The sequence below is a fragment of the Hipposideros armiger genome, unplaced genomic scaffold, assembly GCF_001890085.2.
Source record: "Hipposideros armiger isolate ML-2016 unplaced genomic scaffold, ASM189008v1 scaffold_813, whole genome shotgun sequence".
Lineage (NCBI taxonomy): Eukaryota > Metazoa > Chordata > Mammalia > Chiroptera > Hipposideridae > Hipposideros > Hipposideros armiger.
Genome location: NW_017732163.1, coordinates 437,555 through 509,643, shown reverse-complemented (window position 1 = coordinate 509,643; position 72,089 = coordinate 437,555). Strand labels below are relative to the sequence as shown.

Here is a 72,089-nt window from a genome sequence, read left to right as displayed (position 1 = left end):
GTAGCCAGCAGTAGTGTGAGCGGCCAGCAGCCACAGTGAGCGGCTGTCCAGAAGCTGGCGACTGATCTGCCTCGCCTGGGAAGAGCGCAATGATGGTGCCAACTTGGGCCAGTGAAGCAACGTCCTCCACAACTAGACTGAAGAACAAAACAACAGCAACTTGTCTGTTCCCCTTCCCCAATTCCCCAATAAAAAAAAAATCTTAAAAACCAAAACCAAAAACAAACAAACAAAAAAACCATATTTTGGTGACCAGCCAAGTGACTCACTTGGTTAAGAGTTAGCTTAAGAGCATGAGCTCTGACCAACAGGGCTGCAGGTTCGATTTCCACATGGGCCAGTCTGAGCTGAGCTGCCACTGAGCTGCCAACAAGTGGTAGGATGGCTCAGCTGATGAGAGCACGTGCTCCTGACAAGAAGACTGCCTGTTTGATGGTTGGCTACGCCCACCAGCAACTAAGACTGAACTCTGTACCTTGAGCTGAGCTGCTGCCCGGATGGCTCAGTGGATAGAACAGGTGCTCCTAACAAGGCTGCCGGGTTCGAGTCCTGCATGGGATGGTGGCTATGCCCACCCACAACTAAGATTGTAACAGCACCTTAAGGTTAGAGGCCACAACTGGCACCCTCCACAACTAAGATTGAAGAACAACAATTGGCTGGTCCCCCTCTGCAATTCCCCAACACTGTTCCCCTCCCCCAATTCCCCAATTGAAAAAACAAAAACATATTTTGCATGACTTGAACACTTTTAAATTTATCGAGATGCATTTTAAGGCCTGAAATGTTGTTTGCCTTGGTAAATGTTCTGCATGCATTTCAAAAGAATGTACATTCTGTTCTTGGGTGGAGTGGTTTTTAAATGTCAATTAGGTCAAGTGGGCCAATAGTGTTGTTTAAGTGTTCAACATCCTTACTGATTTTCTAAGTTCTATTAAGAGATGCGTGTTGAAATCTCTTATTGTGGATTTGTCTTTCTCGCCTTGTAGTTCCACCAGTTCTTTCCCTAGCTCCAGGTAATTTGCTCACATGCCTGTTCTCATCAGTATTCGGGTAAGAACTAGAGTTTGTGAAAACTGCAGATGTCTAGGTTGTTTTTTCTCTAAGCTCTCACGCACATTACCCTGTGAACTCTAGCCACCTCAGTCTCCTTGATTCCCAGCCCCGTCTCCTCCACTCAGAGAGGCTATAACCTGGAAACCTCACATGCAGGATGGGGAAATCATAGTACCATACTCACCTCCTGTGTTCCCCAGGCATCTCCATCTCATTGCCTGATGTCCAATGTCTTGAACACCAAGGTTTCCTGTATTTTGTCCTGTTTTTTCACATTTCAGGTAGGAGGGTGAACTATTCCCTATAATTCCATCTTCACCAAAAGTGCAGATCTCGAATAATAAGCATTTAGTGAGGTTAGGGCTCACTCTGGGTCTAGGATTTATCTTTTATTTTTAAAACAATTGTTGCAATTAATATTCTTGTACATATGCCCTTGAAAGGTTTCACCAATATTTGTGGAGGACAAATTGCTGGATCAAAAGATAGGATATTTTAATAGATACTGCCAAGTTGCCTTTCCTGTTCAAACTAGTGTCTATCTAGAATGAAGAAGGATTTTTAGGGAACTTATGCACCATTGTCCAGGGCTACAACTTGCCCACCAAGTTGGGATACATTAGTAAAGTTTTCCCAAATTTTTTATGCCTATCTTTCCTTTATTATCCTCTTTTCAGAGGAAAGAGAGTGCCAAAGAGCCTGGAATGTTTTTTTAGTGTGGCCCTAACTGTTGTTCCTATATTACACTTTTCATAGTGTGTGATATGAGGTGGTATCACTCCTCTTTCAGGGATGCTGGCATATTTTTTATTCTTTCATTTTGTCCACTTTGGGTAGAAGGACATTCTGTAGGTCCAAGTCTACCATTATTCCATAGGATCTCTGCAGGCTAGAATTTTAAATTTATGAATGAGTAGAGCTCTTGCTGATAGCTGTTTATCAAAGGGTATTTCAGAATAGCAGGAAATTTGTTTTAGCCCAGTGATTCTCAAATGTTACTGTGTATTCAGATCACCTGGGGAGCTTATAAAAGTGTGGATTCTGAATTAGTGATCTGGGTCCCCAGATTCTGGAATTCTAATACATGCTCAGGTGATTCTGATGCCACAAGTCCATGGCCCATGAGTGGCAAGGATTGAGCCTTTCCTTTTTTAAAAAGATTTTATTGGGGAATTGGGGAAGGGGAACAGCCAAGTTGTTGCCCTTCGGTCTTAATTGTGGAGGGCGCAGCTAGCTCAGCTCCAAGTCCAGTCACTATCTGGCCGCCTGTCAGCAGCTTGCAGCTGCTCAGCTCAAGGTGCCGTGTTCAATCTTAGTCGCGGGTGGGTGTAGCCCACCACCCCATGCGGGAGTCGAACCGGCAACCTTGTTGTTTGGAGCACGTGCTCTCACCAGCTTAGCCATCGGGCTCTTAACCAACTGAGCCACTCAGCTGCCCTTTCCCCCCCTTTTTTACAGCCCTTTATGTCACTGGCAGTTTCCTCTCAGCTGTCACATGATAATTTGCCTTTCAAAACCTGAGTGTTTCCTACTTGAGCCCTTCAGCCCCTCACCTTGCCTAGGGAGGCTTCTGAAGCCAGACTTTTCAGCATAATGTGTGGCTCCCATCAAGGTGCCCTGTCTTTTGCCCTTCCAGATATGCCACTGTTCTGGAGGAATTTTGTGCTCTCGAGTGCAGGAGTAGCTTCCTCTCCCAGGATTCTCATCACTTTTAGCAACACTTCTTCGTGTTTCTGAGGCTCAGAATCACCATGTTTCTTAACTTAATCCAAGATGGAGTTTCTACATCTGTTGTTTTTTTCTCCCCTTCTGATCTTTGTTTTATTGATGTCATACATTTCACTTGTACATCCATTATAATCCCACATTACATTATTACTGTTAAACAACTTTTAACACTTAAACATTATCTGAAAGATATTTTATAATAATGAAAGCAGTCATACATTTACTCCTGCAGTTACCATTTCTGCCACATTTTGCTCCTTGGTGAGATCCATTTTTCCATCTTGTGTACATTTTCTCCTTCCTGGAGGACTTTGGCATTGTTTGTAGCATGGGTCTGATGGATTGCTTCAGCTTTTCTGTCTCAATTCATATGAATTGTTTTACCTTTTGCATATCTAAAAATAATTTTGTGTATTTGAAAGATATTTCTTTTTCTCTTTCAGTACTTTAAATATTTTTATCTTCTTGCTTGAATTATTTCTGATGAGCAATCTGCTGTCATCTTTATCTGTAAATAACGTATCTTCCCGTCTCTGGCTACTTTTAAAACTTTTTCTTCATCATTGGTTTTAAGCACTTTATGATTTTTTTAAAAAATTAAAGTTTATTGGGTTGACAATTGTTCGTAAAGTTACATAGGTGTCAGGTGTACAATTCTGTAATACATCATCTATATATCACATTGTGTGTTCACCACCCAGAGTCAGTTCTCCTTCCATCACCATATATTTGATCCCTTTTACCCTCATCCACTTCCACGCCTCCCCCCACCCCGACCCTTTACCTTCTGGTAACCATTAAACTATTTCATCTAATGGCAGAATAGTATTTCATTGTGTATATATAGCACATCTTCTTTATCCATTCATCTATTGAAGGACACTTTGGTTGTTTCCATGTCTTGGCCAGCATAAAAGCTGCAGTTAACACTGGAGTACATATATCTTTATGGTTAAATGTTTTCAGATTTTTGGGATAGATACTCAAGAGAGGGATTGACATGGTAATTCTATTCTTAATTTTTTGAGGAACTTCCACACTGCCTTCCATAGCAGCTGCACCAATCTGCATTCTCACCAACAGTGTATGAGGGTTCCTTTTTCTCCACAGCTTCTCCAACACTTGTTAATATTTATCTTGTTGATGGTAGCCATCTAACTGGTGTGACATGATATCTCATTGTGGTTTTTATTTCCATTTCTCTAATGATTTGTGGGGTTGAGCATTTTTTCATATGTCCATTGGCCATCTGTATGTTTATTTAGGTCCTCTGCCCATTTTTTAATTGGATTGTTTTTTGTTGTTGTTGAGTTGAATGTGTTCTTTATATATGTTGAATATTAGCCCCTTGTTAGAGGCATCATTTGCAAAAATCTCCCATTCGGTTAGTTGCCTCTTTGTTTTGTCAATGGTGTCTTTTGCTGTGCAGAAGCGTTTTAGTTTGATATAGTCCTGTTCATTTATTTTAGCTTTTACTTCCCTTGCCATTGAAGTGAAATTCATAAAATCCTCTTTGAACCCAAGGTCCATAAGTTTAGTTCCTATGTTTTCTTCTATGCAGTTTATTGTTTCAGGTCTTATGTTTAGGTCTTTGATACATTTTGAGTTAATTTTGGTACATGGTGACAGGTAGCAGTCTAGTGTCATTGTTTTGCATGTGGCTTTCCAAATCTCCCAGCACCATTTATTGAAGAGACTGTCTTTTCTCCATTGTATGTTTTTTACTTCTCTGTTGAAAATTATCTGTCCATGTTTATGTGGGTTTATTTCTGGGTTCTAAATTCTATTCCATTGGTCTATGTGTCTGTTTTTCTGCCAATACCATGCTGTTTAGATTATTGTTGCCCTGTACTACAAGCTGAAGTCAGGGAGTGTGATACTTCTAGCATTGTTCTTTTTTCACAGGATTGCTTTGGCTATTTGGGGTCTTTTGTGGTTTCATGCAAATCTGATGATTTTTTGTTCTATTTCTTTAAAAAGTGCCATTGGGATTTTGATAGGGGTTGCATGAAATCTGTATATTGCTTTGGGTACTATGACCATTTTAACTATGTTGATTCTTCCAATCTATGAACATGGAATGTCTTTCCATTTCTTTGTGTCTTCTTCAGTTTCTTTTTAAAAATTCTTATAGTTTTCAGTGTATAGGTCCTTCATATCCTTGGTTAAGTTTATTTCCGGGTATTTTATTCTTTGTGTTGCAATTGCAAAAGGAAATTTTTTTCCCTGAGATTTTGTTGTTAATATATAGAAATGCAATGGACTTCTGTACCTTGACTTAGTAGATGGCGACTTTACTATATTTGTTTATTATTTCTAATAGCTTTTTGGTGGAGTCTTTAGGGTTTTCTATATATAGAATCAAGTCATCTGCAAAAAGTGGCAATTTAACTTCTTCATTCCCAATTCAGATGCCTTCTATTTCTTTCTCTTGCCTGATTGCTCTGGCTAAGGCTTCCAATACTGTATTGAAACGTAGAGGTGATAGGGGACAGCCCTGTCGTGTTCCTGAATTATGTTCCATTAATTATGATATTAGCTGAGGGTCTGTCTTATATGGCCTTTAGTATGTTAAGGTATTTTTTCTATACCCATTTTATTAAGCGTTTTAATCATAAATGGATGTTGTATCTTGTCAAATGATTTTTCTGCATTTATTGATATAACTATGATTTTTGTCCTGTATTTTGTTTATGTGATTTATAACATTGATGGATTTACATATGTTGAACCATCCTTGTGCCCCTGGGATGAGCCCCACTTGGTCGTGATATATATATATATATATATATATATATATATATAATCTTATTAATGCATTATTGCATTTGATTTGCTAGAATTTTGTTTAGGATTTGCATCTGTATTCATCAGAGATATTGCTCTGTAATTTTCTTGTTTTGTGTTGTCCTCACCAGGTTTTGGTATCAGGGTAATGTTGGCCTCATAAAATGAGTTAGGGAGTATTGCCTCTTATTCAATTTTTTGGAAGAGTTTGAGTAGGACAGGTATTAGATCCTCTTTGAATGTTTGGTAGAATTCCCTAGTGAAGCCGTCTGGCCCTGGGCTTTTGCTTTGGGGAAGGTTTTGGATGACTGATTCAATATCCTTACTATTTTTGTTTGTTTGTTTGTTTTTAATTTTATTGGAGAATTGGGGGAGGGGAACAGTGTTGGGGAATTGGGAAGGGGAACAGCCATGTTGTTCTTTTATTCTTCATTCTAGTTGTGGAGGACTCCGCTTCACTGGCCAATGTTGGTATTATGATCATTGTGCTCTTCCCGGCTAAGGCAGCCAGTCGCCAGCCATTGGATGGCGGCTTGGTGGCTCACAGCAGCCCACTGCAGCCTACACAATTGCTGGCCACTCACAGCAGCTCCACTCCAGGTCGAGCTGTTGTTCACAATCTTAGCTGTAGAGGGTGCAGCTTACTCGTGCATGTGGGAATCAAACTGGTAGCCCCACTGTTCAGAGCTTGTGCTCTTATCAACTGAGCCATTCAGCCAGCCCCTCAATTTCCTTACTGTTGATTGGTCTATGTATTGGGTCCTCGGGAAAGTCATGATGATGCATTTTTGCATTGAAAAACATAGAAAGATACGTCATGACTTTCCCAATGACCCAATAGATTTTCCAGTTCTTCGTGAGTTAGTCTAGGAAAGCTATATGTTTCTAGGAACATGTCCATTTCTTCTAGGTTATTGAATTTGGCAGCATATAGCCCTTCATAGTCTTCTTAGATGAGCTTTTGTATTTCTGTTTCATCTGTGGAAACTTCCCCACTTTCATTTCTGATTTTGTTTATTTGTGTCTTTTCTCTTTTTATCTTAGTGAATCTAGCTGAGGGTTGTCAATTTTATTAATCTTTTCAAAGAACCAGCTCTTTGTTGCATTAATTTTTTCTGTTGTCTTTTCTCTATTTCATTTAGTTCTGCACTCATTGTTATTATTTCCTTCCTTCTGACTCTGAGTTTCATTTGTTCTTCTTTTTCTAGTTCTTTAAGGTGTAACATGAGGTTATTTATCTGGGAGTTTTCTTCTTTCTTGAGATAGGCCTGTAATGATATAAATTTCCCTCCTAAAACTGCTTTTGCTGTATCCCCAAAATTTTGACAGGATGTATTTTCATTCTCATTTGTTTCTATGTATCTTTTGATCTCTCCTCTTATTTCTTCTTTGATCCAGTTGTTCTTTAAAAGCATGTTGTTTATGGTAGGCAACTGGATTAAAAAACTGTGGTACATTTATACAATGGAGTATTACTCCACTATAAAGAAGAATGAAATCGTACCATTTGCAACGATATAGATGGACATAGAGACTATTGATGTTAAGTGAAATAAGTCAGTCATAGAAAGACAAATACTATATGATCTCACTTATATGTGGAATCTAAAAAACTGAATGAATGAGCAAATAAATGGAAATAGTCTCAGAGATATAGAGGAAAAACTGATGGTTGCTAGTTGGGAGAGGGATGGGGATGAGGGAGAAGGGGAAGGGATTACACAGCATAAATAAGTAACTACAATATTGCCAGAGGAATATGAAAGACAGTTCAGGGAACATAATTAATAATGTTGTAAATATTTTGTAGGGTGTCACATGGTCACATGTCTTGTTAGGGAGACCACTTCATGGATGGTGTAGAGGCTTTATCACTGCACTGTACACCTGAAACTGATGTAAAATATTGTATGTCAACTATAATTTAATATATATATAGTCACGGGATGTGGAGTATAGTGTGGGGAGTGGAGTCAAGGGAATTGTAATAGATATGTATGATATGGGGGGAGAGTGGGGCGGAGGATTGGGGGAGGGGGATTGTCACTTTGAGGAGTAAAAAGTATAACTATTGCACTGTGTTGTACTGCTGAAACTAATTTAAAAATGTTTATGGGGCCGGCTGAGTGGCGCAATGGTTAAGAACTGGCTTGGGATGCCAGAGGGCCCCGGTTTGGATCCCACATATGCGGGCCAGTGACACTGCCCTCTACAGCTAAGATGCTGAACAACAGCTCAACCTGGAGCTGGGCTGCCGTGAGTCACCAGCAACGGCGTAGGCTGCAGCCCCTGTGGCAGTGGGTTGCCATAGGCTACCGTGTGTAGCCAGCAGCCAGCGTGAGCGGCCAGCAGCCACAGTGAGCGGCCGTCCAGAAGCCGGCGACTGATCTGCCTCACTCAGGAAGAGCGAAATGATGGTGCCAACTTGGGCCAGTGAAGCAACGTCCTCCACAACTAGACTGAAGAACAAAACGACAGCAACTTGTCTGTTCCCCTTCCCCCAATTCCCCAGGACTGTTCCTATCCCCCCAATACCCCAATTAAAAAAAATATTTGTCACAATAAAAAATATAAATAAAATTAATTAAAAAAAGAAAATCTTCTCACCAAATATTGACTGACTGCTAAGCTATGCTGACCCAGGGGTAAACCCCACAAATCCAGGCTTAAAAATACATCAAAATTGATAAATAATGATAGATAGATAGATGACAGATAACAAGCAAAGATTTCAGTAACGACACACTTCCGAGAATAGGTACTGTACAGAATTAACCCTGGCAAGTCACTAAACAAACAGCAACAACAAAAATAAATAAATAAATAATAAAAATGAAAGCATGTTGTTTAATCTCCATATTTTTGTGGGTTTTCCTGCTTTCTTTTTGCACTTGATATCCAATTTCAAAGCCTTGTGATCAGAGAATATGCTTGGTATGATTTCAGTCTTCTTAAATTTGCTGAGGCTACTTTTATGTCCCAATATATGGTCTATCCTTGAGAATGTTCCATGTACACTAGAAAATAATGTATAATCTGATGTTTTAGGATGAAGCGCTCATAAATGTTAATTATGTCCATTTCATCTAATGTGTCATTTAGGGCTGATATTTTCTGTTTGGATGATCTATCCATAGCTGGTCAATGATGTATTTAGGTCCCCTACTATAATTGTGTTTTGGTCAATTTCTCCTTTAGTTCTGGTAGTAGTTGCTATGTATATTTTGGCACTCCTAATTTGGGGAATATTGATGACTATTATATCTTCTCATTGTATAGTCTCCCTTATCATTATTAAATATCCACCTTTGTCTCTTGTTACCTTCTTTTTGTCCTGAAATCGGTTTCCTCTGATATCAGTATGGCTACACCTGCTTTTCTCTGAATACCATTTCCTTGGAGTGTCAATTTCCATCCTTTCACTTTGAATCTATATTTGTCCCTGTAGCTGAGATGTGTCTCTTGGAGGCAGCAAATAGTTGGGTTTATTTTTTTGATCCAATGTGCTACTCTGTGCCTTTTTATTGGTGAGTTCAGTCCATTTACATTTAGGGCGATCATTGATATATGAGGATTTCCTATCATTCTATATTTTGTTTTCTGGTAGGACGGTGTCTCCATTGTTTCTTTGCCTTTTTGTTGCTGTCTTTTAGTGTGGTGGTATTCTGTGATTTTCTCCTGTTTCTTCTTTTTTTATGTTACATATTTCAGTTCTGGATTTTTTTGAGTGGTTAACATTAGGTTTATGTAAAAGAAAGTTTCATATTTAGAGTATTCCATTTTCTTCAGCATGCTTCCTTTCTCCAGTCCCTTGTGCCGGTTCAGACCTTTACTCTCTACCCTTTTATGTTTTAGTTGTCACAAATTATCCTTATTTATGCTGTGAGTTAATTTCTGTGCTGCAGTAGCCAGTTGTCTTTTTCTTTTTTTAAGTGTTTTTTTCTTCTTTACCCTGTATGTTATGCTTAAGTGTATAAATGTCCTATTTGGTGTAAGGGGTTACCATTTCCTGTCTGTTTATAATACTACTCATGGTTTTGTATTCTTTTGCTTTTTTGTTTCAGGTCCAATAGCCTCCTTCAGTATTTCTTGTAATGCAGGTCATGTGTTAGAAAATTCCATCAGCTTCTGTATGTCTGGAAAGGTCTTTATTCCTCCTTCATATCTAAAGGATATCTTTGCTGAATACATTATTTGTGGCTCATAATTTCTCTCTTTCAATAGTTTGAATATTTGATTCTACTCCCTCCTGGCTTGTAGAGTTTCTGCTGAAAAATCTGATGATAATCTAGTGGGCTTTCCTTTATAGGTTACTGTCTTCTTTTCCCTGGCTCCCATGAGGATTCTTTCTTTGTCATTAATTTTTGACAGCTTCAGTGCAATGTGCTGTGGCGAAGGCCTGTTGGGATTGAGGTAATTAGGTGTTCTATTTGCTTCTTAGATTCGAGGATGTAGTTCTTTCCACAAGTTTGGGAAGTTCTCTTCGACTCTTTGTTTGAATATACTCTCTGTTCCCTTCTCCCTTTCGTCTCCTTCTAGTATGCCCATTATTCTTATATTGCTCTTTCTGATGGAATCAGAAAGTTCTTATAGCGTTCTTTCATTTTTTTTTAACTCTGAAGTCTTTCTCTTTTTCCATCTGTATTATTTCCAGATTTCTATCTTCGATGTCACTGATTTTTTTCCTCCATGTGGTAAGTTCTATTACCTAAGCTGGCTATTTCATTCTTCATTTCTTTTATTGTGTTCTTAATCTCCAGAAATTCTATTCGGTTCTTTTTAAAATTTCAATCTCTTTGGTAAAATGTTCATTTTGTTCTTTGTGTATCTGAGTTCGTTAAACTGCCTGTGTTTTCTTGCATCTCGTTTTTTAAGAACTGCAATCTTGAATTCCCTGTCATTTAAGTAACATATTTCCTTGTCTTTAAGTTCATTTTCTGGAGACTTTTCATTTTCTTTCTGAGCTGCCTTATTACCTTGATTATTCATGGTATAATGTATTATTTCTCTTCCTGGGCATCTACAGGAGTGGGTTCTGCAATAGGTTGATAGCAAGACGTCTTTCTTTTGCTTTTCAGTAGGTGTTAGTGGAATGTTTTATTTTCTCTCCCACTGCAACCTTATATTCTCTCCCTCTCTCGCTGTAGTGTTATATTTTCTCTTCACTGTTCTGGCTTCTCACACAATGTGGGGAGTGGGGCTGGAAAGTCCTTGGAAGGTGGGCTTCTGCTCTGTGAACAGGTTGCCTGGTTCACAGGGCACCGCCTCTGTGGGGCGATGTGGAGAGCTTCTTAAGTTCCAAAGCTCTTCCTGCATGGGATTCAGAGACTTTGTGTTTCAGTGGCTCCATTTACCCCTGCAGGGATCCGCCCAGATAGGTTAGGACAGGGGCAGGGTGCATTGTGAGAGGTGGCTCTGACCAATGGTGGCTACCACCAGCACAGCCAAACCTGCACCCAACACTCCCTCCCCTTCACTGGAACTAGTTGGGCAGCAAGTCTGTGGCTACAGGCCGCAGGTCTCAGAACTGCAAATATTCTGATCTTTTGATCTGACACTGCTACCGTTTTGCTTCCAGCACTGGAAAGGTGGGGGTAGGGTGAGCTCTGGGAGGGTAGGAAGGGGTCAGCTAGGCTCTGTTCCTATCCCTTCTGTCCTCTGCTTGGCAGTGAGGGCTTAAACCACTATTCTCACCCTTCTTCCCTTAGTCTTTGCTCTGAGGTCTCTGCCATGAGTGTTGGGTTCAGCAGAGTTATATGCTCATCTCTCAGGTGGGACTGTGGGTCCTAAGGGGAGTGCTAGCAGTCCGAATTCTTCCGTCTCCTGCAACTGCGGTAGCTCCAGAATGCAGGGAGCTCGGAGCTCGCACTTCCCACATCTCCTCTCTTCCCCCATCCCTCCTCTCCTGCTCGCCCAATTTTCCCACCTTTAGAAGATTTCAATTGCACATCTTTTAGTCTTGCCTGTCTGCTGCGCAGGGAGTTTCTTGTAGAAGTATAGCTGTTCAATTTGTTGTAAATTCCAGGGGAGGTTTCAAGAGGCTCACCTCACAATGCCATTTCTATGATGTAATCTTACATCTGTTTCTTGTTCTTGATGCTTTCCCTTGGTTTCAGAGAGACAGACACATCTTGTTTCCACTACTTTAAATTCAGAAGTTAGTGAATGTTTTCAAAGGCTCCTCTTACATACATTCGAATTTGCCTCATTATGGGTCTGCCACTCTTCTATAGAAGGGAGAGGAAATGAAGTTTTCTTACTTGAAGGAAAGTCTCCTTGTAGCTCAGATCTGCTGTCCAATGTGAAACAAGCTCACTTTCTGTTGGCTGTGTCTCTACCTGACACCTTCTGTTAGGGAAGCCTTTGGAGGGCTTTAAAAAGAATTCCCCTGAAGTCTGCTGGCATGAGTGTTCCAGGTGAGGCTCCACCATGTCTTGTCAAACAAGCCCCAGCCTGTTGCTTTTGGCGTTCCCTTGTCCATCATACAGCCATCTCAGGGGTACGGGTAAGACAGTTTAATTATCAGTTACTGGGTACTGAGTCTACCTTGCCACAGGGTCTGAAGTAGCACCTTTCATCAAACACAGTATTTCTGCAGCAAAAGATAGGAATGTTCGCACACTTAATGAATCAGTAAATGCCCTCACATCAGTTCAGGTTCTGTTTTTTTCTTTATGGGAACTGACTCTCAACTTCCCCCTAGCCTGCCTCTATTCCCTGGGATTTTTGTGAATTGGTCAGTCCTGGGATCTGATCCCCCAGTGGAGGCATGTGCATGTGACAAAGGCTGGCCATCATGCATTGGTCCACACTTGGCATATTCCCCCTAGGGATTGACATGGAGGTTGCGAGAGCGCACCTTGCTTTTGAGATTAAAAGCTCTAAGGACCTTTGAAGTCCAATATGTCAGATTCCATTTTTTCCCATGAGACAGAGCCTGCCAGAGACTGAAACAAGTGGCAGCAGAGCTGCGGGTTTCGAGCCAGCCTGTCCGAGGCTGAACCACACACGTCCGCACCCTTCAGTTACAGTATCTAATAAATACCTTTTTCCTAAGCTCATTTGAATTGGGTTGTTGTAAGAATCCTGAATACAGTTGCTGTTTCTCCATTTACCCACTTTCTGCATTCTTTGTGGGTCTTCCATATGAAAGACAAGTGTTTAACTCATCCCACCAAGCAAGATACGTATAAGTTCCTCTGCTGTATTTTAACTTACAATATAGTCAAGCTATATTTCTTGTTCTATTGACTTTAAACAGATCATGAATCCTCTCTGTGTACCATGTGAACATTATTGCCCCTTATCCTTACTTCAATCTCATTTCCCTGAAACCTCCACCATCCAATCTAGCAGCTGTATCTTGCCTTTTACATTATGAAGTACTGGATAGATTATACACAGAGACTTCAGTGCTTTGCCTAAGTATTTTAACATTGCAAATGAAATAGCATTAGGTTATTATCACTATGTAATATTACTCTCTGAAAAGTCACAGCCAAGCAATGTGTGGAGGTTACATTTCCTCCCCAACAGGTCTGTTATGATCTCAGTAACCACTTAAATGAGACTATTCCTAATATCAGTCAAATGGATTTTCTTTTTTCAGTCTATTTTTCAGAATCATGCAACATTTTATGGGGTCTTGCTTGACATTAGGACCGTGATAGCTGGTGTGGCCTCTTTTGTTTTTTCCCAATGATTGCCTTTCTTTCCTTCTCCTAAGAGCAAACTTTTGTCTTTACCATGTGGGTAAAATCCTCCAACTTCAAACTAACTCATTTAATGTAACCTATTCCATTCTTCCTGAAGATTTTCTCGGCTGACTCCTGGATTCCTAGCCTACCGTAATTTGGTCTGGTTGTTGCCGAGTGCCATCCTAAACATCACTTTCCTGGGTTATAGCCACTGTTTGTTGAAGCCTTTCCTGCTGCCTTCTTCCTTTTCCTTCCAGATTTTGCTGGCTCTACTCCTTCAGGACTGTAATAAAGGACAAGTGGGAGTAAACAGAAGTTAACTGCATATACAAAACATCAACATTTGGCCTGATGCTTTCATTACTCTTTTAGTATAGATGCCTGGATTCAAAGTAATTTTAACCTCATAACTTGGACGAGACTGTTTTGGTATTCTGTCATCCTAATGCTAGTTTGCTTATTTTTTAGGAGACATTTACATTTTTTGGAAGCTCTTAGAATGATGTCATCATTAGTATTTTCAAATTTCACAAGCATATTTCTGGATCTCTTCACTTTTTCTCTTGTTGTAGTTTTTGCCAACTCAGCCTGTCCAATATTCAGTAAGCTATTCCAAATTGAACATTCATACCTTTCCTTAGTTTAGAAAGATTCTTAATCATTTCTTTGCTACATCCCTCATAATTTCCCTAATAAATTTTCTGGAACATTTATTAGATGTTGGACCTTCTAAATTTCCATGTCCCTTTTTCTGTCTTTATGTACTTGATGAGTTCCCTTCATTTTTTTTCAAAATTTATATTAAATTTATTACAGCAATATTTTTTTTCATTCTGAGTTCTTATTTATATGAACGTTGGTAGCTTCCTGTATTTGTTTTAAAAATGCGACATTTCTTCAAATCTCAGACTAACATAAAATTTTAGTTTTCACTCTGGGGTTAGTTCTGTCTCTTGGTCCTTATTATGCTGATAGTTTTCTTCACTTGCAATGATCCTTAGCTGTCTTTTCACATTTAAGAATGATATGGCTTCATTATCCTAGGTAGATGGCAGGGGTTCTTTGGGTATTCTCACTGTAGATCTATTTCCCCAAAGGGCAAGACTTACTAGGATCTCTGTATGCATGGGAAGGACTGATGAGTCAGTGAGAGTCTCCAAATTCCAAAAAGGTTTCACCTGAGGCTGCCAGCCCTCACTCTAGCTGCCCCAGTTCTCCATAAGTTCCTTCCATTGTTTTCATAGTTTAAATTTTTTGAATTATGTTATTACATTCTTATTTAAATCTTCAAATATTACTGATAACCAATCTCCTCTTGACCAGAATAGCCAATCACAATCCTGGTCCCAGAAGAAACACTTCTGTCCTTTGATGTGTCTGTTCAGAACTTTTTCTAAACATTTGCATTTCTAAGCATTATGTAAATGTATCAGAAATATAATTTAAATATGTAACACTGTATGCTGTGAAATTTGCTTTTTCAATCATCTTTTTGTCAAATCTGTATCAATATTCAGTCCATTCTTTTAAACTGCTGCTAGTATTTCTAGTCATGCTTTTATTGCTGGAAGTTGACTTTTTTCCAGTGTTTCATGTCCTAACCATTCTGCCCATTCAGAGGTGCTATCGTGAATATTTTTAAAACTTCATTGTCTCCAAAGTGGCAATGAGGACTACCTCTTCCTCCACACCACTGCCAATTTTTGATATATTATTTAAATTTGCATCTCTTAATATGAACAAGGTTAAGCAGGGACTCTGTTTACTGGCCATATTTCTTCTCTGATTTCCCCATCCTTATCCTTTGTCTATTTTTATACTTGCTTAATTGTCCTTCACTTACTGATTTAAAGATATACTTACATCTCTCCTTTTGTTATCATATTACAAATATTGTCTTCTTTTCTGTTGCTTATCTTTTAACTTTGTTTTAAAAGCATGCTAACTTTTGATAGCTTCATTAATCTTCTCCTTTATGGCTTTCATTTTTGTCTATTTTAGAAGATAGTCCAACACCAAAGTCATAAACATATCCTACTGTTATCTTTATTAATTTGCATTTACATTTAGGATTTTATTCTACTGTAAGTCATTTTTGTGAATGGTGTGAAGGATCTCAGTTTACTTACAGAAGAGGGTGGAGTGGGGAAGCTGTGGGCAGGGGATGCTAACATTTCACGTAGAAACGCATTTAACAGTCCTGTCTTTGTGTCTCCTTAGTACATCCAGCGTCTACACAAGCCAACTCGAAGGTTGAGCCTCTCTAGGGATCCTTTGGACAAATGGGCTCCCATGGCTGAATTCTCTATCATGCAAACATTTCAGGTAGCAGCTTCTTGTGCTACATTTCATGAATGAACATTCTTCCCCCTTTTGTCTTTTCACAAAATTTCTCTCATTCCCTGATGACCCTCTCTCTGCAGCTCTTTTTGTTTGTTACCTTTTACTTATGTTTACTGGGCTATGAAGGGGAAGATACACTTGTGTGCTGTTTGTTAACTGCAAAAGAACATCTTGGTTTTCCCAATGAAAATTCTGATATTGACACGTTGCCTTTGAGAAACAGTGTACAAATCTATACTCCCTCACATCAGTGCTTAGAAGTATCTTCTTTCCTATGCTTTTGCAATGTAAATTTTTTTATCAGTCTGGTAAGGAAAACTGGATAGTTCATTGGTTTAACTTGTATTTATTCTGATTCTAGTGAATTCAGTACTTATAAACATCTGTCAGTCACCTGTTGCCTAATACCTTTGCCCATGGTGGGGGGAGAAGTGTCATTTTCTAAGTGATTTGTAGGAGTACTTCTATGTTAAGGATATAAATTTCACGGGTTATATATGTTGTAATGATTTCTTCCAATTCTGATGTTTAAAAAGCTTGTTTATACTTTCTTTGACTACATAAAAGCTTAATAAAGTTCTTAAGCAATCAAACCTGAATCTTTGTGGTGTGGCTTCTGGAGTTCATGTTTAGGAACTGTTCTCAATCTTTTGAGCTCTAAATTGTTAGGATTTTGTTATGTCCAAGGAATCTGTAGATTAATTTGGGGCCTCCTAACATCTGTATAATACTGAGTCTTCCCCTACAGAGAGATAGATATTTCAAATCTTCCTTTCATTTTCCATTAAACTTTCATCATTTTCTTTGTATTTGTATTCATATGTGAATTCGTTACTGCACTGATTGCATACTAAAAGACTTCGGGAGTCAGGAAATAATATAAACTGTAAAAGAAGTCAGATGTGTGGGAACGGAGTGGTTTGAACTGTGGAGAACTGGAAAACATAGGCCCACCTAAAGGTATGCATATTCATTTTAAACTTGATGCATACCAAGCCAAACCTGTTTGTGGGCAGCCAGTTTTGAATACTTACAGCTTTGGTTTCTTTTCCCCTGTAGTTTTGGAACTACCACTTAGAAGTTCAACAGCTTTTTCTACTTTAAATGACACAGGTTTAATACAATTTACCCACCTGGAATTAGGAGCAGGGATTAAACTTACACTTTATTTTCTAGTCTTCTTTGGCTACTGATCTTTTCAAATGTTTTTAAAAATCTATTTTGCCTTTGTTTAAATGTAAATGAGGAATACATCTCAGCAAATTCTACTCATTATAGCAATTTTTAAAATCTAGCTTCTTAGAACTGCTGAATATCTAATAAAGCTACTTTTTCTTACCAACAAAGTCATGTCTCTATATGTTCATGCTGAAACAGAAGCCAGCATCTTACTCTGTATTATCATGGACTCTAAGATCAGGCTTACTGTATCTGGTACCATTGCCACCCACCTTTAGCTCAGTGACTACTGTTCCTAATGAGAAACCTTGACAAACCAGACCTTCAGTCTGGAGCTGCTGCTTTTGTTGTCCCAGCTGATCACTGTTGAGATGATCAGGTCTTCTTTGTATACCATGGTACCTTTTTATTTTACATTAATGTTTATTGAGTGATTACTTTATGTGAGGCACTCTACTGAGCAATTTACATGCATTAGCTCATTTAATGCTCCATTAACTTTCGAGGTAGTACCATTATTATTCTCATAATATAAATAAAACCGAAGCTTACAAAAGACAAAATGTTTCCCCAAAATTAGAGGGCTAAAAATGGAAGAGCAAGGATTGGAACCCAGATCTATTTGATGCTGGAATATGAGTTCTTAATTCTGGGTAAATAACCAAAGACTGAGCTGGATATTGACAGGGGATAGGTAGACTGGAACAAGTATTGGGAGGAAGGTCTTTTAGACTATTTTGAGGAATGTGTGCTTCAACCTAAGAACTATGGAGTGCCACTGAGGGGTTTTAATGAGTGAGGATATGATCAAACTTTTTAAATACAAGTGTGTCTGCAACATGGACAACTGACAAAGGAAGCAGTAAATATAGGGAAACCAGTTAGAAAGCTATTTCCATAGTCCACGCCAAGTAGATTATTGTGTATTGGACACAGATGATGGGATGGAAATGATTAAAGGAGTGAAATTCAAGGCATATTTAAGAGATAAAACCTACAGGTCTTGGCAATTGACTGGACATGGTGGATGAGGGAGAGGAAAGACTCAAGAATGACTCCATAGTATGAATCCTCTCATGATGAGCCAGGTGTGCACGCTGCCTGAAAGATTTCCTGCAATCTTTACATTCATAGGGTCTCTCTCCAGTATGAATTCTTTGATGTAGAGTAAGAGATCCGCTATAGCTAAAGGCTTTCCCACAGATGTTACATTCATAAGGTTTCTCTCCAGTATGGATTCGCTGATGCTGAGCAAGGCCTGCATTCTGGCTGAATGTTTTCCTACATTCCTTACACATATAAGGTTTTTCTCCAGTATGACTTCGCTGATGTTGTGCAAGTGATGAACTATTGCTAAAGGCCTTCCCACATTCAATACATTCATAGGGTTTCTCTCCAGTATGGACCCTCTGATGTTGATCAAGGTATGCAATCTGGCTGAAGGCTTTCCTACATACTTTACATTCATAAGGTTTCTCTCCTGTATGAACTCTCTGGTGTTGAGCAAGGTGTGCATACTGGCTGAAGGCTTTCCTACACTCCTTACATTCATAGGGTCTTTCTCCTGTATGAATTCTCTGATGTACAATTAGGTAACCACGATGGCTAAAGGCTTTCCCACACACGTTACATACATAAGGTTTCTCTCCTGTATGAATTCTTTGATGCTGAGCAAGAAATGAACCATTACTAAAGGCCTTTCCACATTCAATACATTCAAACGGTCTCTCTCCAGTATGGACTCGTTGATGTTGAGTCAGGTGTGCAATCTGGCTGAAGGCTTTTTTACATTCTTTACACTGATAAGGTTTCTCTCCAGTGTGAACTCTCTGATGCTGAGCGAGATGTGCATTCTGGCTGAAGGCTTTCCTACACTCCTTACATTCGTAGGGTTTCTCCCCAGTATGTATTCTCTTATGTTGAGCGAGGTTCGCACTCTGGCTGAAAGTTTTCCCACATTCAACACATGCATAGGGTTTTTCCCCAGTATGAATTCTCTGATGAAGAGTAAGAGATGAACTCTGGTTGAAGACTTTCTCACATTCATTACATTTCAAAAGTTTCCTTTCTACATAGACTTTCTTATGTTTCATTTCAACAGATTTTTTTCGGTAACTTCTCTTTTGTGGTTCATGCTTATGTGCTCTTTCTTTGGTGGGAAAACTCTGTTTTATAGCAAATATTGCATCCTGATGGAAAGTTTGCCAAGATTTATTATATTTGTTATTTTGATCTTCAGTGAGGATTTCTTTATGAGTGATGATCAATTGATTAGAATGTACCTCCTGATTTCCCAACTGGTTCTTAAACCAGTCCCTACTTTTACAATCTTCTCTCAAACGGAGGCAGTCAAGGCTACGAGTAAGATGGCTTCTTCCCAATGTCATTACTTTGGATGATTCTTCATAAATAACTTGCTTTGATGAAAATTCATTGTTTCTAAATGCATACTCCCAATCTAAAAGATATTAAGGAAAAAAGTCTTTTGTGTTTATGCAGAATAGAAAAACTTAAAACAAGTATTGGTGAATAAAATACATAAGTTTGAGGATTTAACAGCTGTTAAAGTTATCTAAAAAGTATAAGATGATAAAGAATGAGAACTTAAGAAAGCTGATTAGGGATATAAATTAATCATACATAATAAGGTAACTACCAGAAAAATTCAAAATTAAAGAGGTTATCTAAAATCACAATCATCATTATATATATATATATATATATATATATATATATATATATATATATATATATATCAATACAACAGTTTCCAAACACCCTTTCTCTCATGCCTTTGGTTATCCTGCATTCAGGATAAGTTCATTACCTTTAGAAAAACCAATTATATAATATCAATGTGGCTAAAAAACCTCCATAAGATGCCCAGACCCAAAGACACACCAGGTACTATTAGTTGCCTTAGGCTGTACATGAAACTCTATGGTTAAACTTTTGCAGTCTGCAAAAGGTCTTCCTGGATATCATTTTCTATGAGATATATTCCAACCAAATGTAAATTTTCAGTTGATCCCTAAAACTAAGATGCCATCATAGAAAAGTAATTTTGTATTAAATTGCTTAATTTTATTAACCTGCCACAGGCCTTACCTTACATTTTTGCATACTAGCAGCAAACAATTGGAAAATGGAATTTTTCAAAATTGTATTTATAATAGCACACAAAAAAACATAAAAGATTCAGGAAAATAGTTTTTTTTAGATATATAAGAGCACTATACCACAGAATACTGCTAAGAGAAATTAAAGACGACTATAATAAATTCTAAATAAACCATACTCATGAACTAGAAAACTCAATGTTAGGAAGTCAGTTCTCCCAAAATTGATGTATAGATTCATCATAATCCCAATCAAAATCCCAGCAGGCTTTTTGGGTAGAAATTCTAAACTTCATTCTATGATCTAAAATAGTCAAAGTGTTTTACAAATTGAACTATTTGACATCAAATTTACTATAAAGCTACAGATATCAAGACAGTGTACTACTGGTGAAAGAATACAAATATAGATTAATGGAGCAGAACAGAGTTCAGAACGAAAACCATGCATTTATGGTCAACTGATTTTCAACAAAGCTATCAACAAGGCAACATAACAGGGAAAGGAACTCTTTTCAACAAAAAGTACTGGAGCAACTGAATATCCAAATGGGGAAAAAAATAAAGAAACTCAACCTTTACCTCACATAAGACACAAAAATTAGCTCAATAGATCATATATCAAAATGCGAAAGCTAAAACTATAAAATTCCTAGGGAGAAAAAAACATAGAAGAAAAGCTTTGTGACCTGGCAGTAGCAAGAATCTCTTAGATATTGCAGAAAATCGCCAACCAAGAGAAATTAATAAACTGGACTTTACAAAAATTGAATTGGAGACAGGAGTGTAGAAGGATGGACTGCAGAGGCACAATCTTCTGGGGTGATAGAAATGCTGTGTGTTGATTGTGGCAATGGTTTCATGGGTGTATACAACTGTCAGAGCTCATCACATTGCATAATTTATATAGATGCAATTTACTGTGTGTAAATAATTCCTTAATAAAGTTAAGAAAAACATTATAGATGGAAATAAGAAATGTAAGTAAAGACATACTTTAATAACATAAAAGAATAAAGCTCTTTACCCTGAAAATAGAGACTACATCTTGGAGCCTATTTACAAAAACTAACTATATATTAGGCGACACAAAATCTTCAAACTGTTAGAAAGTAGAATTAGTACTAATTGCTACCAGATCAAATATGATAAAACAATTTGGTCAAAATACAGTAAAACCAGAAAACTTTCTTTTAAACAACTCTTGTGTAAAAGGGAAATTTTTAAGAAGTACGTTATCTAGGAAATAGCAATAACAAAAAAAATAAACATCAGAATCTATGGAAGACAGCTGAAGCTATATTCAGAGGAAAATTCATAGCCCTTAATAATTAGTGAATGAGAATGAGATGAATAGATGAAGCTTTCATTTCAGCAAGATGGTAAACAAGCTAAGCCTAAGAAAATTAGAAGGAAAAAATTAGTAAAGAGAAAAGCAGAAACTAGAGAATTGGAAAAGAGAAGAATGGTAACACTAATAGATAAATCCATAAGCTGGATTTTAAAAATAAAAAAATTGATGCAAGAGTAGCAACCTAATAATTTAAAAAAAATAGCTACACAAAATAAGAAATTAAAATTGGAAACGATTATAGATATAAAAGAAATAAAAAGAATTATAAGATTATTTTGCTCAGATTCATGGAAATAAATCTGATAACCTAAATGAAAAGGATAATTATCTAGAAAAATAAAAATTTACAAAATTTAACCCAAATAGAACCATTTACCAGAAAAGACATTGAGAAAGTTGTCAAAGGTCACTTCCCTACAAAGACCTGAGTACCAGCCTTTATCTCTCATATTCTTAGTGATCTTATTCATTCATATTCACATCTCTAAATCAGACTTTTTTTCTGAGCCTCTGTCTACCCCCAATGGCATGTTGTATTTCTTCACTTGGCAATATCCCCATCCCATAAAAATAAGTCTGTTATGTCCCAAGCCAAATTCAACTTTTCCCCTCCCAACCTTTTCTTATGACTTTCTTATGACCTATTAAATGTCACCTTCCAATTACCCAGACTTGAAAATACAACTGAAAATGCCTTTTTTTTTGATGGTTTATAAACCTATGAATAATCCCAAGAATTTAGCAGAATGATTTTCTCAAAGTGAATCTTGGTAAAATAATGAATAAATAAATCAAGCCTTCAATCTAAAAGGAATAAGTGACTGAAAAAGAAAAAAATATACATTCTTGTCTCTGGATATTTTTTTAATGTGATGAAGCAACTTGTGCCAAACTAAAAATCAAAGACAAGGAGACACTGTGATATTTGGACACAGAGAATAGGAAAAGGTTTTCAGAGAAGACTGTAATGTGTGAAAGAATATATACAAGGAGAAGAAGTTGGGGAGTTCATGCTAAAGACACCTCAATGTTTCCTCCCAGGCCTAGAGCCTTTAAGAACAGCTACCCAGGAAACATCAATTATGAGATGGAACCATTTAGGATGACAGAGCTTTTCTTTGCAATGGCTTCCACCTCCCTAGTTCTCTCTCACTCACCAGAGCATGTGCCTCTTGTCCCCTCCTTCTTCACCACCCAGGGCTCTTTTCCTTGTTCCAGTAATGAGATGACATCTGGCTTAGAAACTGAAACTCCTGCTTACAAGAAACAAAAGGGAATTAGCCAGGCCCATAAATCAGATCAAGTTCCTTGGTCATCAGGAAGGTGGGGGCATGACAGATGGCAGTTGAGGAAGGATGTGAAGTATGTGGAAGAATGAGGAAGAGGAAGTTGCAGGAATAGTCTGATGAAGCTGCCAATTCTACAAAAGTCAACCTATTTGGGGGAGCACAAGAAAGAAAAACTTAGTGAAGCACATCAGTGGCTTCCCAAACACTATATTGGAAAGCAGCCCTATGTGCAGATTGCAGATTCGGAGCTGCCGGGAGACCCCCTTACCCAGCCAGATAAGGCTCCTGTAGTTCTCCAGCATCACATCTCTGTACAGACCCCTCTGGGCAGGATTCAGCCGCTCCCACTCCTCTTGGGAGAAATCCACGGCCACGTCCCCAAATGTCACCAAATCCTGAAAGGACATAAACATTCTTGCTCAGTTTGAAGAGTTAAATTGCCTGTACTTTTGGAGAGAAATATTTCATATAGTGAAATTTTCTGGCAGTATCTTAGGTTCTGAGCAATACATGTCGAGTAACTGCTAGATGACTTCTGTGCTTAGTTCTGATGTCACCATGGAAAGTGGACAATTTCTAAGATATTCTCTACTGATGGAAAAAAATGGGCAATCCCAACACTGTACACAATCAAATGTAAAATAATACACAATTCATACTAAATGTAAAGCATTTCTCAATATGGAAAACCAGGATAGACGAGGGCGTGAAGAAGGACTTCAAGGAGGAGCAGGGACATGTTAAGCTTTAAAAGATACATTTTTCCAAGCTCTACAGTGGAAGTCTTCCAGATATATATATATATAAGTGCTTATAATACTGATTCTCTAAAATTAAATATATAATACCTTGGTTTGTGCACATAATTCATTCCGGAAACAAACTACTCGTATTGCAAGACATCGCTCCTTTACCATGTTAAAATGTATTAGAAATGTTTGCTCGTCTTGCGGACACTTGCAAACCAAGTTACTCACAATCCAAGGTTGTACTGTATATGTAATACAAACAGTAAACAAATTTCATAGTGACTTTGCAAAAATACAACTTAAACAAATGTATGCCATAACAGAAGAGTTGGGGGCATCCAAGGATTACCTAACATCTCTTGACAACCTCACTAATTTTCAAAGACAGCTGGTAACCTATCATGCTACCTACGAAAGAAAATAGTAATTTTAAGCATTATTGATCATTATTGATTAAATAGTGAACATTTCCATTGTGATAATGAAGTACATAAAAAAATACCTACAGCTCATCACTGGAGGAACATACCCAACTGTGCATGTTTGATGAGCGAGAATGTTTTTAAATGTTACAGTACAGTTCTCATACTTCTCCTGTATGTTGAACTCAGGATCTTTATAACATGGAACAAGACCTAGTCTGCTCCCTGAAGACTCAAAATGGCCATTCTTCCTAATGAGGTACATCTGCTCCAGACTTACCAAAGCTGCTGTGCGGTCTGGCATGTCACAGAGCAATGCTTACTCTTACGCTGGGCTGACACACAGATGGCAATCAGCGGTACACACCTGAACAGCTGAACTGACCTGTCAAATGTTGAAATAGCGCCACACAGGCTGGTAAACACCACTGCACTGAGCCCGGCTAGCAACCCTCCCACATCTCCAAAGCCTCAGTCCAGCAACTGAAGAGGGTGCCCAGCAACGCAGCGGCCCCCAGGGTTCCAGCTGCAGTGCGTTCTGGCGTGTTCCCTGGCCTTCATGGTCAAATGCGAACATCACTCCTGGTCTTACCATGACTGCAGAGTAATGTTCCTACTGAAGACAGAGCATGTCAATGATTTTACGCAAAAACATTTTCACAGAAAAAATGAGTTAATACATGAATAGTTAGTGCCTCAGTAATGGACCAAAATGTTAAGCAGGTGTCAGGGAAGCACAAGTGTGGCTCCAGGGAACACCAGTAACATGCACCAGCTTCCATCTTACATGCTTCCACCTCTGAAACACTCCTTAATACAGACAAGTCGGGACATAAGTAAAGGCTTCAGGAAGAAGGGACACGAGTCGGGGCTGAAGGCGACTGTTGTGCTGGACAGGGTGGGCATGTAAATCATCAAGGCTATTCAGACTCAGGCTTTCGATATAAAAGCTTTAAAACTGCAAAAAAAAAAAGTGTTCCGCAGGCATCATTTCTTCTGTAGACAGGTGGGGCACATTTTGTTAGATAAAGTCCTTAAAAGACATTTTTTAGCTGCATACACAAACTAATGGAGTCCAGGTTTCAACTGTCTGACATTTTTCTCTCAGCCAATTAGACCTGAATACCTTTCAAATATTTTTATATTTATTTTGATTTAATAAAGCAAATTTCATACAATTTTGTCATTAAGAAAACTTAGAAAACAATATTCAATATTTCTACCCTCAGTGAATTCTTTTCCAAGTTAAAGAATTGGAAGTTTTCCATGCCCCCCACACCTACCTACCATGTTTCGTACCTCCTAGAACCAGTCAAAATTTAGTTAGTATATAATTGCTCAAATGTTTCCTTATACAGACATGTCTATGATTATCCATATATATTCATTTATTTATAACATCACTTTGGTTGGATGGATAATATTACATGGTATAAATATGCCATATCTTATTTACTAACCCCTTGCTTATTTTCAGGTATATGAATCTCCATTTTTCACTATGATGCTGCAAAGGTCTCTCATTATTAAATTTCTAGATGTTTTTCTCTCCATTGAGACTAGAATTTCCTAGACTTAACCTCAGAAATAATTTAAATTACACTACTTTGACCCAGCAAGAATAGGAGCTAATGAAAAATAATTCATGTAGGGAGCGAAGTGTTGACCTACATACAAAGAAATACTAATAGGGGTTCTTCAGGTAGAAGAAAAATGGAAGGAAATGGAAGCATAGAAACACAGGAAGAAATTAAGAACCCCAAAACAGGAACTATAAAGTATATATAATGTCAACTAATAATAGTATCTTGGAGTTAAACCAGTATAAGGGGTCTTAACTTGTTTAGGAAGTGGTAAGAGAACTAATTATAGGAGGAAGGTTACAGAAGGAAGAAAGATTATTACCTAATGAGTAACAGATACATATTAGCCTAGAGTGGCCACTAAAAGAATAATAAAAATAATGTATAGTTAACAAGATAATAGGAAAAAAATACCTGATTTATCCAAAAGATGGCCAAAAAGGAGAAATAAAGGAAGAACAGATGGGATAAGTAGAAAAAAATTGCAACATGGTGGACTTAAACACAAATATACCAGTAATTACATTAAAGGAAAATGTACTAAACACTAATTAAAAGACCAAGATTATCAGACTGGATTTTCAAAAACCAACGTTTGGGAGTAGACCTGGGATTGGTGAGAGGCACACAGAGTCACTCGAATGCCCAGCTGTGAGCACAGGGTGAAAAAAACACACAAAGAACCAACCAGCTATATGCTGTTTGCATGAGGATACTTTAAATATAAAATCTTTAGAGGCAGAGGTTCTCATAAAGTGTGCATTAAAGTCATCCTAGGACTCTAAAAAATGTGTTTTCTGGGCCCCACCACCAGAGACTGTGATTGAGAAGGTCTGGTGTGGGTCCCGGAAACAGCATTTGGGCTGATGGGCTCTGTCACCACCATACATCCTCTGCTCTCTCCTTCTTCCATTAACAACTCAGTGGCAGGAGAAGGGAGGAGAGGAGAGGCTCTGGCCTTCCTGGAACTCATTCCTGTGTTCATTCATATATTAATTTGGCAAATATACTGAATGCCTTCTACATACACTGTTCTAAGAATTGAGACTACAAAGGTGGACAAAATATAGTCCCTCCCCTTGTGGAGTTAATATTTTAACAGAGGAGAAAGGCATTAAACATAAAGTCATAAAATCGTATTAAATACTATGACAAAAAACAAGGTAAAGTGATTAAGAGTTACAGTGGTGTTTATTTTCGATAAGATGATCACAATAAACCTAAATAAAGAAGAAATGTTTGAACAACAATCTCAACAAAGTGGGAGGAGAGCTAGTCCACACCGACATCTAGGGCAGAGAACCACAGAGGAGGGAGGAGCAAATGCAAAGGTTCACAGACAGGAAAGTTGGAAGAACAGCGAGGTGACCAGTGTAACTGGAGCAGAGAGGTGCAAACACTTGAAGAAAATGAGGTCTGGGGTAGCCAAGAGCTGGATCACGAAGTGCCTTATAGGCCATGATAAGGACACTGGCTGTCCTTCCAAGTAAAATGGGAAGCCAGTGATGGTTCTAGCAAAGGAATGAAATGATGTGCTCCATCACAGTGGGCACACTGCTCCACAGTGCCCTTTGTCATTTTCGACCACCATCTTCAAATCATCACTCACCATCATCTATGTTACAGACCCTCAGACCCTCAACATATATTATAACTTCCACAACTGACACAGACACTAACTAGTGATGCGGACATGTCACTTTCCTTCCTTGGCTTCTTTTTCCTCATCTGTAAAACGAGAGATTTGAAAAAGATCACCCACAATTTCCTTCATGGCTTTATCATTTTATTAGCGTAGATCTGTGTTGTCTAAATACACTAGCTACTGACCATGTGGCTATTTAAATTTAGATCAATTGACATTAAAAATTCAGTTCCTCAGTCACACTAGTACATACAGGTGCTCCATAGCCATGTGTGAACCGTGGTTACTGTATGCACAGTGCAGATATAGACTTTTGATCATAAGTCATCACAGCCAGTTCTGGGCAGTGCTGCTCTAGTCAATTTCTGCTTCTGGCTTGTCTTCCTCTTTGTACCCATTCTTTATTTTCCTCCAGCAAACTGTACAGTTTTATTTTTTATATTTAACCTACAAAATGTATTTAACCTTCAAGTATAAGGAAGAAATTCTTTTCTTAATGAATAATCCACCCCTTCTCCACTAATTTAAAATAACCATATATAATAAACTAATAGATACTAAATTCCGTGAAGACAAAGATAGACTCCATTTTTATTTACCACAGTATTGCCAGCATTTAGTATACAGTAACTCGTTAGTAACCATTATATTTAATGAATAAATATTTTCCATTCTTATTTATACTTGTATTTGCTTCTCTGGACACTCATCTTTTCATTTTTTTCTTCTGGTTCCCATTCCACACGATTTACTGTTTTTATTATTGTAGATGTATGTAGCCATTTTTAGTGTGGATTCAAGTACTCCCTCCTATTATTCTTTTTTTGTTTTTTTAAAGATTTTATTGGGGAATTGGGGAAAGGGGAACAGACAAGTTGCTGTCCTTTTGTTCTTCAGTCTAGTTGTGGAGGAAGTCGCTTCACTGGCCCATCTTGGTATTATCATTGCACTCTCCCCGGGAGAGGCAGATGGGTCACCGGCCACTGGACGGCTGCTTACAGCAGCTCTCGGCAGCTCATGCCAGCTGCCAGCCAGCCCCACTCCAGGTGGAGCTGTTGATCACCATCTTAGCTGTAGAGGGTGCAGCATCACTGGCCCTAATGTGGGATCCAAACCGGGGCCCTGCTGCTCAGAGCTGGTGTCCCAAGACAACTCTTAACCAACGCACCACTAGGCCAGCCCCCTCGTATTATTCCTTTTCAAAAAATTTCCTGTTATTTTTCCATGTTAATTCCAACACTGTTAACTGGATGACCTAGAATATACTAGCTGTAGCCCCACTGCTTACTCAAGATGCTCCTAAAACAGGACCTCATCACTCCCTTGGAGTAATGCTCTTGAAAGCCCCACAGCATGCCTGAAAAAAATCCCTAACGCAGCTGACCCAGCTGACTCAAGACCCAAAACATCCCACTGCTCAAAATCACCTTGAGCAGGAGATCTTGTCATGTACTGGACAGCCCTCACCTTGCCTCCCTCTCAAACCAGGTCTGTGGGAAAGGTCTAAGCTAGTGGGCACATCTGAACACACACTTCAACCTCAATGAATCAAGTCCCTACAATGAAGGCTCTCACATCCCACCACTGAGTGCATTTTTTTTTCTCTTTCAATCTTTATTCTCGGTTCCTTGCTGTTACCCAGATAACCAAGGACTGCATTTTTGCCTCTTGAGGGCTCCTAACAGAACACCTAACCCATAGGAGATGCTGAATTTTTCCTTGAATGAAAATGAAAATATTGGCTGAGAAAAAAAGGAAGCTCACTGGGCTTTTGGGGACTTCCTTTTCCGGACTGGAGAACATGAGGACCAGGCCACTAATGAATGGGATTTTGTTAGGCTAGGGAGTTTCGAAAGAAAAGCAAAATGTTCATATAACACCTGAAAAACAAGGCATTCCAGGGGAGAAAAGAAATGCTTTCTGGGCCGGCTGAGTGGCGTGTTGGTTAAGAGCTGGCTTGGGACGCCAGAGAGACCGGTTCAGATCCCACATATGAGGGCCAGTGACACTGCCCTCTACACCTATGCTGAACAACAGCTCAACCTGGAGCTGGGCTGCCATGAGTCCCCGGTGACGGTATAGGCTGCAGCCCCTGCTGCAGTGGGTTGCCATGGGCTACCATGTGTAGCCAGCAGCCAGCGTGAGCAGCCAGCAGCTACCGTGAGCGGCCGTCTAGAAGCCGGCAACTGATGTGCCTCGCCTGAGAAGAGCGCAATGATGGTGCCAACTTGGGCCAGTGAAGCAACGTCCTCCACAACTAGACTGAAGAACAAAAGGACAGCAATTTGTCTGTTCCCCTTCCCCCAATTCCCCAGCGCTGTTCCCATCCCCCAATTCCCCAATTTAAAAAATCTAAAAAAAAAAAAAATGCTTTCTTACCTTAGACATGGCTTTAACAATTTAAGAATTTATGACAGCTTTTCCGACCTCCTCCTCCGGGCTCCTCTCTGGGAGAAGGGCAGTGTCTGGAGAAAATCAAGCTGGAGAGGAAGAAAGAAGCCCTAAAATGCCAGGCCTGCCCTCAGCTCACAGTATCACCAGCCTAGAAACCTTCCGTTCCTTCCTTTTGCCCTTCTGCTCCTCCACAGACACAGATTAGAGGTGTCAACTGAATTGGTCATTCCTGTCTAAATTTACAGTTCTTTTCTCAAGAACGCGATATAAACTTTGTATAAGTCACCTCCTCATTTATAATTATAAATAATAACAGTTTTTAACCCTTTGGGATGGCATTACTAAGGATTATTTACCTCCTTCACACATGATGGCTTTTCTTCAGTGAAATTATCTGAGGTTTCATAGTAATAAGTAATAGGGCCCAAGTGGAATCCAGGTCCAATTTTTAATCTTTCCACCAAATGATGTTGTTGAAAGGAAATATGTCCCTATGCTTTGTACAAAAATGTGAGATAAGCTACAACATGAATGCCTCAGAGAAAACGTCTTTACACAGAATAGGCATCAGAGCAGTCGTGTGGTTTGGAGGACACTGGATCAGAGAGTCAGGACACCCTGCTTCTGCTTTGCTTATGACCAATTGCACCTGAAAACAAATCTCTTTACTCTTTACTTTTATGAGCAATTCCCCCATAAGAGATTGGAGGAGGGGAGCAGCTAAGCATGAACAGTCATTGAACCCCATTAATTAAGAGTTATTTCCCACTAAACCTCACTGCCTTGAAAAGTAAAGCAATTATCTCAGAAGTAGCCTAACTTAGTGGTAAGAGCCACTAGGTTTGGGGATCAAAATGCCTGTGCTTAGACACTCACTAACTGTAACCTCCCCGGAGTTAAGGATCACTCCAAAGCTCAGTTTCCTCATCCATTAAATGGTACCTACTCCTTATCACTTGTTGGGAGGCCCATGAGATGATCCACGTAAAGCACAGAGCACAGTGCTTGGACATCCTTTTCTAACAATAAACATCATTCAGCCATTTATTTTCAGAAGTAGCACACTGTAGGACTCCTCTTCCTTTTTCTTCTTCCATTCCTCACTAGGAAAGGGCTGGAAAGACGTGCAGCAGAGATGGCCAAGGTCCAGCAGCCTGGTCTTCTGCCGTCCAGGCCTAAGGCTGGGGCTCCTGTCTCTCTTCCTCTCCAGCTCTCTGCCTTCTCCCGCCTTTCCTCCCTCCCGTCTCTGCTAAATCCCCATCTCTTCTCCTTCATCCTCATCTCCGGCTCTCCAGCAGCACAGTCCCCCAAACCCTGGAGCACACTGCCCTCCCCAAGCACCCAGAGCCTCCCGCCCACCACAGTCCCTCCGGCTGGCGGCTCCCCTGGCAGCCTGTGGACACGTCCCTGCGCTGAAGCCTGCCCTCCCCTCACAGTGGGTCACACAAGGCCATTCTGGGTCCACTGTCACACTAACATTGTCACACTCCCTAACACTGTCACATGCAGTCCTAAGGTCACACAATCTTACGCAGTCTCACATGACCACACACACAGCCACACAGTTGCACACTCATTGTCATAGACATGATCACATACGTTCTCACGTAGTCACACACAGTGACATGGCCACACACACACACACACAGACACACACACAGACACACACACAGACACACACACACACACACACACACACACGGCCAAACTGTTCACACCGGTTCTCACACTGTCACACGCTTTCAATCACACAGCCTCACAGTGACACGGTCTCACACTTGGTGACACCGTCTTACACGTACACACGATCACACATGGTCCCACTTTGTTCACACACGCGGTGACACGCTCTCACACACGGTGACAGGGCCCCCCCCACACACACACACACGCCTGCCCAGGCGCCCGCCAACTCCGGACTCCTCACCGCCTCCTCCCTGCGGGTCGGCACCTCCCATCCACGCGGTCGGCTGGCGGAGGCCGGGAGCCCAGCTTCCCCGATGGTCGGGGCGGGGACTCGCTCCCTGGCCGGGCAGGCCGACTCACAAAGGGGCCACGGCGCTCCGGCTGCTGGCGGCTCCGACCGCAGTGCCCGCTGGGAAATGAAGTCCGGGGACGGGCGCGGGGCATCCTGGGACTGCTCGCCGGGGGCGTTCCTAGGTGGTTCCTGCTGCCTCCCTTTCGAGTGGTCTCTACCGCGTTACCGAAACCCTCTAACCTTCTGACTCAGAACCAGGACACGTTCCGCCCTTTCAGGCAGCACAACCCAACGCTCCCCCACCGAGTCCCGCCCAGGCCTAGGCGGGCCGGCTTGGACTGCGCAGGCGCAGCTTGCTTAGGTTCCCTGAGGCATCCAAACTCCGTGAACGCGCCCGACGCGCGTGGCGAATGGGGCTGTGATGCGCACGCGCAGTGGGCGGGCCCGCACTTCGTTGTGTCTGTTGGGATTCTCGGTCCAACGCTGGGAGGATAAAACGCCGAGGGTGAGCGAGAGAAGGGTTCAGGGAGGATGTACGAGTGGTGAGGAGCCCAAGTTGTCCGGGATTTCTTTCTTTCCTTTGTTTCTTCTCTCTCCTCCCTGTCTTACTAGCTATTTATTGAGCGCCTGTGTGCCAGGCACTGTTGTAGGCGCTGGGGACACAACTGTAAACACTCAGACAAAAATCCTCCCCCGCTCCCCTCCCCCCGACATATAGCTGACATTCTAATGCGGGAGAAATTAAATTTAAAAGAAACCAAAAAACATATTGATGTATATTCGGAAGTGATACGTTATAAAGAAAAACAGCAGTTTATAAATCATTCTTTCAGTTCTTCATTCTTTCAATTCCTATTGAACCTATGCCTTTGAAAATATTTTATACACTAACCCTAGTCCTATCTCTTATTTCTGTCTCAACTCTTCCGAACATTGTTTATAAGAAAGAGTTGACATAAACAATTTGGTTACAAATACAATGATTAAATAACAGTAATCTATTGGTTTGAAAACTGTACAACTTATAAAAAATAATTGTGTGATGATTTTCAATGTGAAAATACTTCTAATTTTTTTGAGTAGGAACAAAGTTGTTATAATTGTGCTAAGACTGCAATATTGGATAACTGTTCCTATGTGTAAAAGTTAAAGGAGCACAATCCACAAAAATTGTAGTTGGTTTTGTGTTTGAGTATTGAAATTCTGCTTATGTTACCCCTTGCTTTTTCAAAGCACATAGAAAAACCATATGTAAGTTAAGACATTAATAAGCTGCCAGGCTTTTGTACCCTTTTTCACATTTCATAAATGTATAAAGAGTAGACATTTTCAGCCTGAAGATTTGTAGTAACATTTTTCATTTTCAGCCATTATGTCTTAAGCTTCTTCTGTTGGCAGAACCCTATAAACCAGGTAATGGTCACTAAGTGAATAAAAATTTACTTTGACTTCCATAAAAACACATTTATCAATTTCAAATAAACAATCAGCAAACAGATGTCTGCCCAATATATCTAAATGTAATGTAATAATCTAATGATATAATCTTTAGTACAGATAAAAGATGGAATCCTGAAAGACAGGACCCATTTATTTTGCCCTCAGTAGTCACAATAAAGATGGAGTACATTTTTTTCATGGATTTTTTAGTATTGGAGCAAATTTAAATCTGTAATCTGAGTTAATTTTTATTAGAAGTGTGAGGTCAAAGTTCTCTTTGGGGGAGGGGTGTTATGAACATCTAATGGCTCCAGCACTGTTTCTTGAAAAGGCTATTCCTCCTTCATTCAATTGCTTTTGTACCTTGGTCAAAAATCAGTCTAGATATCTGACAAGGACTTGTATCCAGACTATGTAAAGAACACAAGTGACTAATAAAAACACAAATAACAGTTTTAAAATGGGCAAAGGATTTGAATAGGCATTTCTCCAAAGATGCACAAATTAAAAGGTGCTCATCATTAGTCATCAGTTATGACCCACCTGATACTTCCTAATTTATTCCTAAATAAAAATATTTCCTAATTTAAGATTCTAGCCTAGACTTTTCCTCTAAAATGATATTCATATTTCCACTTATATGTCTAACATACCTTTCAAACTATCACATTCCAAACCAAACATCCAATCTTACCTCCACAAATGTATTCCTTTCTAGGTCTTCCTAGCCCAGTAAATGTTTCTGTTCTTCAGTTATTGAACTCAGAATCCCCTGGAGTTATCCTTGACTACTCTTTCTTTTGCTACTCCACCCAATAAATCAGCAAATCTTGTCAGCTCCACCTTTAAGACATATAAAGAATCCAACCCTTTCTCAACTCTTGCTCTGGTACCATCCCATTCCTAGATTAGGCCTCAGATGGACCTTCAGTGGAAGAGGAAGATGATTGGCTCAGAGCCAAAGTCACTTCTAGGAAATGTGGTTGAGCTCCACAGGTCAGGACCAAACAGAGAAGGCAGCCCAGTTTATCTGTCTGAGATCTGAGTCCAGTCTGGTTAGACTGGCTGGCCACAAATGACCCATCACCCTTACTTAGGAATCTAAGGTTCCTCACCTTCAGCCTCATGAGGTCTGGCTAACCCACCCACCCTACAGGAGTGACCAAAAGCCTTTGATATTAATTCCATTCTCTATAGTCATTTCTTGGAAATGTCCAACTCAGCACAAGCCTGAAATAGTTCAGTAATCTCCTCTGGGTACCATTGTACCCTATCTCCTCCAGGTCCTAGCTGAAAGTCCGGTCTCTTTGACTATTTCCATAAGGCCTTATGGCCTCTGTGACATCATGAAGCAAATGTCTTCTGACTCTGAAGATGCTTTCTCCAAGGTTCTGCAGTAGTTCATCCACCACTCTGAAGGCGGAGGTAGATTTCCTCCACCCACGTCTCTTTTGGTGGAAATACCAACTCCTCTTCCACACTCTGCCCAAAAATTATAGTTCCTTCAGTTTCCCCCAACTGTGCTGTCAACTTAGCCAATTGGTGCTCTGCTTTGATTCCTCCTCTCTGCTTTGAGGTCTGGAATATGCCTTCAGACAGAAAGCCACTGCAGCAGGATTTCATTTATTTCCCTTCTTGCAGGGATCAAAGTCTTGCACCACCAGTTCTCCAATGTCTGAAAACATTTGTTTTATACCCAGTATCTAGTTTTGTTTAGAGTGGGACGGCAAACTTACTACAATTACACCATCACAGTTGGAAGCAGGGAATTTTCCCTGATGGTTTTGGAACATTTCCCTACTTTTGGGCACAAGATTCTATTTGATACTCAACTTGTCTATTTCCTAGGGGGACTCTGGGCCTGGCTCCAAGACAAACTGTACCACCTTGGACAGCGATGGCTTCCTCATTTAGAGCCAGGCATAATAGGACCCGACCAATATCCAGGACATCAGACCCCTGACCGTACAGACCATGCTGCCTTGGGATGTGGAAAAACCAGGGCTTCTCACTTTTTCATACACTGAGGTTGAATTATCTGTGGCAGTGGGGGACTTGGCCAAGAGATGTCACCCCATAACAGGAAACGCCTTCACGTTTCACTTAAAACATTTTTGCTGATTTTTGCATTCTCCTTCACAATACATTTATTTCAACATAGATACAAGGTATGATCAAACAATACAGTGAATGCAAAATACTCCCCCTCGCTTCAAACACACTTATTCCATCATTCTTGCCACTTTCTGAAGCAGTTCTAGAAATCTTCTTTCATGAGTGTTTTCAGTTACGCTGTCGTGTAACTGAATGTTACCTCATTGTCCTCAATGTCCTGAATCATTTTGACTTTGGGAAGAGCCAGAAGTCGCACGGTGCCAGATCCAGTGAATAAGGTGGATGAGGACATGCCATAATGTTTTTATTTGACAGAAATTGTCATAACCAGAAGCAATGTGTGACACGGAGTGCTGTCATGATGGGTGATGATTTGTGGCACACTTTTAAACACACCTCTCTTAACTGTAGCTCACACCTGACTGTCTGCACTGAACAAGTTGAAACTTGTCACACATTGTAACTAAGGTTCAACGTGCTGCTTGCTGCTTCCGTATTGAAGATCCCTGCCTTTTCCTTGGATGGCACTTGGCAGCAGCATTAGCCTTATTTATTGATCACAATGGAAAGGCTGTGTCACACATCGCTTCTAGTGCAGCAATTTCTGTCACATAAAAACATTACAGTGTGCGGGCCGGCCGAGTGGCTCAGTTGGTTAAGAGCTCACTCAAGAGTTTGAGCTCTGAGCAACAGCGGTTCGAGTCCAGCCCAAGCTGAGCAGCCGCTGAGCTGCCAAGAGGTAGCAGGATGGCTCAGCTAAAAAAAACAAAAACAAAAAAAAAACAAAAAAAACCATTACAGTGTGTCCTCATCCACCTTATTCACTGGCTCATCCCCAAAGTCAAAATGACCATTAAAGGTAAACGTTTTTCAATCGATTCAGGACATCGAAGCAGCCACAAGAGAACAACTAAAGATGCTCTCGGAAGAGGACTTCAAGGGCGGCCAGTTAACTCAGCTGGTTAGAGCATTTGCTCATAACACCAAGGTTGCCGGTTCGATCCCCACACCCTCCACAACTAGATTGAAACAACTACCTGACTTGGAGCTCCTGGGTCCTGGAAAAACACTGTTCTCCAATAAAATCCTTTAAAAAAAAGAGGACTTCCAAAACTGCTTCAGAAAGTGGCAAGAACGATGGGGTAAATGTGTTTGAAGTAAGGGGGCCTATTTTAATGGCAATGTGTCTTTTACTGTAATAAAGTTTTTAAAATTTAAACATCCACCGTATTTTGTGATCACACCTATAATGTTTAAAATTAGTCACCAGATAAACTCTTGGGTTTCCCATCCCTCCAAACCTGGTAAAATGTCTGTTCCACAGAAACAGTGATTTAATAGATGAGAACATTTTTCACACACACTTTAGCACAGTCACACACTCAAGGGCCAGTCAGAACCAAACACGACACACACCGTCACAAGAACCACCGCACACACAGTGACGGCCATTCACACACTCACTGCAGAGAGACAATCGCGTGCAGACTGCACACCCCACACACATACCTTCACACACACACCCCACCACACACCCCAACAGAACAGTACACACGCCGTCGTGTCACCCGATGGTCCCCACGCACGCACGCTCTGGTCCTGCCTACTCCAAAACATCTCGAGACCCGGGCTTACGTCTTGGCTACGGCCTTTACGCCTAGAGACTACGTCTCCCAGACGACACTGCGGCGCTGACCCAATCGCGACGCAGCACTGTTGCGGCTTTGTGCGTCTGCACCATCTTCCGGCTCCAGGCGGCGAGTCCGCCTGTACCGAGGAGGAAGCGCACCAGGGGATGCGGAGGGCGCAGCCGCAGTGGCACCTGGACCCGAGGAGGCGGCAGGTGAGGGGCTCCGGAGTTTGCCGGCTACTCTGGCGTCCGTGCGAGAGTGAGCGCCGCGGCCGGGCGGGTCTCAAGCCTGGGAAGAACCGGAACGTCTCGCTTCAGCTTCGGTCTGCGGCCTCTCTTGCTCTGGACTACATTTCCCATCGGTCCCCGCGGCGCGCGTCTCGCTGGCACCTCCTTTCTGCGTCCCTGGTCATTGCCCCGCCCTATGGACCCCTTAGGGGGGTGTGGAGGGGTCCCGACCCACTGAAAATGCTTGCGGGTGTTTTGCATTCATTCTTTTGCGTGCCTTTTTTTTTTTTTAATTTCGGACGAAGTCTTATTTTATGAGATCCACAAAGAGTTGCAAGACTCCAGAAGATTTAGAATCACTAGTTTAAAAACCGACTTATACTTGGGAACATTTTAGATGATTTTGTTCAAAATCTGTGTCCAACAATGGGGAAATGGTTGAGTAAATGATTGGCCACTCATATAATAAAAACATTACACAGCTATTACAGATAATGCTAAAACAGTGGTCCCAGTAAGGAAAAATTCCTATTTTCATGATATTAAGGAACATTCGTAATTATCTCATTTACTCACTACTTAGAGTAAATACTTGTAAAAAAAAGAATTAAATATTTGTAACATGGTGGGCATTGTCCTAAGCTTCTTTATAAAGAACTCAAGAAGTTGTTAGATAACATCACTCTTAATACTTGGATGTTTTCTATTCCAGTATTGGTTTTGGTTTGGTTTTTTTTGTTATTTTTAGGCCATGTGTCAGTAGGTGGGTGCGTTTGACTTCTTTTGCTGAATGTTTTAATGTTGTATAAAGGGCCCAGTTGTGACTGTCTTTCATTATCATTTAACGTTGCCCCATGTCGATTTTTGATAGTTGCTTGGCACCCATCATCGGGCTGTGCCAAAATTGATTTGACCACTAACCTGCTTTGTTACATACTAATATTCAGTTATGTTTTCCAGCAAATATTGTGCACGCAGCTTTGCACACTTATTTCTCTGTGCAGGGCCTTATTTATGTGCCAATAGTGGAGCACAGGACCTGCTCCATCTAATTTGTAGTCACACCCAATCTGTTGACTCAAGGCAGGATTCATCCACAAAGTGGTGCCCACCAGGCCTTAAGTAGGGCTGTGGGACTGTTTGTGAAATTGGAAGTTGGGGAAAGTGCCAGGGAAACTTTTGAAGGTGTTTGTTACATTGTAGGCATGGGGGAGTTAAAAATGGTCTGGTTCTGGGAAGGCCTCATTGTGGGCTGGGCTGTCTGTGTTTCCTGGCCTGAGGACAGTCTTCCTGGTCTTTGGGACACCATTGTGGTCTCAGTCACCGGGCCAGGTCTGAGGATCCGTCTCAGGTCTGTATCAGTAACAAGGTGGAATTCTCTGGGTATTTAGAGAGAAAGGGCCACTAGTTCCCTGTCTCCTTGCTGCAGCTGAAGCTGGGTTTCCTAAAGTTGGGTGAGGGCCACAATTTGTCCCAACTCCCTCTAATTTATGTGGTAGGTGGGGGTTAGGGAATGGGGACTTGTAACCATGGCATTCTAGGAGCTGTGAGGCAAGCCTGGCCTCTCATATTTGTTATTTCCTCCCCCAGCTCTACCATCTCAGGACTCTGCCCTTCCCCAAGAGAGGAGCCAGGAGGCGGACCCATCAGCCCATGAAATTCTAAAAGTCATGTCCCTCGTGAGTTTAAAATCATGTAAATACTTGCTTTCCTTATCCTGCAGCTTCCACCTGGTTTCTATCCAAGAATCTGCTTCTCAGAGGTTCCCATTTTAGGGAGTGAAAGGACCAGGCAGCTAGTATAGTCTCCCATTGTCCTCTCCTAGCAAAAATGATTGGTTTGGGATTTTTTTCCCCCATAAAAGTAGAAATTCTAGGTCTCACATTGAGAATTTAGTATATGCCAAAGACAGAATAGGCAGTGTACTTTATTACACTGTCACAATTGGGAAAACTCCATTTAGTTGGATTTTAATTTTCATCCCAGGCCTCTATACAATAGTTTTGGTTTGTAATAAAAAGGAATTTTCAAAAACATTAAACCTTCTATTTTATTGATGCCCATTTTCTCTTGTCATCCACTCACATCAGTGGCCTCCAGCCCCCAGCCTCTCTTTCTCTAGAACACTCCATTCCTGCACAGACCTCCTCCATCTCCCCTCATGCCACCAGAGACATGTCCTTGATGTGTGCATATGACAGAATACCTGCCTGTTTTTCCAGGGGTCAGACTTGTTCAGGGACGTGGCTGTAGTCTTCTCCCAAGAAGAATGGGAACGGCTGGCGCCAGCTCAGAGGGATTTGTACAGAGACGTTATGTTGGAGACCTACAGCAACCTGGTCTCACTGGGTAAGGTGACCTGGTCTATTAGTTTGTAGGTTACCCTTGGGCATATCTGTTTCTTCCTTGTTAATCTTGGGTTACTCTTGAGTGGTTAAAGGGCAGCTCTGTGGGCTGAAGCTACATCTTCCCCAACTGTCGGGTGACAGTCATGCCTTCTCCTGGCCCTTCCTGCAGCTGACTCTCCTCCTCGATGACCAGGTTGTGGATCTCAATTCTGGGGTCCACACCATAACCCGGTGGCATGTTTTTTCTCACACCCAGATCTTGCCATTTCCAAACCTGATGTGATCTCCTTCCTGGAGCAAGGCAAAGAGCCCTGGATGGTAGAGAGGGCAGAGACCCGAGGTGTGTGCCCAGGTGAGTGATGCATGCGCGGGAAGAGAGAAGCCACCACAGATAACCATCCGGTTGGGTGGCAGGAAGCAGGCCCTTTCCTCCAAGTCGCCAGACTCAGAGGTCAGGTCTCAGTCATCATCTTCTGTAGCTTGTCAACGCATTTGACAAAAGCGGGTCCCTTTCTGAAGCATTTCTGTATATTTGGGCCATTACTACATCTTTTTCTCGCCTGCCTGTTTACCCCATTCTCAGCCTTCTTTGGTGGATCTTCTCGGAGTCTCTAAATGTTGGAGTTCCCCAGGGCTCAGACTTGGGCTTCTTCGTTCCTATTATTTCCATCCCTCACAACTTTGTCCATGACCATGCTGTAAATACCATGCATACTTGTGCTGTCCAGTATGGCACCATTGGCCCCATGTAGCCATTGAAATTTAGTTAATTACAATGAAGTACACTTAAAACTTCAGTACCTCAGTTGCACTTGCCATATTTCAAATGTTCGGTAGCCACTTGTGGCCTGTGGCCCCTGTATTGAACAATGCAGGTACATTACATCATTGTGGAAAGTTCTGTCGGACACGCAAATGGTTACATTCGCCTTCGGCCTCTCCCTAAACCTCCAGCTACTTATATCGAACCACCTTCTCATCATGGCCACTGGGGTGCCCACCAGGCTTTGAAATTAACAAGTCCACAAAGGAGTCCTGGGTCCCCCCTACCAAGTCTACCCTTCCCCCGTCTTTTGCACTTCAGTAATAGGGCGCTCGATTTTTGCTCAAGTCAAAAACTCTTGAAGCACCCTTGACTTCTCTCTTCCACACACTTCCTTAGTCTGTCAGCAAATCCTGTTCACTCTACTTTGAAATAATCCAGATTTGAACCACTTCTAACTGGTACACTGCTACTGCCCACTTCCCCACCACCATCTTCTGTGGTTTGGACTGTTGCAGTAGCCTCCTTCCTGTCCCTCTGCTTCCATTCTTGTCCACTACAGCGTGTTCTCCACACAACTGCCAGAGCGACTGCTTCTCTCTACACTTCAGTGAGTGTGTATCACATCTCTGCCCAGAACCTGCCGAAGACTTCCCATCTCACTCAGCGAAACTCCAAAATCCATACCATGGCCTAGAAGGTTCTACATCTGTGCTGCCAATAGAGTAGCCACCAGCCACACACGCTATTTAAATTTAAATTTCAACTAAAATTAAATAAAATGTAAATTTCATTCATAGTCACCCTAGCACATTTCAAATGCGCAGTAGTCCTGTGGAGCTAGTGGCTTCCATATTGGACCGCGCAGAGTGGAACATTTTCAGTATCACAGAAAGTTTTGTTCTGTGTTGCTCTACGTGATCTGGTTCCCCTGATTTCATCTGTCACTCTCCCTAAGGCTCATTTGGTTAGAGCCACCCAAGCTCTTTGCTGTTCTGTTAGCATAGGGGTTGGCCAGTGTTTTCTTTAAAGGGATAAATAGTAAATATTTTAGGCATTGGGAGCCCATGTGGTCTGTGTCACAGCTGCTCAGCTCTGCCATGGTGGCACATCCTGGCTTTGACACTGCCAGCACAGCCCTGCCTCAGGGCTGTCCCCTCTGCTGGCAGTGCTCCCGCACTGGATGATGGGTTTCTCAGTCTCAGGGGTGCTGATATTTTGTGCAGGATAATTCTTTGTTGTGGAGGGCCGTGCTGCACTGTGGGATATATAGCAGCCTCCTCGGCCTCTACTCACTAGATACCCCTGCTGTCACTGGGACAACAATGTCTCCAGACATTGCCAAATGTCCTGGGTGGGGAAAGAATCTTCCCTGATTGAATACCAGTCACAATGTGACAGGAGACCAAAAACATCAGTAAACAGTTTCCACAATGTACTATAAGAGCACTTCAAATTGGGAGCTAAGACCTGAGCATCACAGGTGTGGACTCACCACAGTCAGGTGGCAGTTGGCCCCTGGCAGTGAGCGAGATCAGGTGTGGCCTGAGTGTCAGGAGTGAAGACGTGTGCTGCCGTTTAATCTGTGTCCTCAGGTCCCAGGGATCAGGATGGGGGCACCTTGGGAGGCTGTTATTTTGCCTACCACACCTGTGATGTCAGAGAACTTTTGGTTTTGAGTTTGGACAGCACACTGTTTGATTGCTTGTTTCTTTCCTCAGTTTTTTACTCCTTAGATGTGTGGGTTTGTGTCGTATTTAAAGGGGACATCTCCCTCTGAGGTTACAGAGTCTGCTATGTTTTTCTAGTTTATTTATTATAATATGATCCATCTGGAATTTATCCTACTGTAAGATGTGATTTCACATTAACTTTCACATTGTTATCTAGTTGTTCAAATAGCATTGGTTAGCTAATTTTATCTTTTCCCCACGAATCTCTAAAGCCACCTATATCATCTTCTATTTTACCTCTGTGTTTGGATCTATTTTTGGACTTTGTTCTATCCCATTAGTCTTTCTGTCTAATTATATGACACCACCATGCTGTTTTAATTATTGAGGGCTTATATATGTTTTAAAAACCTGATAGAATTATTTCTTCTTCATTTTTTTTTTAAAGATTTTTATTGGGGAATTGGGGGGATGGGAACAGCGCTGGGGAATTGGGGGAAGGAGAACAGACAAGTTGCTGTCGTTTTGTTCTTCAGTCTAGTTGTGGAGGACGTTGCTTCACGGGCACCATCATTGCGCTCTTCCCAGGTGAGGCACATCAGTCGCCGGCTTCTGGACCGCTGCTCACTGCGGCTGCTGGCCGCTCACGCTGACTGCTGGCCACACACGGTAGCCCATGGCAACCCACTGCCACAGGGGCTGCAGCCTACGCCATCGCCGGTGACTCACAGCAGCCAGCTCCAGGTTGAGCTGTTGGTCAGCATCTTAGCTGTGGAGGGCAGTGTCACTGGCCTTCATATGTGGGATCCGAACCGGGGCCCTCTGGCGTCCCAAGCAGTTCTTAACCATCGTGCCACTCGGCCGGCCCTCCTCTTCATTTTATTTTTCAGATTTCCTGGCTGTTCTCATTTATTTTCCCATCTGAACATTAGAATCAGACTATCTGGCTTCAAAAAAAAAAAAAAGAAAGAAAATCATGTAATTTTTCTTACTGAGGTCATGATAAATTTATAGATTAATTCAGGAGAAAACTGATTTCTCTCTTAAGTGGAGCCTGCTATCGAAGGTCGTGTTAGGCTTTCCCTTTCGTTTATATCCACCCCAATGAAGGTTAAACATTTTCTTTATACAGATCTTGTATGTTTCTTCTTCATTTATTCCCAGGTATTTTATATTTATTGCTGCTATTGGAAATGGCATAATCCATAATATGGACTAATATAATGTGACATTCACACATATTATATTCAAACTGGTTATTTTTTATATGATAAAAGCCATTCATATCTTTAGATTAATTTTGTAGCTAACCCAACTTCCTGAATTTTTTCACTGTTTATCACTGTTTTCTATGTAATTCTTTCGAGCTTGCCAAGTATTCACTTATATCATCTGCAAATGGTGATAATGTTTTTGCATTTTTATACCTCTTAGGTTTTTTTCTCTTGCTTGATTAGGAGGCTGATTATATAGGATCCCCCAGAACAGTGTTAGTGGAACTAGTGTACTTCTGAATCTTGTTCTTGACCTTAATAGCAAAGTTTTTAGTATTTTCTCATTAAACAGAATATCAAACTTGGGTATATGAGTAAGATGTTTTTTACTTATTTGGTTAAAGAAGCATCCACTTTTCAAATCTTGAGTTGTTTTTTTTCTTTTTCAGTCTCTTAAAAACCTGGGTTATGTGAATAGATTTCCTAACATTGAATACTGATCTAACCATGCAAGTGTTGCATTTATTGAGCATGTTGTGGTAATTTTTACGTTTTCCAGAAAATTTCCTTTTTAAGTTTAATTTTAATTTTTAAAAAATGATAAAAATACATAACATTTCACCTTTATAATCACTTTCAAGGGTATAGTTCATTGGTAGTTAGTACAGTCACAGTGTTGTATGACTGTCACTGTTAACTAGTTTTAGAATGTTTTTATCACCCTCTGATATCATGATTTATAATAAGAAATATGTATGAGGCGTGATCAAAAATATGGTAAATGTTTAAATTTAAAAAAGTTTTTTATAGTAAAAGACACATTGCCATTAAAATATTCCCCCTCGCTTCAAACACACTTATCCTTTTCGTCCTTGCCACTTTCTGAAGCAGTTCTAGAAGTCTTCTTTCCTGAGTGTCTTTAGTTGCACTGTCCTGGATGCCCTCAAAATGTCCTGAATTGATTCAAAACGTTTACATTTCATGGTCATTTTGACTTTGGGGAAGAGCCAGAATTCGCATGGTGCCAAATCTGGTGAATAAGGTGGATGAGGACACAATGTAATGTTTTTATGTGACAGAAATTGCTGTACCAGAAGCATTCTGACACGGAGCCTTTCCCTTTGTGATCAGAAATCAGGTAAATGCTGCTGCCAAGTGACTTCCAACGGAAAGCCAGGGATCTTCAATACAGAAGCAACACGTTGAACCTTAGTAACAGTGTGTGACAAGTTTCAACTTGTTCAGTGCAGTCAGGTGTGATCTATGGTTGAGAGAAGATGTGTTTAAAAGTGTGCTGTAAATTACCTTCCATCATGACAATGCTCTGCTCCATGTCACACATCACTTCTGGTACAGCAATTTCTGTCAAATAAAAGCATTACGGTGTGTCCTCATCCACCTTATTCATTAGATCTGGCACCATGCGACTTCTGGCCCTTTCCCAAAGTCAAAATGATTCAGGACATCGAGGCAGCCACAACAGTGCAACTAAAGACACTCATGAAAGAGGACTTCCAGAACTGCTTCAGAAAGTGGCAAGAACGATGGGATAAGTGTGTTCGAAGCGAGGCGGAGTATTTTGAGGGGGATTAATGGCAATGTGTCTTTTACTGTAATAAATTTTTATTTAATTTAAACACCATATTGCTTGATCACACCTCGTATTTGATCTTCATCTCCATTTTCTGGCACAGCTCTGACAACCTTTGGAATCTGTGAAGTAATGAGTCTTCTTGTGTGCTGATGAGTGACTGGGGGCTCCTGGATAGCTTCAGCCAGGGTGGGGACTGTTTTAGAGGGGAACCAGTCATCAGAGGGTTGGAACTTGTGGTCCTACCTCCCTCCCTCTCCCCAACTTCTAGGGAGGAGAGAGGGGCTGGAGGTTGAGTTAATTGTCAATGGCCAGATTTAATCAATCTTGCCTACGTAATGGAACTTTCCTAAAAATCCCTAAAGTCTGGGGTTCAGAGAGCTTCCGGGTAGGTGAGCCCATGGAGGTTGGAGGGTGGCACCTGGAGAGGCGTGGGTGCTTCATTTCCCCACCTCGCCCCCAACACACACACACACCTGGCCCTATGCCTCTTCCATCTAGCTGCTCCTGAGTTGTATACTTTGTAATAAACTGGTAATCTAGTGAATAAGCTATTTTTCTGTGAGCCGTTCTAGCAAATGATTGAACCCCAGGAGGGGGTCATGGGAACCTCCAATTTATGGGGGGGGGCAATGGAGCCAGAGACAGCCCTATGGAGCAAGCCCCTAACCTGTGGGGTCTGACACTATCTGCAGAAAGACAGTGTCAGAATTGAATTAAAATTGTGGGCCGCCCAGTCAGTATGTGCGAGGGAGCTGAGAATCGCTCAGTGTGGGGGTAAACTGACACGTTTCGTGACCAGAAGTGACATACGGAGAGTAGAGTGGTGTTGAGCGTGTGTTTTTCCTAGACATACCCCAGAGGAAAGCAGTTACTCCCCATCCCCTCAGCCCCTGACAACCACTCATCTGCTCTTTATGCATTTTCTTATTGTGGACATTTCACATAAATGTAATCACAGTATGTGGCCTTTGGTGTCTGGCTTCCTTCACTTAGCATGATGTCCTTCAGGTTTATCTGTGTCATAGCATGTGACAGAATTTCCTTCCATTTTAAGGCTGTATGTATAGGACCACAATTTTGTTATCCTTTCATCTGTGGATGGACATTTGGGTTGCTTCCACCTCTTGGCTCTTGTGAATAATGTTGCAGTGAACGTGGTTTTGAAGATACCTCATTTAGATTTGGTTTCAATTCTTTTGGGTATAGTATACCAAGCAGTGGAATTCCTGGATCATATGGAAGTTCAATGTTTAATTTTTTTAGGAACCTCCATACTGTTTTCCTTACAACTGCACCATTTCACATTCCTACCATTAGTGCACAGGGGTTCCAATTTCTACACATCCTCACCAACACTTGTTATTTTCTATTTGGTTTGTTTTAGAGTGGCCATCCTAATGGCTGGGAGGCAAGGTCTCTTTCTAGTTTTGATTTGCATTTGTCTAATGATTGGTGATGTTAAGCATCTTTTTATGTGCTTGTGGGCCACGTGTATGTCTTCTTCAGGGAAATTTCTATTCAAGTCCTTTGCCCATTCTTTAATCAGGTTGGGTTGGTTTTTGTTTTTTTTTTTTGCTGTTGAGTTGTAGGAGTTCTTTACATATTCTGGATATATGGTTTGCAGATATTTTCTTCCAATCCGTAGGTTGCCTTTTCACTCTATTAATGGTTTTCTTTGATGCACAGGCAATTCTAAGTTTGATGTAGTACCATTTGTCTACTTTTGCTTTTGTGGTCTGTGCTTTTCGTGCCATATCCGAGAAATTATTGCCAAATACAAAGCTGTGAAACTTTTCCCCTGTGTTTTCTTCTAGGAGCTTTATAGTCCTAGACCCTGTGTTTAAGTCTTCATTCCATTTTGAGTTAATTTTTGTACATGGTGGAGGGTAAGGGTCCTGCTTCATTCTTTTGCATGTGGATATCCAGTTTTCTCAACACCATTTGTAGAAGAGACTGTCCTTTCCTCATTGCATGGTCTTACACCCTTGTCAAAGATCATTTGACCACAAGCATGACGGTATATTTCTGGGCTCCGTTCTGTTCCATTGGTCTACATGTCTGCCTTTATGCCAGTACCACACTGTTTTAATTTCTGTAGCTTTGTCATATGTTTTGAAGTCAGGAACTGTGAGACCTCCAATTTTGTTCTTTCTTTTCAAGATTGTTTGACTATTTGAGATCCCTTGAGGTTCCATATGAGGAAACCAAAACATTTTAATGTTAAGACTACACATAAGATTTTTTGACATTATTTTATTGGTTATCCAAAATAGTGACTATGAATACTAAATAATTAACTGTAAAATAATTGTGCTTGGTCCTGTCAGGAAAACATGAAAATAATACAGACAACCTCACTATTATCATTTCTACTTTGCAACTTTATAGAGAATTGAACTGAAGCCAGAAGTTAGAAAATTATGACTGCCAGTCCTATCTGTGGATAGTTATAATACAATATTTAATTAGTGATGGCTTACTTTAGGTAAGAGGAAAACTACTCCTGGAATAAACAACACTATACCTTGACTGTCATAATTCAACAAACTCAGCTGTGTCAGGTGTCTGTGATAGAAAAAGTGGCAATTTAAAGACAGGAATGCTTTTAAAGGAATGTCCTTAGAGGCAGCAGAGGGTTTTCCCACACTGCCAGAAAAACCAAGTAATGTGTGATCACTTTAATTCCTAAAACCAGTCTTCCATTTGGGCACAGTTTCGCGTTCCCAAACTAGTGTCTGTCCACCAGGCAGGCTTTACTACTCCATGGCCCACCGCAGCCTTTTAGTTTTCCATTGTGGGATGGCAGCCAGGTGTCACTAACCATGGAGCAGCTCAACCACTGGTTCATAGGTGGCTGTCATAATGGCTGTGTTGGGAATCTGCCTGCCTGGAGTTGTCAGACCACACAGTAATGAGACCCATAACCTTCCTCTTGAACATGCAAACATGGCACCTGAAAAAACACCTGTCCTTTGTGCCCTCTTCACGGTCTTGTTCTCACAACTTCATGTGGACATGCTACAGTTGTGGCACAAGTGTTTGAAGTGACAGCAGTATCATTCCCACAAAATCTGATTCTTCTTTCTCAGGCTCTTCATCATCTTACATCATAGAAGTGATCTTACATTCCTGTAGTTTTCACTAATAAATACTTACACAAATAACAAAATAAATCTCAGCCTCTGATTTGCCACCATATGAGGCAGACATGCTCACCTAACGTCCTGTTGGGCCATCTATATGATACACTTCATGAACACCTTCAAGAGCACCCATTCACGTTGCCCTGTAGTTCTTTGCATCACTGCAATTGATTCTTTATAAGCCAAATGGGATTGGGTGTTATGACTGCAGTAAAACGGGCCACCACAGCTGAAATCATGTACCAGGTAGAATCAGGACCAAGTATACCATTTCGCTTTTCCTTGCAGTTTGAATGAGCAGCGAAGAATGTTGGTCTGGAAGAGGCCACTCCCCCTTAAACTGGGGCCTAATCCTCTCAACAAGGAACAAGGCCCTCCTTTTAACAAGATCACCCTTAGGCACCAGAAAGTTCCTGGAGAAACTGGTCCAGTTGATACCATGTCTAGCCATGGTGTCAGCTAAACTTCAGAGATAGGAAGTGTCACAGCAGGAGGCTGCAGCTGGCTTATTATAGCATCCAGTGGACATGTGAGAATGCTCTCCCCCACTCCCCGCCCTGTACCACCATACCCCCTAGCAAGAAGGTACGCCAGCATGTTCCTCCGGCCAGATGACCTTCCAAGCATCCTCGCCATCATTTTACAAAATCCACTTTATCGAGGTATAATTTATGTTCAATAAAACACCCACATTTAAAGTAAAATATTCTGATGAGTATTGACAAATATATACACTCGTGTAGCCACTACCACAGTCAACATAGAGGACATTTCCATCACCCTGAAAAGTCCCCTTTATTTCCTTCCTACACCATTGCTCATACCGCAGCCCCAGGCAGCCAGTGCTTTGCATTCTGCCACTCTAGATTGTATTTGTCTTTTCTAGGGTTACATAGAAACATTCATTTTTTAAAAACGTGGTGATCCTGATTCATACTAGTATTTTCGAACTACACTTAAAACCTCTCTGATTATCTCACTGATCTCATTTATGGTATTTCATCTTTCTCTGTTCTACTTGTCCATTTTCTAATGGCTTAGGCAGATTCAAGAGCTATAGGTATTGTGTTGAGTCTAAATTTCCAATTTTTACTACACAAGTTCCTTACTCTGAAGAGGTAAAAACAAACAAACAAACAAACAAACACATCCTTGCCTTTTTGTTCTTTTGCAGTATTGGAGTCCAGGTATGATACTAAGGTATTGTCTCCAAAGCAGCCCATTTGTGAAGTGCGGTCCCCCCGGTGGGAGATAAGGGAAGGCCTTACAAGTTACGGTCTTGAGTGCTCGAGTTTCCAAGACGATTGGGAATGCAGAAGCCAGTTTAACAGGCAACAGGGAAATCCAAATGGACATTTGAGACAAATGACAATCAATCACAAAGAAGTGCCCACTTTCGACCAGCAAGCATCCCTTACTTTTTATCAGAAAATTCATACTGGAGACAAACCCTGTGGATATGATGAATGCAGAGAAGACTTCTGGCCAGAGGACTTCCTTATTAGTCATCAAGGACTTCATACTAATGAGAAACCCTATAAATGTAAGGAATGTGGGAAAGCCTTTAAATATGGCTCACGACTAATTCAACATGAGAATATTCATTCTGGCAAGAAACCCTATGAGTGTAAAGAATGTGGAAAGGCCTTTAATTCAGGTTCAAATTTCATACAACACCAGAGAGTTCATACTGGCGAGAAACCTTATGAATGCAAGGATTGTGCAAAGGCCTTTAGTCGGAGCTCACAGCTGATTGAACATCAACGAATTCACACTGGAGAGAAACCCTATCAATGTAAGGAGTGTGGGAAGGCCTTCAATCGGATCTCACATCTTAAAGTACATTATAGAATTCATACGGGTGAGAAGCCCTATGCCTGCAAGGAGTGTGGGAAGACCTTCAGTCATCGGTCTCAGTTGATTCAACATCAGACTGTTCATACTGGCGAGAAGCTATATGAATGTAAGGACTGTGGGAAGGCCTTTAATCAAGGCTCAACTCTTATTCGGCATCAGAGAATTCATACCGGTGAGAAACCCTATGAATGTAAGGCATGTGGGAAGGCCTTTAGAGTGAGCTCACAACTTAAGCAGCACCAGAGGATTCACACTGGAGAGAAACCCTACCAGTGCAAGGTATGCACTAGGGCTTTCAAACGGGTGTCACATCTAACTGTGCATTACAGAATTCATACGGGCGAAAAGCCCTATGAATGTAAGGCCTGTGGGAAGGCCTTCAGTCACTGCTCACAACTGATCCAACATCAGGTCGTTCATACTGAGGGAAAGCTCTATGACTATAAGGAAGGTGGGAGGACTTTAAATCATGATTCAACCACTGTTCAACATCAGCGAATGCAAAATAGAGAAACACAAGGGAATTTAATAAATGTAGAAAAGCCTTCCATCAGCACTTATCCCTTGCTCATCATCAGGGAATTTATGTTAGCAAGCAATCATATGAATGGAAGTACTGGGGAGAGCCCTTTGGCATAGGCTTGTCACAGCTTACTCCTTATATGTCGGAGAAACACTTCAGTGTAACATGAGTGGGAATGCCTTCATTCAGAGCTGACCTTAGTATCTTGAGTCATAAAATTCATATTGAAGAAAAATTTTACGGATGTAAGTCGTTGAGACCATGATTGTCAAAGAAGCGAGGAAAGGTTGGAAAAATTTTGTCTTTTAACACATTCCCAATTCACCTTTTCTAACCACTGTGTAATAATTTTAACAATAATAAAAAGTTTTCATTTTTTTGGAAAGAAAAAAGAAAACAGCCACACTATTCTTGAGTTAACAAGGAAATAAATCTTGCAATTACCATGAATGGTAAAGGAAAGAACGACAGAGTTTTACATGCCAGCAGACATGGGATGTGGCTAACGCTACTCAGAATTTTTATGGCCTTGTTAAACATGAAAACCTGAAATATTATACTCAGATATACTAAATGTACTATTCAAGAAGCCAGAAAAGAGAATACCAAACACTCAGGTGATGAAAGAACAAATGAATACAAAATGATGAAATATAAAGTGGTTATCTTACAATAATCTCAGTTTTTATTTCTTCCCTCATCTAAGAGTAAACTAAATTTAGGAGATGGTTTCTTAATTTCCACATTAATTGTTTTGGGTTATCTTTTATAACTTCTGTCACAGATAGAAGGGATTGATTGCCTACCCAGCAACCATACCCAATTCCCCTTCCTATTGACAGCATCTGGGTTTTGCCTTAGAACCTAAAGATGTCAGATGCTAATTTTCAGCCTCCTTTGCAGCTCAGGATAGCCCATATGTTCCAGTGTATGGCCAGTGTGTTCCAGGGATGGACCTGCAGGGCTTTGGGAAAGATTTTCCTCATTCAGAAGAGACAGATACATTAGAAAGACTCCCCTCTGCTTTCCTGCTTTTAAACATTTTCCTATGAGAACATGATGCCTGGAGCTGCTGCAACCATTTTGGAATCAGGAGGAGGAAACAGCCTCAGAGAAGCTGATTGGAGCCCTGACAACACAACTACGAGGCCCATTCAGAAACTGTCTGTTTGATGCCTTGTTATGTAAGAAATAAACCTTTATTGCTGAAGTTAATTTTAGTTGGATGTTTGGTTAACTTTTCAGCCAAAAGCATCCTAAATTATGTAACCTCAAATTTTATTATGATTGGTAAATGTGGCCTGGAAATACCTACTTTTTTTGAATTTGACATTTTTCTTTGTGGCTAAGTACAGGATTGATGTTTGTATATGTTCCATAACATTGTGTGTGTGTGTGTGTCTCTCTCTCTCTCCCGCTCCCTCTTTCTGTCTCTCTCTCTCTCCCTCTCTCCCCCTCTCTCTCCCTCTCTTCCTCCCTCTCCCTTCCTCCCCACCCTCCCTCTCTCTCTCTCTCTATACACACACACACACACACACACACACACACACATATATATATATATATTCTACTTTTTTTAGATGTAAGATTCTATTTAAAACTTGATTATAATGGTAAAATTCTCTATGTTCTTATATAATTTGGTGTACTGGATCAGAATTTCCTAAAAATTGAACTTTTTAACCAACCTCATGAATCTCCAGAGATTTTTATTTTTTAATTTATGTTCTTTGACCCATAAAGACATATGGCTTAACCCCTTATGGCTTAACCCCTATTTATGAATCATACCTTTTATCATTATATAATATCCTACTCTGCCAGGTATAAGGGTCAACAAACCAAATCTGGCCTGCTGCCTGTTTTATAAATAAAGTTTTATTGAAACACAGCCATGCTCATTTATTTTCATGTTGTCTACAAACTGCTTTTGCACTATCACAGCAGAGCTAAGTGGTTGCAACAAAGACTGTGGCCATGAAGCCTATATTTGCTGTCTGGTCCTGAAGATAAAAAAAGTTTGCTAACCCTTGCCTAGTGTAATCCTTCTGATAATTTATTTCCATACTGTGTGATATAATGATTTATCTTTGTTCACCTGGTATGTTTTTGCCCACTCACTCATTTTTAACCCTTGTCATTTTAATTATTTCTTTAAAAAAAACAAACTTTTTTCAAAACTCAAACTCTGGATTTTTTTTCCCCACAGGGAAATTCACATTTTTATTTAGTATAATACTTCAGCTTTATTCCTTTCATTTTATGTTGTGTGTACTGTTTACAAGGTGTGATAAAAAATATGAATGTTTAAATAAAAATTATTACAGTAAAAGCTTATTGCCATTAATCCCCCTCACTTCAAACTTATCATTCTTGCCACTTTCTGAAGCAGTTCTGGAAGTCCTCTTTTGCGAGTGTCGTTACTTCATCCTCCATCATGACAATGCTATGTGTCACACATGACTTCTGGCATGGCAATTTCTGTCAAAAACATTATGGTGTATCCTCATCTACCGTATTTACTGGATCTTGCGCTGTGTGACTTTTGGCTCAAAAGTCAAAATGACCATGAAAGATAAACATTTTGAATTGATCAGGACACTGAGGCAGCCACAACTGCAACTAAAGACACTCATGAAAGAGGACTTCCAGAACTGCTTGAGAAAATGGCAAGAATAATGGGATACATGTGTTTGAAGCGAGGGGGAATATTTTGAGGGGGATTAATGGCAATGTGTCTTGTTGTAATAGATTTTTAAAATTTAAACATTCACCATATTTTTTTATCACGCCTCTTATATTATCTAGGTCATTTCCTTATGTTGGCTGATCATTGCCTTTTTCTCTGGCTAAATTGGAACTTCCCACTGTGCTTAGAGTGGTAGTTATCTCCCCATTCTTAGTCATTATTTGGGCAGAATGAGAGGACTATTACATACTCTCACCTGTGATTAAGCCCTTGCTTTCTCTTCCCATCCCGTCACTAACCTAATGAAAACTTTTAGCAGCAGAGCTTTTAGTTTTGCTGTTATTTCATTTATTTGATGCTTATGTTAGTGCCAGACCCACTCATGATGTCTATTTAAATTGAAATATAGTCAGAGAAACATGCATTTCCAGCCACTGTTTTTTATTGTTTTTTTCCTGTCTTGAGGAACAGTTTTATTTCACATGCTGTTTGGTTAGACTTTTATTGAGTATTTATGTTTATCTCAATAAATGGTATATAGCTGGTATCCTCTGAATTTTTATATGTCAAACACTTTCTTGTACCTTCCCAAGTTATATTTTCAGTTGGTACAACATTCTTGGATTATAGTTTTTTCTCAATAATCCATAGATGTCACTTCATTGAATTCTGGCTTCTGGTCTTCTATAAGAGGAACCCAATGCTGATCTGATTCTCTTAGCTTATGTAGATGTATTTGGTTCCTGTTGCTGCTGTAGCAAGTTGTTAAAATTTTAGTGGCTTAAAACAACACAGGTTTATTATCTGGAGGTCAGAAGTCTGAAATAGGTCCCACTGGGCCAAAATCAAGGTGTCAGCAGAGCTGTGTTCTCTGTGATGAGGCTTTATGGGAGAATTCATTTCCTAGCCCTTTTTAGCTTCTAGAGCCTGCCACCTTCCTTGGTATGGCCCCTTTTCATCTTTAAGGCCAGCAGTAGCCAATTGCATCACCCTGCCACTGACTGTTCTTTTCCATTGCTTTTAAAGGCCTTTGTGATTATACTGGGCTCATCAGGATAATCTTATCTTAAGGTCAGCTGATTAACAACTTTAATTTTATCTGCAACTTAATTCCCTATTGCCATGTAGCATATCCACAGGTTCCTAGGATTAGGACATAAACATCTTCAAAGGGCCATAATTCTGCCTACCACAGCAACTGCTTCTCTCCCCGCATTTGGCAAGAGTTGCTAATCTTAGAATTCAGGAACTTGAGCAGGATATGTTTAGATAGTCTCAAGTCTTTTTTTTTTTAGCCCAAGGAAATTTTCTTCTAAATATTGTTTCATTAGTGTTTCCCAATTGTTTTATTTCTATTTAAAAACTTAAATATTTTGAATCAGTATATTTTCATGATTTACAAACTTGAAAATTAAAAAAAGTATGCAGTAACAAGTCTGTTTATCCTTTCTCCCTTCTGTCCATTATATGAACAGAACACAACCTCCTTGGGCCTTGCGCTTTGATTCTCAAAGTGTGAAAATCAACCTCTCTATGCCTAATTCACCTCTTCTTTTTTTTTTTTTAAAGAACTTTAAAACCACAGTCACTTATTTTTATTTATTTATTTATTTATTTATTTTTAAAGATTTTTTTTTAATTGGGGAATTGGGGGGATGGTAACAGTGCTGGGGAATTGGGGGAAGGGGAACAGACAAGTTGCTGTCATTTTTTTTGTTCTTCAGTCTAGTTGTGGAGGACGTTGCTTCACTGGCCCAAGTTGGCACCATCATTGCGCTCTTCCCGGGCGAGGCTCATCAGTCGCCGGCTTCTGGACAGCCGCTCACTGCGGTTGCTGGCCGCTCACGCTGGCTGCTGGCTACATACGGTAGCCCATGGCAACCCACTGCCACAGGGGCTGCAGCCTACGCCGTCGCTGGTGACGCACAGCAGCCCAGCTCCAGGTTGAGCTGTTGTTCAGCATCTTAGCTGTGGAGGGCAGTGTCACTGGCCCTCATATGTGGAATCCGAACCGGGGCCCTCTGGCATCCCAAGCCAGTTCTTAACCATCGCGCCACTCGGCCGGCCCCTCACCTCTTCTTTTAATATCAGTAATAAAAATTCCTTAGAATAATCCTGCAGTAAGATTATATATATTTATAGGAGAAAAAAGATGTAGAAAAATTAAGCAACTTGCTGAAAAACACAAAGGTAGGATGTGAGTGGTCATGTTGGTGTTTGCCCTCAGGTCTGTGTGACTCAAAAATCTCCTTCAGCAGGTACTGGACCTTGTTGGTTTCATTTTTTTCCTGTTCAGTTGGCATTGTTTGGAGTTAGAGGTGGAGTGCTATGATTACAAGTCCTCTCGTTGCTGAATGCTTCACAGGGTTTGTCCCCACATCATGTGTGCAGCTGCCGGGGGGGCCCAGTCATGGGCTGCATGGCCCTGATGGTGAAACACGTGTGTCCTGGGATGGCCAGTCCCTAAAATGAGCCTCATGGGCAGGGCAAGAAAACCCCGGCCCACTTTGGTGAGAATTAACTTTCCTCAGAGATGATGGCCCTCAATGACATTTTAACTTTTAATGAAAATTATCATTTTAGTGTGTAATCTATTGCAGAATTCTGTGCAGTGGTTCTAGAATCTTGAGATTGTTTGATGTGTTATATAAGAATTTATTTGCTATCGTCATTCCCATGTAAAAGAGAGGCATATCATTCGGCATAGTGTCATAAACTTGCAAAACAGAAAAAAAATTTAAAATCTTTCATCAAACACGATGCCTGCAGGGAGATGCTTCTCTATTTCCAGCCCCCTCCAAGTGGAATCAAGGTAAAGTCCTTAGAGAAAGCAACATCAGAGATAGAAGACATTTGCTTCATTACATCACAGAAGCCATGACTGCTGGGTTAGGAAGCCGTATCTTCGTGCCTTGCATCTAAGCAGTTGTCCCCTTGTGAGGACAAGTCAACGGTTCTTAGACTCCACTACACCTGGGGGGGTGGTAGCGGCCAGTCCAGAATCCAGAAGGGAGGACACTGAAGCGCATTGAAGCTTGTTACCGGGTGTGGGGAGTGTATTTGGAGGGGTTCTGGGTGGTGATGGGATGTCCCATTCCTGACTCTTCTGCCTCGACTACATTTCTCAAAGACCATGGTGGCAGGGAATGTGCACGGCCCCAAATGAACCCCAGTATCATTTTCACAAGGAGTGCCCTACATTCAAGAATGACTGTGTGACTCTCATATGTCCATCATGTGGAATACTATACAGTTAATAAAAATTAGATATTTGAAGAGTTTTTCACAATCAGGCGAGGAAGAGTGAAAATAGGGAATATGTAAAATGGAATTATTTTAACCAAGCTGCTAAATTATTCACTTTAGGAACATCACAGAAATGGTGATATGAGGAATGCTGCTTGAAATCTCCCCTGGAAGGTACAACAAATTGAACAGTTATAATTCAACAAACGAGTCCCTGCGCGGCACACAGAAACATCTGAGAGACCTGCAAATCAAATAACCTAAAGGTGGGCAAATTGGGCGAACAGGGGTGGAGGAGAGAGAAGGGGGAAGTGCAGAAACACGTGCTGCAGGATGCAGACTGGAGCTCACTGCAGTCCAGAGCTTACCACAGTCATGGGAGGGAGAGGGAAGAATTCAGGCTGCGAGTGCATCCCCTATGCCCACATTCTTGCCTGAAGGATCAGCATATATTGGGTTGTCAGAAAAGTTATGACGCATTTTTGCAATGAAAAACATAGAAAAAATACGTCATGACTTTTCTGACAACCCAATAATACGCTAAACCCAGCACTTGCAGCAGAGACTTCGGAGCAAAGACTGAATATAGAAGGATGAGAATGGTGATTTAAGCCCTCACTGCTAGGCAGAAAACAAAGACATGAAGCTTGACTGCCTCCTCCTCACACATCCAGAGTTTGCCCCACCCCCACCGTCCCAGGGTTAGAAGCGGGCTGCAGAAGAAACGGCAGCAGTGTCAGATTAAAAAACAGTATCCACAACCCTGAAAACTGCAGCTCCGCAGCCACAGACTCACAGTGCAACTAATTCTGGCAAAAGGGAAAGAACTGTAGGGGCAAGACAACTGTGGACTGGTAGTCACCATTGCTCAGAGCCACATCTCACAGCCCACCCTGCTCCCACCTTTCTGGGTGGATCCCTGCAAGGGCAACCAGAGCATTGAGATACACAAGTTCTTCATCAGGCTGCAGGGGGAGGATTGGGATTTCAGAAGCTCTGAACTCTATCGCCTTCCACATCTCCGCATGGAGGTGGTAACCTGAGACCCAGGCAACCTGCTCACAGAGGAGAAGCCCACCTTCCAGAGAAACCTCCATTGCATGAGAAGTAGGAACAGTGCAAGAGAAAATATAACGCTACAGCATGAGAAAGAATGAAGGGCTGCAGCAGGAGAGAAAATAAAACATTCCACCAACACCTACTGGAAAGCAAGAGAAAGACCTCTTCATATCAACCTGCTGCAGAACCCACTCCTGTAGATGCCTAGGAAAAATAATAATTCATTAATTGCCATGAATAACCAAGGTAACAAGGCAGCTCAGAAAGAAAATGAAAAGTCTCCAGAAAGTGAATTTATTTATTTACTTTTATATATATATATATATATATATATATATATGTGTGTGTGTGTGTGTGTGTGTGTGTGTGTGTGTGTATTTTTAAAGATTTTTATGAGAGAGTTGGGGGATGGGAACAGCGCTGGAGAATTGGGGGAAGGGGAACAGACAAGTTGCTGTCCTTTTTTTGTTCTTCAGTCTAGTTGTGGAGGACGTTGCTTCACTGGCCCAAGTTGGCACCATCATTGTACTCTTCCTGGGTGAGGCAGATCAGTCGCCGGCTTCTGGATAGCCGCTCACGGCAACTGCTGGCCACTCATGCTGGCTGCTGGCTACACACGATAGCCCATGGTAACCCACTGCAGCAGTGGCTGCAGCCTACGCTGTCGCCGGTGACTCCCGGCAGCCCAGCTCCAGGTTGAGCTGTTGTTCAGCATCTTAGTTGTAGAGGGCAGTGTCACTGGCCCTCATATGTGGGATCCGAACTGGGGCCTTCTGGCGTCCCAAGCCCGCTCTTAACCAATGCACCACTCGGCCGGCCCTCCAGAAAGTGAATTTAAAGACATGGAAATATGTGACTTAAATAGAGAATTCAAGATTGCAGCTTTGAAAAAACTCAACAAGATGCAAAAAAATACAGGCAGGCAGTTTAATGAACTCAGAAACACAAAGAACAAAATGAACATTTTACCAAAGAGATTGAAATTTTAAAAAGAACTAAATAGAATTTCTGGATATTAAGAACTCAATAAAAGTAATGAAGAATGATGGGGCCTGCTGAGTGGCTCAGTTGATTAAGAGCTTGCTGAAGAGTGCAAGCTCTGAGCAACAGGGTCACCAGTTCGATTCCTACGTGGGCCAGTGAGCTGTGCCTGAGCTGAGCTGCTGCTGAGCTGACAACAGGTTACAGGATGGCTCAGCTGGTGAGAGCATGTGCTCCTAACAACAAGGTTGTCTGTTCAAGATGGTGAGCTACGCCCGTCCACAGCTAAGACTGAACTCGGCACCTTGAGCTGAGCTACTGCCTGGATGGCTCAGTGGATAGAGTGTGTGCTCTTCATGAGGCTGCTGGTTCGAATCCTGCATGGGATAGTGGCTATGCCCACCTGCAACTAAGATTGAACACGGCACCTTGAGCTGAGTGGTGCGACTGGGCTTGGAGCTGACCTTGCTGCGCCCTCCACAATTAAAATTGAAGGACAACAATTTGGCTGTTCCCCTCCCCCAATTCCCCAATAAAATCTTTAAAAAAAAATGAAGAATGCAATAGCCAGCTTAGGTAATAGAGCTGACCAGTTGGAGGAAAGAATCAGTGGCATTGAAGATAGAAATATGGAAATGACACAGATGGAAGAACAGAGAGACCTGAGAGTTAAAAGAAATGAAAGAACTCTACAAGAACTTTCTGACTTCATCAGAAAGCGCAACATAAGAAGAATGGCCATACCAGAAGGAGAAGAAAGGGAGAGGAGAACACAGAGTATATTCAAACAAATAATCGATGACAACTTCCCAAACTTGTGGAAAGAACTGGATCCTCGAATCCAAGAAGCAAACAGAACAGCCAGTTTCCTCAATCCCAATAGGACTTCTCCAAGGCATTGTATTGAAGCTGTCAGAAATTGATGACAAAGAAAGAATTCTCAAGGCAGCCAAGGAAAAGAAGACGGTAACCTATAAAGGAAAGCCCATTAGATTATCATCAGATTTTTCAGCAGAAACTACAAACCAGGAGGAAGTGGAATCAAATATTCAAACTATTGAAAGAGAGAAATTATGAGTCAAGAATAATATATGCAGCAAAGATATCCTTTAGATATGAGGGAGGAATAAAGACCTTTCCAGACATACAGAAGCTGAGGGAATTTTTTGACATATGACCTGTACTAGAAAAAATACTGAAGGAGGCTATTCAACCTGAAACAAAAAATCAAAACAACACAAAACAATGAGTAGTATTACAAACAGACAGACAGAAGCAGGAAATGGCAACTTCTACAAAAAATAGGACACTATACACTTGAACATAACATACAGGGTAAAGAAGAAAAAAACATTAAAAAAGGGGAAAAGAAGAAAAAGACAATTTGCTACTGCAGTGCAGAAATCAACTCACAGCATAAGCAGGGATAACTTGTGACAACAAAAAAGTAAAAAAGGGGAGAGAGTAAAGGCCTGAATCTGCAAAGGAGAATGGAGATAAAAAGCATGATGAGGAAAAAGGACTACTGTGAATGTGAAACTTTATTTTACATAAACTTAATGTTAACCACTCAAAAAAAATCAGAACTGAAATATATAACATAAAAAAAGAAGAAACAGAGGGAAAAATCACAGAATACCACCACACTGAAATAACAGACAGCAACAAAAGGCAAAGAAACAATGGCGACACTGAGCCACCAGAAAACCAAAGATATAATGAAAGGAAATCCTCATATATCAATAATCACCCTAAATGTAAATGGACTGAACTCACCAATAAAAAGACATAGAGAAGGAGATTGGATTAAAAAAAAAAAACCAACCGTATACTGCCTCCAAGAGACACATCTCAGCTACAAAGACAAATTTAGACTCAAAGTGAAAGGGGGGAAATTGACACTCCAAGCAAATGGTATTCAGAGAAACACAGGTATAGCCATACTTATATCAGAGGAAACAGAGTTCAGGATAAAAAAGGCAACAAGAGACAAAGATGGACATTTTATAATGATAAAGGGGACAATACAACAAGAAGACATAACAGTCATCAATATTTATGCCCCCAGTCGGAGCACTGAAATATACAAAGCAACTGCTAACAGAACTAAAGGGAGAAACTGACCGAAACACAATTATGTAGGGGACCTAAATACATCATTGACAGTTATGGATAGAGCATCCAAACAGAAAATAAATAAGGAAGTATCAGCCCTAAATGACACATTAGATGAAATGGACATAATTGACATTTATAGAGCACTTCATCCTAGAACATCAGACTATACATTCTTTTCTGGTGTACATGGAACATTCTCAAGGAGAGATCATGTATTGGGACATAAAACTAGCCTCAGCAATTTTAAGAAGATTGAAATCATACCAAGTATATTCTCTGATCACAAGGCTGTCAAATTGGATATTAACTGCAAAAAGAAAGCAGGAAAACCCACAAATATGTGGAGATTAAACAACATGCTTTTAAAGAACAACTGGATCAAAGAATAAATAAGAGGAGAGCTCAAAAGATACATAGAAACAAATGAGAATGAAAATACATCCTACCAAAATTTTGGGGATGCAGCAAAAGCAGTTTTAGAAGGGAAATTTATATAATTACAGGCCTATCTCAAGAAAGAATAAAAATCCCAGAAAATAACCTCACTTTACACCTTAACTAGAAAAAGAACAAATGAAACCCAAAGTCAGCAGAGGAAGGAAATAATAAAAGAGCAGAACTAAATGAAACAGAGAACAAAAAGACAACAAGAAATTAATGCAACAAAGAGCTAGTTCTGTGAAAAGATTAATAAAATTGACAAACCCTTGGCTAGACTCACTAAGATAAAAAGAAAAAAGACGTTGGGCCGGCCGAGTGGCGTGATGGTTAAAATAACTGGCTTGGGACGCCAGAGGGCCCTGGTTAGGATCCCACATATGAGGGCCAGTGACACTGACCTCCACAGCTAAGATGCTGAACAACAGCTCAACCTGGAGCTGGGTTGCCATGAGTCACCGGCGACTGCGTAGTCTGCAGTCCCTGTGGCAGTGGGTTGCCATGGGCTACCGTGTGTAGCCAGCAGCCAGCGTGAGCGGCCAGCAGCCGCAGTGAGCCACCATCCAGAAGCTGGTGACTGATCTGCCTCACCCGGGAGGAGTGCAATGATGGTGCCAACTTGGGCCAGTGAAGCAACGCCCTCCACAACTAGACTGAAGAACAAAACAAAAGCAACTTGTCTGTTCCCATTCCCCAATTCCCCAATAAAAATCTTAAAAAAAAAAGAAAGAGAAAAGATGCAAATAAAATCGGAAATGAAAGAGGAGACATTACCACAGATGTTACAGTAATACAAAGGCTCATCCAAGAATACTATGAACATATGGACAATATGCCACCAAATTCAATAACATGGAAGAAATGGACATGTTCCTAGAAACATAGCCTTTCTAGACTGAGTCACGAAGAACTGAAAAATCTAAATAGACCGAACAATAGTAAGGAAATTGAATCAGTCCTCCGAAACCTTCCCCAAAGCAAAAGTCCAGGACCAGATGGCTTCAATAGTGAATTCTACCAAACATTCAAAGAGGATCTAACACCTGTCCTCAAATTCTTCAAAAAAGTTGAAGAAGAGGCAATACTCCTTAGCTCATTTTATAAGGCCTATATTACCCTAATACCAAACCCTGGTAAGGATAACACAAGAAAAGAAAATTACAGACAATTTTGCCTGGTGAATACAGATGCAAACATCCTAAACAAAATCCTAGCAAATCGAATACAACAATGCATTAAAAAGATTATATATCATGATCAAGTGGGATTAATCCCAGGGGCACAAGGATGGTTGAACATACACAAATCAATCAATGTGATTACCACATTAAATAAAAGACAAAAATCATATGATTATATCAACTGCAGAAAAAAGCATTTGACAAGATACAACATCTATTTATGATTAAAACACTTAATGAAATGTGTATAGAAGGAAAGTATAATAAAGCCATATAAGACAAACCCTCAGCTAATATCATAATTAATGGTGAATAACTGAAACCCTTCACTCTACATTCAGGAACAAGGCAGGATTGTCCCCTATCACCTCTGCTTTTCAACATAGTATTGGAAGTCCTCACCAGAGCAATCAGGAAAGAGAAAGAAATAAAAGGCATCCAAATTGGGAATGAAAAAGTTAAATTGCCCCTTTTTGCAGATGAATTGATGTTCTATATAGAAAACCCTAAAGACTCCTCAAAAAAACTATTAGAAACAATGAACGAGTACAGTAAAGTTGCCAGCTACAAAATCAACGTACAAAAATCCATTGCAGCCTTTCTGGCTCCGGTGAAGTCATGGCGCCTGTGAAAAAGCTTGTGGCTAAGGGAGGCAAAAACAAGAAGCAGGTTCTGAAGTTTACCCTCGACTGCACCCACCCAGTCGAAGATGGAATCATGGATGCTGCCAATTTTGAGCAGTTTCTTCAGGAGCGAATCAAAGTGAATGGAAAAGCTGGGAATCTCGGTGGAGGGGTTGTAACCACTGAAAGGAGCAAGAGCAAGATCACTGTAACTTCTGAGGTGCCTTTTTCCAAAAGGTATTTGAAATATCTCACCAAAAAGTATTTGAAGAAGAACAATCTACATGATTGGTTGCGCATAGTTGCTAACAGCAAAGAAAGTTACGAATTGCATTACTTCCAGATTAACCAGGACGAAGAAGAGGAGGAAGATGAGGATTAAAACTCATTACTCTGGAATGTTTTGTATGAGTTCTTATACTAATAATGTAGTCTCAGAAAAATAAATTTAAAAAAACCTCAAGTCCTTTTGCAATTGCAACACAAAAAATAAAATACCTGGGAATAAACTTAACCAAGGATGTGGAGGTATACACTGAAAACTATAAGACATTTTTAGAAGAAATTTAAGAAGACACATTTAAGAAATGGAAAGGAGAAATTTAAGAAATGGAAAGACATTCCATGTTTATGGATTGGAAGAATCAAAATAGTTAAAATGGCCATATTACCCAAAGCAATATATAGATTCAATGCAATCCCCATCAAAAGCCCAGTGGCATTTTTCAAAGAAATAGAACAAAAAATCATCAGATTTGAATGGAACCACAAAAGACCCCGAATAGCCAAAGCAACCCTAAGAAAAAAATAATGCTGGAGGTATCACACTCCCTGACATCAGCTTGTACTACTGAGCAACAATACTCAAAACAGCATGGTTTTGGCAGAAAAACAGACACAAAGACCAATGGAATAGAATTGAAACCCAGAAATAAACCCACATGAATATGGACAGATAATTTTCAACAAAGGAGCCAAAAACATACAATGGAGAAAAGAACACCTCTTCAATAAATGGTGCTGGGAGATTTGGAAAGTCACATGCAAAAGAATGAAACTAGACTCCTGTCTGTCACCATGTACCAAACTTAACTCAAAATGGATCAAAGACCTAAACATAAGACCTGAAAGAATAAGCTGCATAGAAGAAAACATAGGTACTAAACTTGTGGACCTTGGGTTCAAAGAGGATTTTTTGAATTTGTACTCAAAGGCAAGGGAAATAAAAGCTAAAATAAATGAATGGACCTACAGTAAAACCTTGGATTGTGAGTAACTTGGTTTGTGAGTGTTCTGCAAGACAAGCAAACATTTCTAATACCTTTTAACGTGGTAAACAAGCAATGTCTTGCAATACGAGTAGTTTGTTTTTGGAACGAATTATGCTTGCAAACCAAGGTATTAATGTATATCAAACTAAAAGGCTTCTGCACAGCAAAAGAAACCGTTGACAAAATTGGCAACCAACAGAATGGAGAAGATATTTGCAAACACCACCTCCAATAAGGGGCTAATAATATCCAAAATATTGGGTTGTCGGAAAAATCATGACACATGTTTGCAACAAATAGCACTAGTTCATTTTGGGAAGTACTAGAGTCATTCGCATCTATGTTATTGCTATGTCATTTGACAGCTGACAGTTCTAGCTTTATTCTAAAAAAAATTGAGCGATTTGGTTGAGATTTGGAGATTTTACAACAAGTTAAAGATGGAAGACCGAACTGTGCATTTTTGCCATATTTTACTGTTTTATTTCCATAAAAGGAAGAACTTGCATCAAGCTTGTGAACAGTTTCATAAAGTTTACAGTGACAATGCTCTACAAGAACGTCAGTGCCAACCATGGTTCATGAAATTCTGTGCTGGTGATTTTGATCTCAACGACGCTCCTTGGTCAGGGAGGCCCACTGAGGTAGATGATGACAAAATAAAGGCATTGATTGAGTCAAACCCACATGACATGACACAAGAGATTGCAGAAACATTGAACATCCATCATTCAAGCATTCATGACCACCTGAAGAAGCTGGGATATGTAAGCAAGCTCGATATTTGGGTTCCACATGAACTCAAAGAAGTTCATTTGATGGTACGTATAAACATCTGCAACATGATCATTAAGTGTGAGGAAAACGATCCTTTTTTGAAGCAACTGATAACTGGTGATGAGAAGTGGATTGTTTACAACAATGTAGTGCACAAACGGTCTTGGTCCCGATGTGATGATTCGCCTCAAATGACATCGAAAGCAGACATTCATCAGAGGAAGGTTATGCTCTTGTGTGGTGGGATTTTAAAGGTGTGTTTTTTGAGCTCCTACTAAGGAACCAAACAATCAGTTCGAATGTGTACTGTCAGTAATTGGACAGTTTGAACGAATCCATCATCCAGAAACGTCCAGAGCTTGTTAATTGTAAAGGAGTTGTGTTCTATCATGACAAAATGAGACCACACACAAGTTTGATCACCTGTCAAAAATTATTGGAGCTTGGATGAGATGTGTTGCCACACCCACCATACTCACCTGACCTTGCGCTGTCAGACTTCCACTTGTTTCTCTCTCTTTAAAACTTCTTGCATGGTATAATGTTCAATTCAGATGAGGCTGTAAATCAGCACCTTGTTCAGTTTTTCGCAAATAAAGACAGGTCCTTCTATGAACGAGGAATTAAGAAGCTCACTGAAAGATGGCAAAAGGTTATCGAACAAAACAGGCAATATATCATTGGTTGATCTTTGTTCTTTATATAAATAAATGACCTTTGAAAAACATAGAGAAAATAGGTCATGACTTTTACGACAACCCAATACCTGGGATGCCAAAAAAATATATACACATGACTTGTATTCATATTTTATTATTGGTATATATTGAGTATTACAATTTTAATACAGAGTTTTCCTTTCTTAAAATGTGTATACATTTTTTGGCATCATCCATATATAAGGAACTCATACAGCTCAACAAGAAAAAGACAAACAACCCAATTAAAAAATGGGCAGAGGACCTGAATAGACATTTCTCTAAAGAGGACATACAGATGCCCAATAGACATATGAAAAGATGCTCAACATCACTATGCATCAGGGAAATGCAAATAAAAACTACAATGAGATATCACCTCACACCAGTTAGATTAGCTATCATTAAGACAAATGATAACAAATGTTGGAGAGGCTGTGGAGAAAAACGAACCCTCATACACTGTTGGTGGGAATGCAGATTTGTGCAGCTGCTATGGAAGGCAGTGTGGAGGTTCCTCAAAAAAGTAAGAATAGGATTACTATACGACCCAGCAATCCCTTTCCTGGGTATATACCAAAAATAAATCTGAAAATATTTATCTGTAAAGATATATGTACTCTGATGTTCGTTGCAGTTTTATTTATGGTGGCCAAGACATGGAAACAACCACTGTCCTTTATTATATGATTGGATAAAGAAGATGTGGTATATATACACAATGGAATACTACTCTGCCATAAGAAAAGATTAAATAATTCTATTTGCAATGACATGGATGGATCTTGCGATTATTATGCTAAGTGAAATAAGTCAGATAGAAAAAGTCGAGAACCATATGACTTCACTGAGATGTAGGATATAAAACTGAAAGCAACAAAGGAACAAGACAAACAAAGAAACAAAAACTCATAGCACAGACAATACTTCAGTGGTTACCAGAGGATTAGGGGGGAGGGGGAATAGTAGAAAAAGATAAAGGGGGTCAAATATATGGTGATGGAAGAAGAACGGAATGTGGGTGGTGAACACACAATGTGATATATAGATGATGTATTACAGAATTGTATGCTTGAAATCTATGTAATTTTAACCACTGTCACCCCAATAAGTTAAAAAAATTATTATCTTTATGAAGGTTGAAGTATGAGGAAAGACTCCATTCTTGTTTTTAACCAGCCTGGGAACTTAAAATTTTTTGAACTCTCCAGTCCCATGTCAATACCTGGGTATATATCTGGACCTCCATGTAACTTTCCGACTACCCCCTGAAGGACTCACATACACTTCCACCTGATATCCATGATTCAGACCAACAGGATGTGAACAGACCTGGCACCCTTCTGGACCCTGGCATATTCACTGTCCGACATCTGACTGATAACTATCTTGAACCAATTCTAGGACTAAGGACGCAGGAGTGATAACTCTCAAGAACATTCTTTGTACTGTCAGAACTCTCAACTCTTCTTTGGGACACTCCTGGGTTTGCCTAGTTGTGTTTCCAGTTTGCAAACTCCGAGACCCTAGAATAAATCTTTATTCCTTATTTCTAGCCAAAGCCTTCAGACTCTTTTCAAGTTCATTTAACAAAGGAAAAATGTCTGTGATTTATGTTAAATGTATTAAGATGAACTTGAATAGGTCTGACAGGTTGAGAACTTGGGATTTCATTGTTGTACAACATAAAGCTCTTAAAGTTTTTTCAGCAGTGGAAAGTATGAGATACTTTCATTTGCAAGTAGTCATTTTGGGCATCCTTATTTTAACAAAACCTTTAGGCAACTGTAATAAAAGTGGAAAATCTGAATAACTACCTCACTTATGAGATCTCCACATTCCCTGTTCTTGTTCATTTATCTAATTGCTTGGTCACATTTGGGAGATGTATGGGACACTCACTTTTTTTTCTTCCCTAAACATTATTTTCAGTTTAAAACTACTAAAGAAGTTCTAACTCTCTGAGAACAGGGACTAAAACAAGCACCACCACCCCTTTTCATTATCTTTCTGACCAGGTATCCCAATGGGAAAAAAATGGAAAAATTTATTAAAGATCCCAAGGATGCCAGTTCCCAAGGTGATTGGGAATGTAAAGGCACATCTGAGAGACATCAAAGAAATGAGGAAGGAAATTCCAGTCAAGCAATAATTACCCATGAAGAAATAACCACTTTGAGACAACAAACATTCCATAACCTGTCTCAGGAAGTTCACCTGGAAGTAGACCGTATGTGTGTAATCAAAGTAGAAAAGGATTTTGGCAGAAAAAAATCTTAATCATCAGAAAAGTCATACTGGAGAGAAATCTTACAAGTATTAGTAGAAGCAATGTGGGAAGACTTCCCATCATCACTGATGTCTTTTTCCACATCAGAGAATTCATACTGGGAAAGACCCCATGGATGTAAAGAATGTGGAAAGGCCTCTAGTGCTTTACCCAATATCAGAGAATTCATACTGGTGAGAAACCCTATCAGTGTAAGGATTGTGGAAAAACCTTTACCCAGCTCTCACAATTTAATGCACACCATAGAACTCATACTGGTGGAAAACTCTTATCAATGTCCTGAGTGTGGGAAATCTTTTAGTCATGTCACTAATTACCCAACGTCAGAGAATTCATACTGCAGAAAAGCCCTATGAATATAAGGATTGTGGAAAGGCCTTCAGAGCTATTGTGCAACTTAATGAACATTGAAAAATCCATTCCAACGAGCAGCCATGTAAATGTAATGGATGTGGAAAGGTCTTCAGCCATCATTCATACCTTCCTCAACATCAGAAAACCCATACTGGTGAGAACCATATCAATGACTGTGGAAAAGTTCTTAGTCACTTAACACTAGTTATTACTCAACACCAGAAGATTCATACTGATTAAAAGCCATATGAATATAAGGAATGTGGGAAAGCCCTTATGGTTATCTCACATCTTATCTAGCATCAAAGAATTCACACTGGTGAGAAACCCTGTAAATATAGTGAATGTGGAAAGGCCCTCAGTCATTGTTCATATCTTCCTCAACATCAGAAAACCCATACTGGTGAGAAACTTTATTAATGTAAAGATTGTGGGAGGGACTTGAGGCACTGTCATCTTCCTCAGATTTAAGGAATTCATGCTTCAGAAAATCCCCATAAATAAGTAGAGGAAAGACTTCACTGGTCTCAAGGAACATCAAATAATTTATAATTATCAATAACCTTGTCAAATGCAAAATGCTTTTGAGTTCGACTCATGTTACATTCACCAACAGATTCACCATCATCACATTCATCACTAAAAGCCATATAGATGATGCACACTTGAAACCTATGTAATTTTGCTAACCATCATCACCCAATAAATTAAAAAAAATTTTTTTAAGATTTTATTGGGGAATTGAGGGAGGGGAACAGTGTTGAGGGAAGGGGAAGAGACAAGTTGCTGTCCTTTTTGTCCTTCAGTCTAGTTGTGGAGGACGTCACTTCACTGGCCCATGTTGGTATTCCCGGGTGAGGCAGATCAGTCACTGACCTCTGGACAGCCTCTTACGACGGCTCTTGGCAGCTCACACCGCTGCCAGCCACACACGGTAGCTTTTGGCAGCCCACTGCAGCAGGGACTGCAGCCAACGCCGTCGCTGGCAACTCATGGCAGCCCAGCTCCAGGTCGAGCTATTGTTCACCATCTTAGCTGTAGAGGGCAGTATCACTGGCCCCCATGTGGGATCCGAACCGGGGCCCTGCTGCTCAGAGCTGGCGTCCCAAGCCAGCTCTTAACCAACGCACCACTCTGCCGGCCCTAAAAACCATATTAATATGATGTAGAAAATCTTCCCCAAACTACCTGTTGATCATTAATTATTGGAAAATTCATGCTGGTGAGCAACCATATGAGTGGAGAAATTTTGGAAGCCTTTTAGCGTAAGCTAATACTAATTTACTTAAAAGAGTACATAAGGGAAAGTAATCCTGTGAATGTCGTGTATGTGGGAAGTTCTTTAGCCTTATGGCTAAATCATACTGATTTTTTAAATTTAAAGAAAATTCAGATTGAACAATGTAATGTAAGTAAAAAAAATTCCCTTTCAGAGTTTATCACTTATTTGGTATCAGAAAATACATAGTGAATAAAACCCTTGGTATTTAAAACAACACTTAAACATTTAACTACCACAAGTTGAGGAAGATGTGGAGAAGTTTTTCACAAGTCATATAGGGCTGTTAACTCAGGTAAAAATTGTAAATAAGACATTAACAAAAAATTTTTGTTACCTACTACCTAGTACGTTCTTCAGTGGAACATGAAAACACTGACGTGAATGAGAGTATGACAAAGCCTATGGGATGTGGCCATATCGATACTCAAAAAAGCTATAAGCTTAAATGCATTTAGAGGCCAGAAAACTATAACACTGTAAATAGTAAGTGTACCAGAACCCTCTTGAGGAGCCAGAAAATGAACATACTTAGCAATAAACAGAATTAAGGGCAAATGCATTAAAATTTAAACAGAGAAGTAGGTTTTATCAACCTTGAAGCCTTTTCTTCAAAAGGCTAATACAAACATTTAGCAAATTTTGTAAAAGTGCTATACAGTATTATTAAAAAGGAGGAGGTTGTAATAACACATTTAAAAATAAGATTGAATGCTTTACACTTTTGATGCCAGTAAATTTCAAATTTTAGATGAACTTCACTTCCTAAAATGGAAAAACTACATTTCCAGAAATGACTAAAGATTCGTAAAGGGCAGACTTTATAAGGAATCCAACTGAGCCTTTAAAAAAAATCTCATATCCGTTAAGAGCAAAGATTTATCAAAGTGTAAGTGTACAGAAAATATCTACGATACAAATTTCCAAGTTCGAAAAGATGCAGATCTTATCAGTTCCTTTTGTGTCTTGCATAATCTCAGTATGCAAACAGAAGCCAAGATTGCAGATGTCCTCAACCTCCCAAATTACAAAAAAAAAAAGGAGTACTTATGCGTGCCAGGCACTTTTCTACATGTTGCAAATTTAAATTTAAAAAATCATAACTTCTAGGTAATTAATATATATATTTAAAATTTTTCTCTTCAAAATGTAAATAATTTTAAACCAGTAATATAATCATTAAAATATTTTTTAATGATAAGATTACTTTTCAGGAATTTAAAAGAACCTACCTGTCCAAGGGTGATTATTCTTCCAGTTTAGGCAGCTTAACTAAAAAATAGGAAAATGTTTAAAAACCACTGATCCTTGCAATGAAGAATGATATGACGACATATGTAGAACTGAAATGTAATACTTAAAAAATAATTATTAACACAAAAAATAAGAAATCAGATCCATCTGACCATACGCATAATGTGGAATTTTATTGTTCCCTTTTTCTTAGAAAACATGGACTAAAATGTCTTTTTAGAAGTAATAACACATAATTTTCTTGTTTCTCCTACTACCAGCTAGTCAGTTCTCTGCTATCCACAGCCAGCCCATTTCTTCCTTTGCTAAGGCTGTCACAGTGCATGTGACATACACATTCATCTCTGACCCTGTTTCATCTACTGGGACCCAGTTACACATTTCACATTTCCAACTTATAGTTCAAGCTATATCTCTATTCTAAATGATTCCTTGATAAATGCATCACAAATCTGTTCTATTTCCTCACTTTTTTCCAACTTAAATGTCACCAAGTTCAAAACAACCTATATTCACGTCCACCATCAAAACAACCTATTTTGACCCTTTGAATTGTAGTTTCTACTTTGCACAAGGCTCATGGAAGCAAGTCTCAATTCTCCCACTCAAATATAAAATCATTGCAAGTTTCTCTACGTTTAAAAAAACTCAGAAAAGAATTTAACATAGCGGCCCTGAGATTGCTCTCCTCAGAAAGGCCTGCTTGCAAGGGTGGCCCCTTCACTGGGGTCTAGGAACTGGGATTTTGGGGAGGGTTCCTGCTATTCCTAGAACTGGTAAGAGTGGCTCACTGTGCCTTAACCTTTTGTACAAACAATGTCACTTATGCTGAAAACCTGCCTTCGAGTGGAGTTTTAGCACATACAAGGCAAGAGGGTACCTGTGAACAGCCTCCAATAAAACTCCTAGGCATGGGGTCTCTGATGTTGTCCAGCAGATTCTATCTCACGTCCATCACAACCTTTGCCTGGAAGAATGAAACATGTCCTGTGGGACTCCACGGGGAGAGCACCCCTGGGAGCTTGCACCTGGTTTCCTCCAGACTGTCCCATGAGCTGACTTGGCTTTATATTCTTTTGCTAAAATAAATCTAAGCTGTTGTGTAGTAAAGAATGGAACCTTTGCCAAAGACAGATCTAGCCATTGCCTTCGGCTCCTGAGAGGTAACCTGTGACCCTTTGGGATGTACTGCCTGTCCTGCCTAATTAGAGTATCTCTCTTTCCATTGGGAGCTTAGACCATACTAGAGAGTCAAACAATGTGATTTATAGTGGGGCTTTGTATGACAGTGCCAGAGGGGCCACCGTGTCTACACAACAGCCCCAATAAGGAATGGACACCTGGGGTCAGGTAGGCTTTCCTGGCTGGCCGTACTCTGCACATTGTCATGCGTTGCCAGGAGGAGTAAGTTCCGTGAGTCCTAGTGAATTATTAAACCTGAGGGTGTTCTTGGGAACTCCTGAATGTGCAATTGGTGTCAGAAATGAGGGTGTCCTCATAGACTGTCTCCTAATTTTGTAGCTAAGAATACAACTATATGCTGAGTCCTGTGACTGCTTGTAATGAATCACATAACACAGAGGTGATCTCGGGGGCCCACAACACCTGGCCAATTTTTAAAAAGGAATAAATGTTTGTTAGTGAATGCATGGTCAATAAGTACATCCATTAAATCAGACAACTATATAGGTCGTTTTACAATAAAAAAAAAACAGCAGCATCAAAGAGGAGTGTTTTGTAAAAATACAGAGCCTTATACAAGAATGCACAAAAAAAGAAAGATGTGCTGGTGAGAGATCGGATCAGGAGTTTAAAGGAACCTAAGCTTAGATACGGAGGAGAGACACACCTGCCATTTCTGAGGCTGCGGGCATTTATAAAAGGTGTAAATGTTGGGTGATCACAGCAGCAGGTTAGTGTCCCCATAGGAGCTCAGACTCAAACAGCCTCAATTCCTCACACACCTGAAACACTTCAAGA

General features: G+C 40.4%; 2 protein-coding genes and 2 pseudogenes across 6 annotated transcripts; 2 read left to right on the top strand and 2 right to left on the bottom strand.

Moving 5' to 3' along the window:
- Positions 1-14,089: 14,089 nt before the first annotated feature.
- On the bottom strand, positions 14,090-32,610 carry ZNF583 (zinc finger protein 583). The gene is given in 7 exon segments (XM_019628877.1): positions 14,090-18,012; positions 18,014-19,248; positions 22,421-22,519; positions 22,821-22,947; positions 24,004-24,108; positions 29,331-29,431; positions 31,273-32,610. Coding segments are annotated over 5 exon segments (1,662 nt in total). The 5' UTR covers positions 24,028-24,108; positions 29,331-29,431; positions 31,273-32,610; the 3' UTR covers positions 14,090-17,835.
- A 3,431-nt stretch (positions 32,611-36,041) lies between these two features.
- ZNF582 (zinc finger protein 582) lies at positions 36,042-55,945 on the top strand. 5 transcript variants are annotated; one of them, XM_019628867.1, is made up of 5 exons: positions 36,042-36,721; positions 38,959-39,085; positions 39,341-39,436; positions 48,646-49,607; positions 55,907-55,945. In XM_019628867.1, exons 1-5 carry the CDS (start codon positions 36,674-36,676, stop codon positions 55,943-55,945), a joined length of 1,272 nt encoding a protein of 423 aa, XP_019484412.1. In that variant the 5' UTR covers positions 36,042-36,673. The 5 variants fall into 5 exon arrangements, with proteins under 5 accessions (XP_019484412.1, XP_019484411.1, XP_019484408.1 ...); XM_019628866.1 differs by lacking the exon at positions 55,907-55,945 and adding an exon at positions 50,755-51,305; XM_019628865.1 differs by lacking the exon at positions 55,907-55,945 and adding an exon at positions 38,327-38,415 and having other exon boundaries at positions 36,043-36,721; positions 48,646-50,845.
- Positions 47,145-48,460, bottom strand: LOC109374341 (solute carrier family 25 member 36 pseudogene; annotated as a pseudogene).
- Positions 55,946-62,140: 6,195 nt separating the features above from the next.
- On the top strand, positions 62,141-62,604 carry LOC109374343 (60S ribosomal protein L22 pseudogene; annotated as a pseudogene).
- The last annotated feature ends 9,485 nt before the right edge of the window (positions 62,605-72,089 follow it).

What these genes read in the sequence shown, in the direction of transcription:
- ZNF582 (XM_019628863.1), top strand. Translation starts at nt 36,674, where the DNA reads ATGCGGAGGGCGCAGCCGCAGTGGCACCTGGACCCGAGGAGGCGGCAG. An exon ending in TGGACCCGAGGAGGCGGCAG is followed by an intron (nt 36,722 to 38,958) that starts GTGAGGGGCTCC and finishes CTGTTTTTCCAG; the next exon opens with GGGTCAGACTTGTTCAGGGA. An exon ending in GACCCGAGGTGTGTGCCCAG is followed by an intron (nt 39,437 to 48,645) that starts GTGAGTGATGCA and finishes GTTCTTTTGCAG; the next exon opens with TATTGGAGTCCAGGTATGAT.